General features: G+C 48.6%; 4 protein-coding genes across 6 annotated transcripts in view; 3 read left to right on the top strand and 1 right to left on the bottom strand.

Moving 5' to 3' along the window:
* Positions 1–14,868: 14,868 nt before the first annotated feature.
* LOC136747898 (integrin alpha-11) lies at positions 14,869–53,446 on the top strand. The gene is made up of 30 exons (XM_066701214.1): positions 14,869–14,977; positions 20,393–20,504; positions 26,357–26,466; positions 26,919–27,010; positions 27,963–28,077; positions 28,289–28,416; positions 28,567–28,715; positions 29,242–29,386; positions 29,484–29,649; positions 29,797–29,867; positions 33,196–33,340; positions 34,323–34,471; positions 35,799–35,942; positions 37,135–37,338; positions 37,832–37,962; positions 38,266–38,432; positions 42,226–42,365; positions 42,492–42,602; positions 42,849–42,934; positions 43,215–43,419; positions 44,036–44,134; positions 45,523–45,599; positions 47,390–47,473; positions 48,060–48,150; positions 48,364–48,477; positions 49,265–49,348; positions 49,971–50,081; positions 50,466–50,561; positions 51,426–51,539; positions 51,681–53,446. Exons 1-30 carry the CDS (start codon positions 14,929–14,931, stop codon positions 51,756–51,758), a joined length of 3,567 nt encoding a protein of 1,188 aa, XP_066557311.1. The 5' UTR covers positions 14,869–14,928; the 3' UTR covers positions 51,759–53,446.
* A 2,763-nt stretch (positions 53,447–56,209) lies between these two features.
* fem1b (fem-1 homolog b) lies at positions 56,210–59,731 on the bottom strand. Of its 2 annotated transcripts, none has more exons than XM_066701210.1 (2): positions 58,906–59,731; positions 56,210–58,003 (listed from the first exon to the last, which is right to left on the bottom strand). In XM_066701210.1, the coding sequence occupies exons 1-2, from the start codon at positions 59,151–59,153 to the stop codon at positions 56,368–56,370; spliced, it is 1,884 nt and encodes a 627-aa protein (XP_066557307.1). In that variant the 5' UTR covers positions 59,154–59,731; the 3' UTR covers positions 56,210–56,367. The 2 variants fall into 2 exon arrangements, with proteins under 2 accessions (XP_066557307.1, XP_066557308.1); XM_066701211.1 differs by lacking the exon at positions 58,906–59,731 and adding an exon at positions 58,260–58,871.
* A 969-nt stretch (positions 59,732–60,700) lies between these two features.
* On the top strand, positions 60,701–68,282 carry LOC136747897 (ceroid-lipofuscinosis neuronal protein 6 homolog). 2 transcript variants are annotated; one of them, XM_066701212.1, is made up of 8 exons: positions 60,701–61,333; positions 61,480–61,726; positions 64,000–64,117; positions 64,221–64,319; positions 64,622–64,810; positions 65,982–66,037; positions 66,270–66,392; positions 67,087–68,282. In XM_066701212.1, exons 2-8 carry the CDS (start codon positions 61,665–61,667, stop codon positions 67,355–67,357), a joined length of 918 nt encoding a protein of 305 aa, XP_066557309.1. In that variant the 5' UTR covers positions 60,701–61,333; positions 61,480–61,664; the 3' UTR covers positions 67,358–68,282. The 2 variants fall into 2 exon arrangements, with proteins under 2 accessions (XP_066557309.1, XP_066557310.1); XM_066701213.1 differs by lacking the exons at positions 60,701–61,333; positions 61,480–61,726 and adding an exon at positions 62,475–62,599.
* Positions 68,283–69,048: 766 nt separating this feature from the next.
* LOC136747900 (calmodulin-like protein 4) overlaps positions 69,049–69,587 on the top strand; it is a 3,120-nt gene continuing 2,581 nt past the window's right edge. The window contains exons 1-2 of the mRNA XM_066701219.1: positions 69,049–69,112; positions 69,261–69,291. Of these exons, the coding sequence (XP_066557316.1) occupies positions 69,110–69,112; positions 69,261–69,291 (34 nt within the window). The 5' untranslated portion in view covers positions 69,049–69,109. The remainder of the gene's footprint in view (positions 69,113–69,260; positions 69,292–69,587) is intronic.

The following is a 69,587-nucleotide window of genomic DNA, read 5'->3' on the forward strand; positions in this document are numbered from 1 at the left end:
TTAAGCTGCTGTATCAGGTAAAGGAAAGATTTGGAGAAGATCTGCACAACAATATAAAAATTGGACTCCATTCCACTGCTCCCAGTCCTAACAAATGCAAAGTGTGGGGCATTTGAAAAACTCCTGCAAGTGCAAGGATATATCCATGAAAAAAAGAGGAGTTCAAAAGGAGAGGTATGAGAATTGTAAAATGTAATGAACAGAGGAAAATTTATTTAGATTTCAATAGGTTTGCATAAAATATTTGGTATCATGTCTGTATTCATGTTGTTTCACTACTCTTGTTCTTATACAGAGCTCACTCGACTGGATGGCCTGAGATGTTGACTAGTGTTCAACTATACAGAGAGAACCACACAATTGCTAAATAGCACTATGCTGTGGTGTTTCTTTAAGAGAAACACTGTTCCCTTTGTTTGATTGTAGGTTTTAACATTCATCCCCTACACTTACAGTGAAGATACAGTCACTGTGAAAGTGTTTGTTGTTAAATCCATAATCTGATTTTTTTCTTTCTTTTTAGAATTAGAAACCAATACAGCAGTTTTGTTCCTTCATTATTTAGAGATAATGGAAAACTAATATTCTGTGTAAAGGAGGTGAGTAACCTGAGTTTTGTTAATACATACATTCCTGTTTCTATCATATTCAAAAGTCATTGTCTGTGGATTAATTACATTTCATCAATTGATAAAGTAAAAGACAGTCATATGAACATATATTTACCATGTACATTTTGACTTAAGTATCTGGAATTAATTTTGTGTGAGCATTTACTGTGTAACAAATTGAGGAGTTTGTTTCCACACAGTGCATATATGCGGCCGGGATGCACAGGGGCTCGGTGGTCCTGATGCTGACGCTGCACGGCGGGAGAGGGGGAGCGCAGCTGGCGGTGGGTTTGTGTCCAGCAGCGTGTTGATGCGGGCAAACGAACAAACCAGTTAAACCGTCCCTAGTGAAGGAGCGAGTCTTATGTTTAAATGGTTTTTGTGATGCTTTTAACTTGCACATGTTGCTAGGGAACTAAATGGCAAAACCATGAAATGAAGCCAAACAAGTTTAATTGCAATGTAATATATACTCATTTATTCATTTAAAATGTGTCGCTAATACCAAATGCAGTATGCAAATACATTATTTAAATCGCTGTCCACTTGCATCGTAGCCTGCTTTGTTGTACAGTATTGTGTGTGTGTACATAGTTACATAATTTTATTTAGATAATTGTATTTAATGTGAGACTTTTCTCTGTACGCGGAGTGATTTGTCAAGTGCGACAGTTCAATCATCTGTGATTCCCTGCATTATTCTATACGCGCGTTATACCCACTGTGGGAACTACACCTGGCTTCGTGATCTGCCTTTCTTCCTGTATGAGAAGTGTGTCCGGCGCTCGGCGCTTGTTTTGCACTTATGCAAACAGCATTAATTTGGACAAACATAATGCAGTGTAATAATTCAGAGGAATACAGTTGTTGAAAAGCAATATTTCTGCTGTGAACCAAGCCGATCAGGTCTGTCTGTTGATCAGAGCAGCTGGTTTTGACCCCAGTTGTGTTTCCATTGGAATACCCCCCTCTCCCTCAGGCCAGACTTGTGGCTGGTTGGTACCCCATGCTTCGTGGGAATGTCTTGCGGCCTGTTAGTCGTTCGGGCAGTGGTGCAAAGAGAGCTGGAATCTGCTTCAGTGGTCAAACCGCAGGGCCACATGTGACCCTCAGTCCTGCACCTGTGGAGCTGTGTGGAGCGGCTGGCAAGCGCTTGGCTGAGCAGGACGAGACCCGGAGCAGATTTTGTTCCTTGAGTTGATTTCCAATTCCAGTTCCGAGCCAGAGCGCCGTCGCTGCTCCGTGTGGCGATGATCTCATCCTTTCCGTGCCTGGGCCTCTGTCTGTCTCATAAATCTGTGATTTAATTGGCTTTTTTTCCCTGCTGCATTAAATTTACTGCCTTTAAAAAATATATATATTTATGAAAAATGAAATGCAAACCGCTCATGTGGTGGACTCAGAATGTACCTGATCAATGAGCCACAATTGGCAACATTCCTGCAGTTTTCCTATGAGGAGGAAATAAATAAATCAAGTGTGGAGACAGTGTAGTGGTAAAGGAAGTGACTCCAGCCCCATCTGTCCAGCAGGGTCCTGTTGCAGACATTGGGCCAGCAGGGGGCAGAGTGTGTGTGGGTTTGTGCTAGTCTGTGCCCTGCTCTCCCTCTCTCCTCTGCAGACACAAAGAGAGAGTGCGCTGTCTGCCCTCAGCCCACAGCACCCACTCACACCGGCTCCGCACCTAATCCCTCTTACAGAGACTGTGGCTCCAGTGGAACCTTTGGTGCCAGGGGTTTGGGTGTCGTCTGGGGGGAGGGTTGCACTCACACCGCAAACTGTAGACACACGATAGAGAGCCCGAGCATGAGGGACGTTTCTTGGGCTGGGAATCAGGAGTGTGTCGGCTCCGTGCCGCGGCACCCAGCTGTGCTGAGGGTCGCTGCTCCGTTCGGCAGGAATGTGGGGCACTGGGGTGTCTGAGTGCTTGCTGACTGACGCCTCGGGGACGGGGGCTGCGGGGCCTAGCCTTGACTCTGCACTGTGCAGGAGAGGCCGCGCTGCAGCCAGCTTCCTGTCAAGGCTTTCCAGAGCGTTGCTGAAATATTTTCCTGCACTGCATCTCACAGGTTTTCCAGCGTCTTACTTTCTTTTTATTTTTGTTTTTTTCTTTTCTTTCCCCACCAGCCTCAGTGCAGATCTCCCTGAAGCCTCTCACTGCCCTTATTACTCCACCTGCCTGTGATAGTGCCGGCTGATTTACTGACCTGCCGAGTCTTCACAGCCTCTCTGAGCCCCCAGCCTCACCGCTCAGGCCCCTGGTAGCTTTTTAAATATGAAAAATTAAGTTGGAGGCTCATACCTGCTGCTTTCCTGTTACAGAACTCATCACTAACTGGGCTGCCAGTGATCTAATACTCCTGAATCCTGCAAAGTGTGCAAGCGACGGCCTCCCCCTTCGTCTCTGGGACCTGTTTGAGATCATTAATGAGTAACAATCTGTCTGATTTAGAATCAGCCCGCATTTGTAGGAAGCCTGAGGCCCTAGAGACGGGGTCCTGGTGAAGCAGGAGAACAGGAGCAACGGGTAGACAGGGAAGGTGTTCAGCCTGGTGTGGAAGCAATTACATTTTGTTGTATGTGTGAAATGTGACTCCGCACTCTGTGGTCGTGCTTTAGGCTGCAGTCCCTCTTTTCCCCAATGGTTGCAGACTGTGTCGGACACAGCGCAGGCAGACAGAGCGCCCTGAAACTGAAAAGCAGTCGAGTCACTTTAACAGACTATAGAGCAGTGCGAACGCACATGTGGCAGCACTTAGAGCAGTGAGTGCAGAGTTAGTGGATGCTTCGAGCACACACACCAGAAAACTAAAACACTGGACCTTGCAGTGCGTACATTTCAAAACTGGGTAAGGAAAGAAAGCCATTCGGTGACTCAGAGGGGGCTCACAGCTTTTGCAGCAGAGTGCAGACTGGTGTAATGAAATTAATCTTAAACATGTAAGCTGAAGAGTCTACAATCAAGAGTCTACAACTGTCTGGGAAAAGGAGCAAGAACCCCAACTCAACACAGTTTGAACACGTTGAGGGCGAGAAAAGCAGAGCAAAAGGCACCAGGGAAACAGCTGTGATGTTGCCCTGAGAGCGAGGGCCTCCCCTGTACTTCAGCACAGCAGCTGAGACAAAGCAGTCTGCAGACTGGGAAGACCAGCACGGAAACGCACAAGAGTTTTAAGAAGAAGAATGAAATGGATGACAAAGAAGGAGGCTTGTGCAGCGGGCTGCTGTCCAAGCATGTGCTGCAGTCAGAGCACAGCCACGTGTCCATTTGTTCTGTGCTGAGCTGAGCCCTGACAGATGCCCCATTCACACTGGCATCCTCATCCTGGGTTGAAAAGAAAGTGTGTCATAGTCCGGGCCGGTGCGGAGGTGCGGGCAGGGCTGCATTGTGTCTCTCTGCCGTGGCCCCCACCCACCTCATCCCACGGCAAGGCTGTGGCCGCGCAGGGCAGGCGGGGGTCTGTGTGGCCTCCCCACGTCTGCAGCTTTACAAGAAGGCAGGGAGACAGAGGGGGGGGGGGAGGGAGAGAGAGATAAAGAGAGAGAGCTGTGTCTTGTGTCTCCAGTTTAGCTCCTAATGGCTTTTAGCACTGTCTCAAGTTCTGTGTAAAGCTTCTCCGTTGACAAGGTGGGGCCGGGCCATGGACAGCGCTGACTTTTCCCTGGGCTGTTTGGCAACTGTGCTAATGCCCGGCAGTGATCCAATGCTGGTCTCAGAGATACCCATCCCCCCCGCCCTACCACCCAACTGGGCTTCACTCTAACCCTGTCCTGTCCACAGCACATATCCTCTAATGTAGCTGTTTTTGGTTACATTTTTTTTACTCATTTAAATAATTGAGGACCTGTGCATTCCCAACACATACACAGCGCAGAGGGACAGAGCGGCAACCTGAGGCTGGTCCTGCAGAGGATGTGTGATCTGAAACAGCTGTGACAGGGTGTTTGGGTTTCAGTACCTCACTAAGTCGATGACCAGACGATTAATTACTGCATGGAATCGAGGCTAAAACCAAATGTATACAGTTCTCAAAGCGAAAGTCCTGATAAATAGGGATACGAAAGCTTAATTAAAAAATAATATATATATTTTTAAATTGCTTTATGGACCATGACAATATCGATATTAAGCATCGTACACTGCGCACCCAAGGCCCCTGAGACCCTTTGATCTCTGCGTTCCAAACCTCTCAATGCCACCCATAGTTTGTAACTCCCAAGCTGACTGTGGGGCGAGGTGAGAGCGGTGCCTTTACAGCAGGGCTCTCGGGACACTTATAGACACCGCTGCACCCTCAGGAGGCACAGGAGCTGGCTGGCAGCGTTTCCAGTTCTACTGTAAGCAAGCCAGCCGCCAGCTGCTTTGGCAGAAAGGAGCCAAGGCCTCTCCAGAACAATTAAGATGTGGAATGTGTTCATACGTTTCAAAGGTGCTTTTGCTGTTCATATTTTAATTGGCCAGTTGTCAATTTTTTTGTATGCTTTGTTTTTATTTTTATATTTTGCAACAAAGGAAATCAGTCAAAGGTCTTATTTCAGAATCCCCAATGCTATTTTTCGTTATTCTTGCTCTTCTGAATAATTCCAATTTTTTGTGGACTCCGTTTCTTGGGTACCATGCACTCGGCCTGCAGCCCCTCCGGTTTTCTCGCCTTGCTCCTCCAGTCGGAGCAATGAAACTATCCTTGAAATGTGCAGGATGTGCATTAATTTTATTACCATAGCTGCTGCTGCTTCTTCTTCTTCTGGGCTGTTTATAAAATGAGGACATTTGCTCACTTTAGAGTTTCTCCTCTTTATTTAAAGGTATATTTGTTACAAACAACAGAACTGAACAAAACAGAACAGCAGAGGAGAATGGGTCACTCAGAGAACCTCAGAGCTCTCTATTATCCCAGACCCCCTCTGTGTGGTGGGGCAGATGAGTTCCCACTGCACCAGCGCTGTGGGTCTCCAAGGGCAGTGTCAGTGTGTGAGAGAAGGTGAGTTTGTACATTGCACACTCCCTGTGGCACCCTCTGGAGTGACCCTCTCATACAGCACCTTGCAGTGGTTTTCAAATGTTCCTATTGTCCTGCACTGCATTGTGTTCAGTCTGAGAAGCCTTTGTGATGATATAGACAGACTCCAGTACTGCAGCAGTGTGTCTCTGTGTGACTTGGGGGTACAGGGCTGGCAAAATGTTGGTAGTTCTGCTGCCATTTGGTCAGGCTATTGTAGATATTTGGCTGTCCAAAAAAAGTTCCTTTTCAAATGAAAGAAGTTCCATTACGCAGTTTGGGTATTACAACGATGGTAAGGCATATACAGAAACTCGATAGGAATTGAAAACGAAACATATCTGTCTCCTAGTCTCATACGAGAGTGAAGTCGAAAAAGGTGGATTGTTCCTCTGCGCACTGTAATATACTGGAGGAAGGGGTCCTAGTTTACAGTGCCTTTTGGTGATTTTGCTTCACAATTTTCATCTTACTGTAAGTTTCACCAGACTGTGTAAACATCCAAATAATTAACCATATGGACCATTTGTACAAAGTCACTAACATAAATAAAGGCTAAAACCAAATAAATGTTTTTTTTTTTTTATATATATATATAAACATGAAAAATAAGCAAAATTGAACAGTTTGTACAAATTGGCTCATGGATGTTTGTATCCTTAAGTTCAACTCTGTTTGCTGCCTGTAATTCACACAAACCAGAAAATGTATTCAAAGCCAGCTCTCCTCAGACAATGTAATAGGTGTTGTCAGGCATGTACACGGAGGGCAGAGGCAAAACCCAAAAAGGGGCACTGCTGGTAATCTGCTGAGCGTGGGAGGAGGGGGTGCTGATGGGGAGGTGAGCGAGGCGGACGAAGGAATTGTTGGATGCAAGAGCAATGCAAGAGGGGACTTTCTGTGTGGCAGGGCAAAAGGGCAGGGGCCATCACCCCTTCGCCCTCCATAAGCATGTGCCTGGGTGTCGTGGAAAGCCATGTCACGATGTGAAAAACTCACCTGACCATCTTAGCATCAGCCATTGGCGTCTGGCCTGGAGTTTGTGTTTGTGATGCTTGTACACGTCACCGCAGAAATCAGCCACATATTATAAATGATAAACACTGATCCCTCAGTCACTGTTTGATTAAGAGCTCAGAAACTGATCTTGTATTAGGTGTGTGAACATTACAGTCGAAAATATTTTCCCCTGTTGGGTCAGCAGCTTAAAATAAATGTCTACGCACAGCAAACACAACATGTCCTGTCTTATTAAGCCGGAGGCTGAAACTAATACATTTTTAACATTATTATTATATATTTTTATGTGTATGTACATCTTTTTTGCTGGTGCTACAAGTTCGCCACTAATTGGACTGAATGAGAACAAGCTGGCCATCGATGGCACAGGACGGGCCCAAACATAAACACACGACCTCAGCCTGAACTGGAAACAGTAGCAGCCGGAGACTAAACGCCACAAAAACGCTTTGGATTGCTGCCGCTTTTTTTGTGTGTTTTTTTTCCATTTTTTTTTTTTTCCAAAACTCTTGGCCGCAAGATCTGATGCATTATCTCTTGATATGCCGTCATATGGTACGCATTTAAAACTCCGGCGAGGGCGGCTTAGCTTGGTGTTTAAGTGGTGAACCTGAAATAAATAATTGCGCTTAAGTCTAAACAAAGCTAGCAATTATGTTCTTGAAACCCAGCAGCTATAGGTTTTTCCACAGAGATATGAAAAAAGAAGCTGGCATTAGTGTTTTTTTTTTCTTCAATGTATTCATTTTCTCCATCTTACACACATCCTGCGCCGAACCTGCAGTTTTATAACCCGACTAAGAAGTCCAACACATGCTCAGCGGCATGTGCGCGGGGTGGGCGGTGTGGCAGCAGGTATATGCTCACACTGTGTGTGCGTGGCGCGCTCTTGCTGTGTGTGTGTGTCATGTGGGTATGGGTGGGTATGGGGTGTGGATGGGGTGTGGATGGGGAGTGGGGAGAGAGAGTGAAATGTACCAAAGGCCACTGGCACAAAAAAATAGAAGATAAAGAAGATAAATGATGGCGTGTGCGTGCTCTTGCTGTGTGTGTGGCGTATGGTGGCATGATGGCATGTGCGTGCTCTCGCTGTGTGTGAGCTGCATGGCCGGGATTTCTCAGTGGCCGCTCTCTCCCACTATTGCATCACTTTCCCTTCTCCTCTAGCTCAGTCCAGCCCTGCTGAACTCGTGCCAGGAATCTGGAAAAGTTGCCATGACTCACAGCTCAGACTGAATCTAATTTCTCATTTCTTCCTCTGGGTTTTTTATTTTTTTATTTTGAAATAATTCTCTCAATATTTTACATAACCTTGAGGTTTTCCATTGGTATTGGCAGAAGGTACAACAGTAAAAACTTAATTCTCCCTGCCTGCATAAGTTGAGAGGACAGTTATTGGGCTTCCAGTGCTCACAGCACTACTCTGAATGTGTGTTTATATCACCCCAGCATAGCTGTGCTCTGTCTCTGACTCTGGGTCTCCATTACAATTTGTGTAATTCCAGCAAAGCCTCCTGCTGTCCCCGGCACTGGGAGCCTGTCTGTGTGGTTGTTTAAATTCTCCTCTCTGACCTCTACAGTGGCCTGTTTAACATGCTGGACCCACACTGCTGTCTATGTACGCAGTGTGTGTGGCAGCCTCTCTCACTGACATCACCCCTCCATGGGGGCATGATTCTAGTTTGGGGGCTGTGCGGCTGGGACGCTTGGTTACACCTGAGTAGTGACTGCACTCTCTACTAGAGCTGAAACGTTTAGGTCACAGACAGATGGGGGCTGCATCACAACTGACACCACTGCACAAGTAGGAAGTGGCAGAGCGAGAGAGGTAGAGAGTCAGAGACAAAGAGGGAGAGGGAGAGTTGAGCTCCCATTCCCTGAGCCAACACACATCCCCAGAACCAACAGGAGCGAGATTAATGGTTCAGTGTGCGATGGAGCTGAGAGCCCAGCCAATACAGAGAGCAGACAGGTGTGCTGGGGCTCAGCGTTCAGGAACCTTGGCGGTGGGGGGGGCGGGGGGGGCTTCTTCCAAAGTCATGCCAAGATCTGGGTGATGTAAGTAATTTTTCCACTCGCTATTTAAAGTGCCTGGAAGTACGTTCAGTGTTTTGAGTTATTCTGGCGCACTCCCAAGTAGGACATGCTGGTATTGACTTATTGAGACAGACCCTCTGCTGACAAGGTGGCCCGACAACACTGACTCCAGGCCCACTGCTGCGCCCCCACAGGGCCAGCTCCTTCACAGCAGAGGTCAGAGTTCTGTTCGGCTGGCTGTTTCAGTCTTCTTATGAGACATCAGCTGACAGAATAGCAGACCGGTGTGTTCATCAGACCATCTGCAGTGCGATGCGGCCAGCCCAGTGGTCCAGTCAGAGCACACTGGGCCCAGACACAGTCTCCTCCACTGGGCTTTGTGCTCTGGAGTCCTGCACAGCCTGGGAAATGGCAAACTGAATAGTCCTGGACGAGTTTCTGTATCTATATTTATAAACAGGGCACAGATGGGAAAACCTGTTGTGTATTTACACTGAGAGACAGGCGAGAGAATAAGGGGGAGGAGGGAAAGTTTGGCCAAAGTGTCACATTAAATCGATCCTCGAATTATCAGGGGCCTGTGTGACCATGGAGAGGGGCGATGATTATTGAGACACAATCTTCATGGCTTCACAGATGTAATGAAACCCTCCCAGTGGGACTGCGTGTGACCATCAGGGTGGGTTGTAGGTGGCGGGTCTGTTGCAGCGCTGGTGTAAATTGCCAATCCCACAGCGGTTTATATTAGCCTTGTGGATGTTATAAATCCTGCTGAGAGACGTGTAAACACTGCGCTCGAATTTGGGAGCAGTACAAACATTCCTTGGCAGCATCTTGAAAATATTACTCCCCTCAAACCAGCTTCATTTTCTCATTTGTTAATGAAGTGGAATTCCTCCCACAGATAGCTGGTCTATTTTCAGATACCGCCTGGCTTCCTATCAACAGCATCAGCAGCGGACAAATGAACATGGTGCTGCAAACAACAGGACAGATGGGAACCCCGCCATCCCCCCTCTCTCTCTGTGACACCACAGGTTTCCATGTGGTGTGATACTCTGGGTGGCAGACAGACTTGCTGCCGGACCCTAGGATCGGTGAAGGGAGCCAGTTATAACCTTTGCTGACCACTGACCATTGTCAGTCTGCTTCCCCTCTTACCCCCCCTCCACACTCCTGCTTCATTACCCCTCTGCCTTGTTCTGTATGTGGTGGGGGGGGAGTGGGTAATGAGGCCTGTCTGCATGCTTCTGAAGTCTCACTAACAGGTCTGTTTTATTGGCTTGAATGACCTGTCCAAGACCCCAGGGTCTGTAAGACGCAGACAGAGGGTTTCTGTGATGAATAGATGAATATAGGGCTGGAGTGGGGGGAGGTTGTGCTGAGTTAGCACTGTCCAGTACTAATGAATTGCATCTCAATTCCTGGAGTAGAACTGCCTGTATTCGCTGTCTTCTCCTGCGTAGTAAAATGTAACTGCATGTGAGAGAGACCGAGAGAGAGTGTGATAGATTGTGTGAGAGTGAGCACGCGTGAAGTCCGTATGGAGAGGTAGCTCAGTCCCCAGCCCTGATTCTGGCGTCCCTCCTCATCACGACCAGGTCCCCCCCTTTTTGTACTCTCTGTTTGTTTTGTCTCCTGTAGAGCTCCCTCTCTGTGGCTCAGTGGCTTTAGCCCCGGTGTAAATCTCTCTTTGCTCACAAGCTTTTTGGCAGCTTTTCCTGGATAAAAATAAAAACTTAAAAATAAATGGAGCAAATTCATTTATTGAAATAATTATTTGTTTTAAGTAAATTTGTACATGAGGGAAGCACAGAATTATTCCTTTTCCTGGTTCCTTGGCTTCAGTGTGCTGTGGCCCCTCAATCCTGAGGGGGGTCTGGCGGCTGTGTGAAGGGACTCACTCTAGTTTCCCTGCTGGGCTCATGGTTCTTGTGCGGTTTTACTTTTATTTTTTTATTTTTTTCTAAACCTGATTCTGGAGAAGCCCCGAGTGCAGTTGGGGATTCAGGCGTCAGGCTCCTGCAGTCTGGGGCCCAGGGAGTCTGGGCTTCTGCACCAGCAGGCTGAAGCATATTGACTCCTGTGCGCCTCTCTGTACACACTGGGGGGTCTGGGGGGTGTACAGACAGCAGCTCAGTGGAGATTCAGGGACGCAGAACCCTGAGGCATGGTGTATGCTCTCTCCCTCCTCCTCACTCTCTCTACGCCTTTTTTCCTCTTTCTCTCTCTCTCTCACTCTCTTCTGGAGCCCTGTAAGAAGAGGAGAGTGTTTTGACTCCAGGCCCAGCAGAGGGGGGGGGGAGAGAGAGAGAGAGAGAGAGAGAGAGAGAGAGAGAGAGAGAGAGAGAGAGAGAGAGAGAGAGAGAGAGAGAGAGTGCTCCTTGGGGGCTCTGTAGACTTCAAGCTTCTGAAGGGAAAGAATTCCGCTTCCCAAACCAGCCAAACTTCTCACATCCCTTGGAGATTTTTCTTATTTTTTTCTGTTTTTGTTTCTGAATTGTGCTGTGAATAAAATATCCACACGGCAATTTTGGTTAGCAGAGCAGCGTCTAGAGGAGCGATCCGGTGTCTGGAAATATTGACTGGAGCAATCTGACTCCGGCTCTGCTTTGGCTGGGCGCCCGCACTCAGAGCAGTGCCCCTCAATGTTAATTGTGGGCTTCTGTCTGATTTATCACTGGTCTCGTGTTGTCTTCGGTGAGCGAGCTTCACAGCAGATTCCTAAGTGATGAGGTGGGATGCCAGCGCACGGGAAGCCGTCTCTCTGGGTTCAGTGGAGATGAAAGCCCAGCCTGACCCCCAGAGGCGGACAGACGCTGCCATCTCCACTGACACAGTGCCCGCATCTGGAAGTGTATGAGAGGCGTTGGGTTCCAGTTTGCCTGCTTTACTCATTAGATTGCTTCAGCTGGTTAGAGCACCGCCACCAGGGGCCACAAACAATAGAACTGTTAAAACTGTTTATCAAAAAATAAAATATGTATAAATTAGTCTGTATGTATGGGTATGGGTGTAGGTGTGTGAATTTATATGTGTGTGTATATATATATATTATATATACACCGATCAGCCATAACATTATGACCACTGACAGGTGAAGTGAATAACACTGATAATCTCGTGCACCTGTCAGTGGGTGGGATATATTAGGCAGCAAGTGAACATCTTGTGCTCAAAGTTGATGTGTTAGAAGCAGGAAAACTGGGCAAGCGTAAGGATCTGAGCGACTTTGACAAGGGCCACATTGTGATGGCTGGACGACTGGGTCAGAGCATCTCCAAAACTGCAGCTCTTGTGGGGTGTTCCCGGCCTGCAGTGGTCAGTACCTATCAAAAGTGGTCCAAGGAAGGAAAAGCGGTGAACCGGCGACAGGGTCATGGGCGGCCAAGGCTCATTGATGCACGTGGGGAGCGAAGGCTGGCTGCTGAAATTGCTGAAAAAGTGAATGCTGGTTCTGATAGAAAGGTGTCAGAACACACAGTGCATCACAGTTTGTGGCGTATGGGGCTGCGTAGCCGCAGACCAGTCAGGGTGCCCATGCTGACCCCTGTCCACTGCCGAAAGCGCCTACAATGGGCACGTGAGCATCAGAACTGGACCACGGAGCAATGGAAGAAGGTGGTCTGGTCTGATGAATCACAAGTTCAAGGTGTTGACTTGGCCTCCAAATTCCCCAGATCTCAATCCAATCGAGCATCTGTGGGATGTGCTGGACAAACAAGTCCGATCCATGGAGGCCCCACCTCACAACTTACAGGACTTAAAGGATCTGCTGCTAACGTCTTGGTGCCGGATACCACAGCACACCTTCAGAGGTCTAGTGTAGTCCATGCCACGATGGGTCAGGGCTGTTTTGGCGGCAAAAGGGGGACCTACACAATATTAGGCAGGTGGTCATAATGTTATGGCTGATCGGTGTATACACACAAATAAATATGAGATAAACACAGCCCCCCCAAACTGTTGCCTTTTAAGCATGCAAAAAAAATCTTTAAACAGGACCAAGTCTGTGGAAGGAGTGATCTTTCATAACATCTCCATTCAGGGAGACTGAGGCCCTCTACGCACTGCGCCTGCAGGCACACATCCCTCCAATCGATGAGCATTGCTCAGAGCATCGCTGCAACAATATTGTTTTTCTCCAGCCTTGTGGTTACTGGGTCTCCTCTGCAAGCTAGCCGCAGATGGTTGATTGGATTAGTGTGTGAGCATTGTTTGAGAGTTCTCAGAACGCAGCCTGGTATTCCTGGATTCCAGAACGCGCTGCTCTGTGAACCCCAATACCCAGGGAGAACCAGCCTTGTAACGATGTGACCCAGTCTCATGGCTGTGTGTGAATAGTTAGGCAGAAGCCCAGATGATTTTCATTATTTTGTTGTTGTTGTTAAGCAGTCGTCTGCTAGGCACTAGAAAAACCTGCAGGTTTGTTTCTGTGAATTGGTATCTGTGGTCTATAGAACTATATTTAAAGACACTCAAAGGTATTGAAGTTTCCTGGAACAAATCTGCTGTTCTGCTGTTCTGGTGTGATGATCATTTTAATACAGCTTTGTACAGCTCCTTAATGCTGTGTGTACTGGAAAAATTAAGAAAAGAATGGTCCAGATCCTTGAGAAAACACTGGAATTGTTGCAGCTGCAAAAGGAAAAGCCAGAAGTAGAGCGCCAACGCAGTCAAGCAGATTGCCTAAATATAGACGACTGCGGAGCCAGGTCGAATGGTCCAAGTTCTCAGTGTTGGGAAAGAAATCCATGAGATTACTAGAGAAACACCTGTGATTCCTGGGGTTCGACCTGGGCTTCTTACACAGAGTTGCCATTCATGGAGAAATATCAGGCTGTGGCTAGGAGGAGGATGAGGGGAGGAGGAGGAGGAGGAAGTGCAGGGAGGGATATGGGATGTGAGGAGGCTGACTAACGAGGAAGGAGGAGGAGAATGCTCAGCTAATGAAACTAAGATCCCCACTCTGGCTGTCTCTGCCACAGTCCCAACAGGTGGCATGGTCCACCCTGCACATTACGGCTTAGACCCAGAGCAGGGCCTCAGTCCATCTTCCTCAGTCCTCAGTCCTTGTCCGCAACAATGATGTGTGCTGTGTGGCGCCCTTCAGCGTTATAAAGGAGGCATCTGTGAAGTAAAACAGAACAAAGAAACTAAATACAGCCTGCGCGTCAACAGCAATATCGCAAGCCATAAAAGACAGCAGTGCTGGAGGTCTATAAAAATTCATTTGGAGTGGGGAGCCTCTGTATAGCATTTTTTGCTTGCCTTTCATTTTTAACACTGCCCTTCATCTTCCTCCCCCTTTCTTCAAAACCAAAACAAAGCAATAAAATAAACATACTTCTAAAGCTGTGTGTGTCAGATTGTGTGTGTTTGAGCAGCGTTTGTGTTTGTGCTGTGTTTTGTGGTCTTTGCAGTGTCAGTGTATGTGTGCAATGTCTTTGTATGTGCAGTGTCAGTGTGTGTTTGTGTGTAGTGTAATGTGTGTCAGTATGTGTACAGTGTTAATGTGTATCAGAGTATGTGTTTGTGTGTGTGTGCAGTGTTAATGGGCCATTTCAGTGTGTGTGTGTGCAGTGTTAGTGTGCCGTCTCTCTGTTTGTCAGTGTGCAGTATCAGTGTGTGTTAGTGTGTGTGTGTGAAGTGTTAGTCTCCATGTGCCGTCTCTGTGTGTCAGGGTGTGCAGTGTCTATGTATGTGTGTGTGTGTGCAGTATTAGTGTGCGTGTGCCATCTCTCTGTGTGTCAGTGTGCAGTGTCAGTGTGTGTTAGTGTGTGCAGTGTCTGTGTATGTGTGTGTGTGTGCAGTGTTAGTGTGCGTGTGCCATCTCTCTGTGTGTCAGTGTGCAGTGTCAGTGTGTGTTAGTGTGTGTGCAGTGTGTGCAGTGTTAGTCTCCATGTGTCGTCTCTGTGTGTCAGGGTGTGCAGTGTCTGTGTATGTGTGTGTGTGTGCAGTGTTAGTGTGCGTGTGCCATCTCTCTGTGTGTCAGTGTGCAGTGTCAGTGTGTGTGCAGTGTGTGCAGTGTTAGTCTCCATGTGTCGTCTCTGTGTGTCAGGGTGTGCAGTGTCAGTGTGTGTGGAGAGGAGTCGCTGCTCAGTGTGCACCTCCTCAGTTTTGCCCATAGTCCCTCCTACTTCCCCCTGATATAGTGAGCCTTTGAGCCGGAGTCAAGTCAATAAGAGCAGGATCTTTAACTGTGCGGAGCGGACTGGCCCCCTGCCTCAGTCTCTGACACACTCGCTGCACCTCTCCCCATGGACTACTTCTGTGCCCTGCTTCTGTGGACCTGCTCCCTGCTGCCAGGTAAGCTGGGCACTGCCCGCACCCTGCCCGCACCCTGCCCGTCCCCAGGCTCCCATCTCTCTGTGGTCAGGACTCGCACAGACAACTTAAGAAGGAGCACCAGTTTCTGATTATTGCAGCATTTCTTTTTGTTGCTGGAGGGAACTTTCATGTGTCTGGCAAATGCAATGGATAAAGCTTTGACATGGAAAAATCCAAATTCAGTCAAGGCTTTCTTTTTTTAAAGCTTTAAAAAAAGTTTTCCTGTCTATAATTATATATATTTATCTGCTTTGCACATTCTCGACACTTTTTCTTTGCTGTCTTGCAAGAGGGAAACAAACTCTACCGAGTGATTTGCAAAGGTCAGGCTAGATTTGTTTTTCCATGAAAGCGACAACTCACCAGTGTGTGTGTGTGTGTCTTTTTGTGTGTGTGTAGCTATACATACGCGTTTCATCTCTGTGGTCTGTGACTCGCAGCTTGGATGCCTTGTGTTTTAAAGCCTTGTAGACAGTGGTAGTGATGAAGTTGTCAGAGTGGGATCGGGGGTTCAGCTTTACAGCTCGTGGGCGGCATGTCTCCCAGTCTTAAATTGCCTCTTGCAGTGTGCGCTCAGCGCTGATGTTAGTGGCTCGGATGCTGTAGCGCAGAGTAACGTCTCAGAGATTCCAGAGGTGGCAGACAGAGCGTGCCGGGCTGCAGCCCCTGTGCTTACTCTGCACCTTACTCTCCCTCTCACAGATCCCTCCATGACCATTCGCCCATGGGAAACGCATTTGGTCACTTTTTCCAATTTTGTTGTCTTCGTCTAGCCTGTAGTCTCTTCTTGGTTTCTATTTTGCTCTCTCTGTTCCGCTCTCTGCCTCCTCATCGTCCTCCCATCAGTTCAGGTATTGACTGGTTTCCAAGCTGTGGATTTTCACTGGGGTAAAACACACTCAAGATTTATGAGGGCTCAGGGGCAAGGTTTAAAGTGCCCAGTGTGGATCTTACAATCTGGGTCTGAATGGACATTGGGTCAGAGTGAGTATGTGTGTGAGAGAGAGTGTGTGAGTGTATGGTGGCAGTTGAGGGTTGTGTGCCTGTCTGTGATGTGTATAGGACATGTTCCTCTCTCAGACCCATTAATTTTAGGCAGTAAACCGTATGTTCCTGGATTAAAGCATGGGGGCAAGGGTGGGAGGTCACAGGAAGCTTTTTTCTGACAGCCTCAGTCAAATAATGGTCTCCATATTCTGCTCCTACTAAACAACGAGCCATTTTCCAAGGACATTGCACAAACTAGCTTGAAACCCACTCTGACGTGCTGCCAGGCACATGGATGTTCATATGTGATTACTGGTTATTGTGAAGTAGTGCTTGACCTTATCAGAGCAACATTTTTAGGAGTGAAACCTCCCTATCAGTCCAAGTTAGCATGGGTTTGTCAGGATGGAGATTACATTTGTTTGTTGTGTTGGTGTTTTTTATTTCTTTATCCAGGGTGACAAACTTTCACAGACACATCTGCAGTGCCATCTAATGAGCTGAGCATCCGTACAGTATTGCACAGTGCGAGTAACCTGAACTGGCCACACTGAAACTCTTACACATGGCCTGCAGCCTTATCCACTATCTGAAATCAGATAAATCTTGTTTTTTAGCCGAAAAGTTTGTTTTGTGGTTCCTGTGGCATTAGTGAATGTATTGGGGGGGGAGACAAGGGTTTAATGAACGTGGTCTTTTTTTAGTCACTATTCACAGCTGGGTGCCAGTTAGAGGATTTCTTTATTTCTTTCATGATTTTCCTTTCTTTTCCTTCTCTTTCTTTCTTTCTTGTGTTGTTTTTTTGTGAGTGCAGATGGATTTTATGACAGTGGTTTTATAAACGCTTGGCTCCAAGAAGAAAAAGCTCAATTAGCAAAGCTCCAGAGAGGTTTCATTTATTTATTTTTATGTATTTATTTTTGCTCGAAGCAGGTTCTTTTATTGGGGATTTTACCCCTCCTGTGATGTTGGGTTTCGGTGCGAGACAGTCAGCCCATGCCTGAGACAGAGCACCTCGCCTCGCCTGACTCACCAGACTGGCATGTCTGTGTAATCCTGCGTGGAAGCTGTCACTGCTCACTAGCTGTTTATGGCTTTGGGATGCATCACTTCAAAGAAACCCCTAAATGCTCGGAAAAAGAGCCCTAGATTTAATAGGCTGCTAGCTCAACCGCGTTATATTTCAATTAATGAAGTGAGAGAATGGTTTTCAGCATGCGCCTTTTCACTGTTACAAAACCAGCAGAGTTGGCTTGTGGTTGGCCCAGCGTGGTCTTGGCTATGGTTGCGTTGGGGGTGTGGAATCAGTCATTGGGGTTTTCTCAAACTTCAGATATGTTAAAAAGGCACAGACTGAGGAAAAGATGGCGACGATGGTGACTTTTTGCTGCTGAATGATGTCCGATTAGCTTCCCTATAAAACAGTTGGCTAAATCCTTCCAATGGCAAGTGTGTTTATCCCATCCCAGTTCCAGAAATGAGTTGCCTCTGTTGCCCACTCTGCAGGTCCTGAAGCCTGGCTGTGGGCTGATGACTTTTGTCTGTATATTCAGCCACAGCAGAAAGATGGTGTGCGGCTGTGGTGTGGGAGCGCTGGCATGGTGGGGTACTGGCACGGTGGAGCAGTGGAGATGCTGAGGCAGCAGCTGGCTTAGGGCAGCAGTGCAGGACTGCTTACTTAGGCAGGGCTACAAGTAACACAAGCTGTAGTTTAGTGTAGGCTCTGGGCCTCCATCTGGCGCTCCTGAGCCCCACCAGGCCCAGTTCACAGCTCCTGGCCTTCCTCTGCCTGCACAGCCCTCTCCTCACACTCCTCTCAGAGATGATCTCCTCCCCCAGCTCCAGCCAATTGTCACACATCCCTCCTGCCTGTGTGGGATCCCGTCACAGTGACCTGCCCAAGTGTGCCTGTCCCTGATGCTGCTGTGAAGATCAAAAGGCTCTGCCACCAGAGGATTGTACATGGAAACTGGCATCCTTCCACACTGTTTCCTTTTATTTCTCTCTCTCACTCTCTATATAGTTTTTTGGATATTTAAACCATAGCTGCTCTGTGGTTCTCTCTATTGGGCCAGTTGTTTTTATGTAACGGCTCAGAGTCATCAAAGTGTTTGGAGTGAGTCACTTGGGTTTGTGTGCACTTCTGCTTGGCACTTGGAAAAATGATAAAGAACATATGGGAAAGATTGCAAATTAATTTACCCCCCCACACCCCCTAAAAATAAATAAATGTGAAAGCTGTTCAGTGGGCTTGAACATTTTGATGTTGTTCTAATTAATATATATTTATGTATTTTTTGCACGATGCCATTTGTATGAGCAAATAACTATTTCAGCGTTTCTTTTTTTAGCCTTTTCTGGTTTTATAAGCGAAACCAGCCCACTCTCTTTATGAAAATATCCGCAGCAGGATTTACCAGGGCAACAGCTGACTCTTGTGCTTCTAGTCTTGCTTTACATCTCTCAGGAGATGGTAGACTGCTGTCTGCAATAGCCCTGGGTTGTAGGATCCACACAGGGTTGTACAGACCAATACAAACCCAAGCCCCTCCATTAGCAGTACAGACTGAATAGGTCCTCAGACTGACCAGCTACTGTCAACCAAACATGCAGGAGCGTCCAAACGGACCTCCTACCTGACCCTCCTCTCATGTGCTGCCACTCTCCTGATCTCAGCAGCCTTCCTCACCAGAGTCTTCTGCGTGATGCAGCAGGTCAGTCTACCGGCATACTGCTGTTGTGCTTCTGCGTGCTCCATGTTGTGCCCTGTGTTGTATCTCAAACAGCCCCTATTTCCATGTGTGTAATGAACATTGCCCCACATGGTCCAGGGTTGTGTTTTATATGGATCGCAGCTCGGAGGATGAGCATCTGTAGGCAGTGAGTGTAGCTGTGCAGGTGTGTATCGTAGCATCCTGCTGTAGTATGTACTCCACCCGACAGAGGTGCAGAAACACACCATGATGAACTCCAGCAGTAGCAGTGACAGCTCCGCTCCCCCGCAGCCCCTCGGCCTCAGAGCTACTGATCCGCGCTCAGCCCGCTCGCTCCTGCCAGCAGCGCAGCTCTCTCCACAGTGCTGTTTCCTCCTGACCCGGCACTGGCCCGCTGCCATGTTTGCTTTCCCTTTAAACTCTGTGGAATTCGTCTCGCGAGCTGACTCAAAGGATCTTGGATGTGAATAATATTTTTTTTGAGTAATAATACGCCAGTCCTGACAGACTGTGAGCAGAGGGGATCTGTATATGATTATCCTGATTGCTTTTAAAGCTGTCTGTTCTACTTTTTCACCCTTTTTTTCTTTTTTTTTTTATTTGAAGTCAGGAAATGGCAAGTGTTTTCTTTCTTTGTTCAGTTTTGATAAAAGACACAGTTCTTTTCTTTGAGTTTGGTTATGAAAAAAAAAACTCAACAAACTCAAACGAATGACCTGACGAAAAGAAATACGGTCTCGTGTTGTGCTGTCAGCACCAAGCAGCGTTTCACTTCACCTGTGAGTCGGGCCATTTCAATCAGGGGTCAGAGAGAGGGTTGACACCCACATTATTAACTCCTGTACAGAATGATGGCGGGAGAGACAGGAAGACAGGGTAGAGGGGGGCGGGTAGAGAGAAACAGACCATGAGACACAAGGTGCCAGGGGAAGAGGAGTCATGCTGCCTCAGTATCACATCATCTCCTCTTTACGTTTCCTATCTGAGCTCCCAAATAAGCATGAAAATCTTAAATGTTGTGATGGTTATTAAAATAGTATTTTAGGCTGCTGCCAAATGCAAAACAAAAACAATAAACTTCCTCAGAAAGTGATTCCCTTCCTCCTGCCTCCTCGTGTTGTGTAATGCCAAGGATGGGGTCGGTTTGGGAAATCCGGCTCTAGACGAAGTACAGGCCATTCATATTGCCCCTGTCCCACTGCGAGGGCTGGCTGGGAGATGGGAGATGCCAAGCTGTGTCTGAAGGGCTGGCTCCCACGTGGCGGTGCTCTACCTCTCATGTACAAGGAGCACAGTGTCCAGAACTGGCCAGGATCAGCCGTCTTCCGCTCTGGGTCTCCAGCACAGATGGCCAGGGCTTTATCAGAGAGTTAGGACCTGCAGGCAGTGCAGGCAGGGGAGCGCAGGAGCTCATAGGCCTGTGTTGTAATCCTGTGAAGATGTGTACAGCTCAGATCAAGTCAGTTTAAGACAGCATGGGTTGGGCAGTGGGGAGGATTGCTGAGGCATGGTCTCTACAGGTTGGGATCTCTTCCTCCTGATATGCTGTACTCGATAGTTGACCTTTTTAATAAAAATAAGAAAAAAAAAACACCCAGCGGGTTGGACACTCTGGGCCCTTTCCACTCTCTCACTACAGCTTCACATTTCTGCTGGGCTCACCTGTTTGACACCCTGCTGTGTGTGTTTCCAGGGGGTAGCGACTCCTTCAACATCGACACCAAGCACCCGCGCATCATCGAGGGCTCTCGGGAGGCGCAGTTCGGCTACACAGTGCAGCAGCATGAGGCGGCGGGGCAGAAATGGTAAGAGATACTGTTGCCAAATACACACTCTGACACACTCAGACACACACAGACACACTGAAAACACACACTGACAGGATAACTGCTTTAAGTATAGTGTATGTTTATATGTACTTGTAAGTATATATATATATATATATATATATATATATATATCTTCAGAAAGCTAAAATGTGTTAGAGAGACTAAGGATATGAGAGAGAGAAACTAAAATGTGAGTGATGTAATTTACCAGTGGGGTTCTGTAAGCTTCCATGGCACTGTTCGACCGTATTCACCTGGCATCCCAGCAGCGCCCTGGGCTCCCAGAGAGAGTGGGTTCAGTGATTGGTCAGTGGTTTTCTCACCTGCTGCATAGGCTGCCAGCTGGGCCAGAGTGGCTCACCTTTATGATTGTGTCGCATCACCAGGCCTCTTGTGCTAAAATATATATAAATATTACCAATGAGAATGTGAGCTTCAAAAATACGTCAAACCGCGGTGAATGAAAAATGTACGGATAGGGGAGGTTCTCCCATTTGTCTTCTGATCTCATTGTTGTTCCTTTTTTCGTTCGCTGCACAAAACGTCCTGGTTCCTGTTCTCTTGGAAAGCTTTCGCAGTGGATTCATTGCTGTCATTCCCAGGCATCTCTGCTGGCCACAGAGTCGCTGGCCGGCCGCCGCCACATTGTTTCAATCACTCCTAACCTCCGCCTAGCTCTGCTGTCGCTGTCGGGTCTCTGTGCTGGGCCAGACAACCTGCGCATTCCTCCCTGTCAGTCAGAACCTCCGCCAGACATGGAGGGAGCAACCTGCTGAACTTGCAGGCTGCGTTACCATGGCTCAATACTCGGTGGAGGCTGGAGATCAATCTTTTTTCTGTTTTTTTTCTTCGCGATTCGTTTACTTTTTCTTTGTTTCCTTTACAGCTCCTCTCGGACTCAAGGCCTTTCAGAGTGGAAACTGTGAGCAGATTGCACTGCATCTTGGGTCCTGAGCTGTGTTAGCCTATGGCTCTATAAATATCCCAAACAAAATTAGGATGAAAAACAATCCAACTGACCGAAGCATCGTCTGAGCGCTCTCAGGAATACAGACCTCACATGTGCGTTTCGGTTTAACTGGTAGAAGAATAGAGGTTTTCCTCTGTCTAGTGAAAAAACCTGCTAACGATTGTCTGAGGTGAGTCACTCAGTGTGTTGTCCGTGGAGGATGCTAGGAAGGAACTGCTGGTAATCTGATACAATGAAAGAATGAACCCTTAGCTAATGAGAGCAGCGATTTGTGTGCTCCTGTCTACAACTCTAGTAATGGCAGAGACATGTTTGTAATGCTTTTCGAGAGCCTGCATTTGCCCTTTTGCTCAATTTGTATAACAGGTTTAGAAAAAAACTAAAAACGAATGGCATAACTGCCATGCCATAAAACATCAGACCCCGCTTCAGAAACAGCACGTCCTCCCAGCACTGCTAACATCGTAAATTTCTTTCCACTGTCAATGTGGTTTTGTAGACGTTTATTAACTTGGGTTTACTCAGTTTAATCCCCCCCTACCTCGCACCCCCTCATACACCCACTCACACACACACACTCATTCAAATTCCCGTGCAGAAGCTGGAAGCAATTTGTGGGAGCGAAGGCAGCTCTGGGAACAGTGTCAGGACAGGCATGGGGGCTCTGTTTCTTGCTGTGTGGGGAGCAGCATGAGGCAGGGAGGGTCAATGAGAAATGGTCAGAAACAGAGCAGGGCGGCTGGAGGCAGGTGCTCAGAGTTCTGTAGGAATCTCTCGGTGGCATTCTAAATGGTTCACCAGAATTCCAACTCTAAATCGGAGCGGCATGAGAAAACAAAGAGACTCAGGTAGTGAGATCAGCGTTTACTTTGCTGCAGGAGGAGGTAGGTGAAAGGAACAGGAAGGTAGGAAGGGAAGGGGACGGAGGGCACTCAGCCAGGCCTGTGTCAGCACTGGAGGATTTGGCAGGGGGTGAGCATTGAGGGAAGCTGGAATTCAAACCAGTTCAGACCTCAACAATATGTATATATTTTATTTGGGTTTCTGCTTGCCGTGGTCGGATGGTGATTGAATGAGGCGCTGCAGCATTCACTCGAAGGGGGCCCGTGGATCTGGGAAGCCAACAGACTGGATGAGGTAACAGACCAGGCACTGACACAAAAGCTACAGTGTATTGCAGCTCTTTCAGCAGGGTGACCCCCCCCCACAGTGTGAGCACAGGAATATTACATTGCTGGTCTTGGAGAGGAACATGCAGTCTCTCTCTTTTTCTTCTCCTTTATCTCTCCTCTCCTCTCACACTTCTCCTCTCTCACTCTCTCTCTCTATCTCCTCGCTCCTCCCTTCCTCTCTGTCTCCTCTCTCTTAGCCCTCTTGCCCAGCAGCCAGCTTGTTTGCAGGAGGGTCTCCGATAGGCTCCACTCTGCACCGAGGGTGTCCGGCTACAGGCTGTGTCATCTGCACCACAAGGGCCTCTGATATCAGGCAGGGCACCTGCGATGTGGGAAGCTGCTGTGAATCTTCAGCATTGCACAATCCAGGTCTCAGGGGTTGTGTTGGGGGTGGGGGCTGCACCATCCTGTTTTTGAGACTGCTTTGCTTCTATACTTTTGGAAATGTACCTTAGGACCAGATGTGACGAATGTTGCAAAAAAATAAAAACATGTCTTGTGTCTGGGGTTGTGGAATTACAGGAATGTAGAGAAGCCACTGCTGAACATCTTGTCTTTCCAAGAGGGTTTAGTCTCAGGTAAGAAGAGGAAAACTGAGCCCCCCTTAACCCCCTTCCCCCATTAGTGGCATCCCACAACTGGCCTTCTACCAGAGTGCCGTGCTGCTGTCCTGCTGTTTGACATAATTTGGAAAATGTTTGTTGTGGGTCTGCTATTCCCAAACCCCTTCCGTGCGTCCGATCACAGGCGCTGATAAACCACGGAAAAGTCACAGGAAAAAGGCATGCCGTTCACAGTAGCCTCCCAGACAAGAGGAATTTGTTTATTTCCTCCTGGCTCGTTTAGCTATGTTAATTACACTTTTATCTTCTTGTTATTTTCTTTTTTGTTGTTGTTTTGTTATTCAAAACCCACTGCAGTGTTTTAATTTATAGCTTCCTATGCATAATGTAAACTCTGCTGCAATGCCTGAAATTTACACTGCGGGGGACTGATGCTCGCGTTTTCTCTTTTTTATTTTTTTTTTAGCAATTTGTATATATCGCAAACCTCATATGCTGCTGTATGTCTCTGTTGCACTGTATACTATATCCTGGCTGAACCCTCCCATAACGTGACCTGCCAAAGAACCTTGTGTGGTGTACTCTCTCAGTGTAAAGGCGCTATATAAAATACGGGAAATGGGGTTGCTGTGCGCCGCTTTCACTGTGGCGTGGCCTGCAGCAGGTCCCGGCAGGAAACAGGTGATTACGGAGGAGGCGTTGTTTCCAAAAACAGACATTTCTCCTCTATTTTAAGGAGGACAGCGGAATCGCTCTACTGATGGAGCCTCTTTGAAAAGTCTGTTACAGCCATGGCTCTGGAGGCAGGGAGCGCGGTGCGGCCAGAGACGTCCTGCGCAGTGTTGTGAGGACACCCTGAGGGCTTATCAGGAGGCCAGTGCAGTGAAGGCCCCGGCTCTCCTCCAGCATCAGAAATTGCATTTATCCTGCATTTAACATTTTGCTGAGTTCTGCGGCATCCTGTCCTTTGAAAAGTTATTTTTTACGGTCAGGCATTAAGTTCCTAGACGATGCCTCTGGGGCCTCTGAGACAATTACACCTCATCGCAGAGACATAACATTGAGGCGCTGAATCGCTGGGCGCAGGAGACTTTTAATTGATTCATATTTGGAGTGGAAAAGCAGATGGAGGAGAGAATTCTGGGTATTTCCTTGGTCTTGGCAGGGCAGGGTGACATGAACTGTGCCGTCCGTCTGTTTGGAGAGAGAGAGAGAAAGAGACAGCCAGCCAGCCAGTGGAGTTTCTCTCAGACTGCAGCTGACTGATGCTGTTTACTGAGAAACTGTATTTGTTTGTTTGTCTGGAAACAGAATAAATAAGAGTGCTGCTGGATCACTGTTCCAGGTCTGTTCTCCATCATGGTTGCTGTCAGATTCTGGACTGGCCTTAGGGTCACTTACATTGAGCTGAGTGAGACATGGGCTTTCAGGTAGTGGCACAAACTCCTCCATCGCCGCCTCATAAATCACCAAATACACACAGATCCAAAAAGTTCGGTCTCCCTTCCCACAATCCCCCACTCCAACCGCACTGCCTGATGCCTCCCGGCTGCGCTCTCCATGAGGCAGGAGGTACAGGCTGGCCCAACGTGCACATCAATGCTCTATTTTATTTAATAGAACAAATTACAATAATAATGAAGAGAACAAGTCGTCAGCAGCACAGTCCCACAGAGTGCCTGGATCGCAGGCCCGGGCCGCAGAGAGCCCTTCGCCTGCTGCGTGTGAAATGCATTATCGTGTGGGAGGCTCGCACTCGGTCAGGGCCAGGTGAGAGACGGACAGCTTGTGATGGTTATTTAAAGATTTTGGCGTTTCTCAGCGCTGAGTGTGTGAGAGAGAGAGAGTGTGTGAGTGTGTAAGAAAGTGTATCTGTGTTGTCAGGGGCACAGTGTCCTGTGATGCAACTGGCTGTCAGCCGTGTAAGCACACCGGCGCTCTGTGAGCATATCGCCCTCCAGACTGTGGGAGCCTGGGCTACATTGCTCGCCTTCCCATAATCCCCAGCAGCTTTCTCAGCCACATCTCAGGACATATCACGTTTCACTGTTTTACCTCCAGGAATCATTGTGAACTAATGTTTTCATTTCTACATTAATGCTCCTTTCTCAGCCAGACAGCACAAGTTGTCTTTGTTGGGGGGGGGACATTTCTGTGCATCTGGAGTTCAATCAGCTTTTACATCTGGGCCGTAACTGCAGAAGCGTATCACTGCTACCCTGCGTGTGTTTGCACTTCTTACTCTGTATACAGCTCTGAGAAGAAAAGAAAAAGAAACCTCTTCCCTGAGCCATTGTTAGGATCACTGCATCACTGTGTGAGAACCACATCCTTACTGAAACCCTCTCATTGGCAGTACTCTGATAGCAGTGCTGACTTTTTCTGTGTTTGATGTGGAAAGCAGACTCTCGCCCTGCACTTTATTGGATGTGAGGTACCAGGCTGGCTCCCTCGCATATATTATTAGAATAATATTAATAAGAAGGATGATGACAGAAAATACTCCTGGTTCGGTTTGAGAAACCTTGACAGGTTGGACCTCATTAGGGGTGAAGTGTGGTCGTGGGCCGCAGACCTAGCCCCCCTGCTGGGCACAGCTGTGCCTGCACACACACTCCTCACTGTCCCCCCCCACTGCACAGCCTAGGACCCTTCCAGGCTCTGGGGAAACAGCCAATCCTGCCTCTCCAGCTGGATGTGTCTGTGTGTACAGGCAGGGCCGCTCCAGGTCAGAGCAAACACAAACAAATACAGCTGGCCCCCTAAAACAAGGCCGTGCACTCTGCAGCAGCGCTCTCTACACCCGCAGCACGCCTGTGTGCCTTCAGCATAAGCACTGGACAAAGGTGACTGGAGACCAATGTGCTTTGAGATTTTTAGTGGATGGAAATGTTTTTGTTTATTCCTTCTGGTATGTTCCCTCAAACACAGAGTAAAAGCTGTCCTTGTGCAGCCCACTGTTCCCCTTTCACATGGCTGTTAACACTGCCAGAGTCAAGGGCCATTTAAAAGAACCACAAGTAGCTATAGTAGATGTGTCCAGCAGTTGTTCAGCGGGCCCAGTTCTGGCCCTCGTGTTGTCGCCACAGGAACTGCACTATGTTTCTTCTCCTGTCTCTGCAGGTTACTGGTCGGCGCTCCCTTTGAGACCAATGGCCAGCACCAGACTGGGGACATCTACAAGTGCCCACTAAACAAAAAAGGAAATGGCAACTGTTCCAAACTCAACCTAGGTAGGCCATACCACCCCCACCCCACTCACTCATTCATGCACATGGGTTACTGCAGGTCGATCTGCAGAATACATCTGCAGCGTCCGGGGGTTCGTAGTGACAAAAAATCAGGCTTAACAGCTGGAGGTTCTTGTCATTGTGAACACATTTTTCTGTCAGGTGCAACTGTCACAGTCACACACCAGTCTTTACTGAAGGGGTGCAGTGCATTCTGGGAAGCCCTCAACACTTCACACTGGCTGTGCAGTCTCATGCGAGACCCAGTAAACTGAGGCCTCTTGGCCTGTCAAGTCAGCGAATGGCAGTTGCTTACAGCCACCCAACTGCGATGTTTAAATGTCTTGTTTGGTAGACAATGTCTTGTTCTTCTCTATTCCCTTAGTCCAGTCTATATTGCTTTTTCCCTATTTTTCTGGTCTTATTTTTTGTCTTTGCTCTGTTTGTCTCTGAAGGAAGGATCTCCCTCACCAATGTGTCAGAGCGCAAGGACAGGATGCGGCTGGGAATGACCCTGACCACCAACCCCAAGGACAACAGCTTCGTGGTGAGCCGAGCCCCCTAGCTCTGAGACAGCACCAGCTACACCCTGTAGCAGCCATATGCCACTCATAGCATACTGATACCACACTGATCCCTGAGGAAAGCATATCTCAGTAAATCTGCATGTTAACCTGACAGATATTCCTCATAGTAATACTGTCGCATGTGTATTTGCTTTGCCATGGCGTACTATACCTCTTCATTTGGAAAAACCTGCTGTGTTTGAAAAGGAGGATCCCTCTATCCCTTTATCCCTCTATCCTGGCTGTGCCTACCCTCCCAGTCCTGGATGTCTTTCAGAATTTTCCCAGGAATCAAGGGTCAGACCTCAGGCCAGGCCCTGCAGGGAGAGCTGATTCACCTTCGGCAGCTTGTTTATTAAAAGTGGAAATGGGAAGCGTTCCCGACGAACCGCCACTCCGGCAGAGCAGAATAAATAACGCAGTGTAACTCCTCTGAGCCTCCTTAATCACTCTCGGACGCTTGGCATCGATCGAGCTGCAGCACCTGGATCTGGTTTCCCAGCACTGCCGTGGCCGAGCCATTATCGGCTTAATTCTACGATGGCCTGTGCTGCCTTACTGTGAGAGGGATCTCTCACGTTGATTATAAATTGAGGACTATGCCTGCCTCTGTCTGTAGGAACACCACAGTCCAGGTCACATCTGTCTAGAGCCCTTTGTGCCAGTGTGTGTGAGAGTGAGCGAGCATGTGTATGTGTGTGTGCATGTGGGTGTGCTTGTGCACAGTTGAGTTTGTGCATATATGTGTGCGCGTATGAACGTGTGCGTGTGATCACGTGTGCGTTCGTGCATGCATGTGTGTGAGTGTGTGTACTCAGATGTCATTGCCTGTTAGGGGTCTCTTTCAGCCGCCAAACTGAAAGAGTTCCCAGTACTCCATCAGCGTTCCCCTGGTTACTCCACATTTTCACTGTGCGTTTCTGCGTGTTTCAGGCCTGCGGTCCCCTGTGGTCCTACGAGTGTGGGAGCTCCCTGTACAGCACGGGCATCTGCTCCCGGGTCAACTCCACCTTCAAATTCTCCCGCACCATCGCCCCTGCCTTCCAGAGTAAGAGCAGACTGAAACACTCAGTCCCCTGTCTGCCTCTCTCTCCTGTCCCCCTGTCCCAGTGTGTCTGTCCTCCTGTCGCAGTGTGTCCTTCCCCTCCCCTTCTTCGGCCCGTCAAACCCCCTGCTGCCTCCCTCAGTATCCCAGGGTCTGGGCTGGTTAAGAACTGGTTCCCTGGATGTGTGGTACACTGCCTGTCTGTCATCTACAGGGTGTGAGACTTACATGGACATTGTCATTGTTCTGGATGGGTCCAACTCCATCTACCCCTGGTATGAGGTGCAGGACTTCCTCATCAACATCCTACAGAAGTTCTACATCGGGCCCGGTCAGATCCAGGTGGGTGATTTGGCCTGGGACTGACTAGGATTTACACCAGCAATAGGTTTTACAATTAAGCAAACTGCAGTACAACAGTGCAGCTACAGCGAATTAAGTAACTTCTAATACAGTAAACTGTGTCCCTGTGTCTGTCTCTGTGTGTCCCAGGTGGGAGTGGTACAGTATGGGGAGGACGTGGTCCACGAGTTTAATCTGAATGAATACAAAACTGTGGAGGAGGTGGTGAAGGCAGCCAAGAATATCGAGCAGCGTGGGGGGGCGGAGACACGCACCGCCCTGGGCATTGAGTTTGCACGGTACGCCCAGCCAGGCCACCTTCATGCCCTTACACAGCACAGCACCCAGGGGCCCACTTTCAATCAGTCAGGCACACACTGATCCACTATAGTAGAGATCGCAGTCAGGACTCGGGTGTAACCTCAAAGACACAGAGTGCCTGAGCCACACAGCTCCCATACGAGCATGCAGACCCGCAACCCTGCACTACACCAGAAGACTAGTCACCTGACATGGGGGTGGTTAACTCTCTTCCCTGTCTAGGGGAGTGACATCACAATAACAGGCTCAAGTATACATTTCTGGCCCTACTACATGTCTCACACTGTGTCCCTCCACTTCCCCTGAGTCCTGGTCCTGGTGCTGCCTGGCACCCTAGCCCAGTTACTTGGATAGCTCCGAGTCTCCTATAATAAGGCTGATGCAGGGTGGGCCGATGCAGCCTGCGTGGCCGGGGCTAAAGGCCAGTGTAGTTGTTGATGCATTGATGCCTGTGTGTATGTGCTGCCCTGGCCCATGGACCGCCTCTCTCTGCCTCTGCTGCAGCTCTGAGGCCTTTAAGAAGGGGGGACGGCGCGGGTCCAAGAAGGTGATGATTGTGATCACGGATGGGGAGTCACATGACAGCCCTGATCTGCAGAAGGTCATTGAGGACAGTGAGAAGGACGACATCACACGCTACGCCATCGCCGTGAGTACACACCTACACTCACACACACACCCACACCTACTCACACTCACACACACTCACCCACACACACAGACTTACACAGACCTTGCGCCCACAGGTCCTGGGCTACTACAATCGCAGGGGCATCAATCCCAAGGCCTTCCTCAAGGAGATTCGGCACATTGCCAGCGACCCCGATGACAAGCACTTCTTCAACGTGACAGACGAGGCGGCGCTGAAGGACATCGTGGATGCACTGGGAGAGCGCATCTTCAGCCTGGAAGGTATTGGCCTGGGCTGGGTTGTGTTACTTACCTTGGCTTGACTGAGCTGTATAGTGTACTGTACTGTGACTGTGGGACAGTCCACTGTGTGTTGTCCCATGTAGCTCTGTAGTGACTCACGGCTGTGTGTCTCTCTGTCTCCTGCAGGCACCAGTAAGAACGGGACCGCGTTTGGGTTGCAGATGTCCCAGGCAGGCTTCTCTGCCCATGTGGTCGAGGTGAGTCTCCAAGGCGCACTGTCACTCACACACACTCCTGCTTTCTCACCAGCAGCCTCTCTGGACTCACAACTGGAAGATTGTGGGTTCAAATCCCTGGTGGGGCAGTGCTGTTGTACCCTTGAGCAAGGTGCTTCACTTAGATTGCTCCAGTAAAATACCCAGCTGTATAAATGGGTACAAATGTTAGTTGCCATTCATTGTTGCTGAGATCAGTTTGCATTCTCTATCCCACCTCACCCCCCCAGTTTTCCTCTCTCTCCCTTGAGTGTGTGTCTCTGGACTTGTGGAATAGTGTGAATGTGGGAGATCACTCTCAGGTTAGTTTGAGTTTGGTTAATGCTGAGAGACTCCTGTGGCAGGTGTCCAGAGCTTGTCTCTCTGGGGCGATGCAGGAGTGTGCTGTAGCTCCCTCTCACTGACTGGCCTGCTCACAGTCAGACAGTTGGGGGGGAAGGGGGTCCAAAAAGTTATTAATTATGGCATATGAACTCTCTCCCTCTCTCCCCTCATTCGCTTTCTCTCTCCAACACTCTACAGCTCTCTGGTGCTTTCTTTCTTTCTTTCTCTCTCTCTCTCTCTCTCTCTCTCTCTCTCTCTCTGTCTCTGGCTCTTGGACTCGTGGCTGCTGATGCAATGGGTTTAATTAATTCCAGCTCCCAGTCAGACTGCCTTGGGAGTAATATACCACCCCCCTAAAAATAAGAATGAAAAAAAACACAAAAATGAAAGAGTGGAAAATTCATCCTTTCAGGGTAGTCAAATTCCTGGGATAGCATAACATCCACTATAAAGGCAGTCAGGCAATAGGAAAAAGAGAAAACCTTGGAAAATATCTCAGGATCTTTAAAAAAATAATAATAATAATACAAAAAAAATGGGTCTGCAACTCCTCTTGAAGTGCAGATGGCTGGCTGGATGTATCTCTGGCAGCTGCAGGCCCAGTCTGTTCCCAGTGACCTGTCACTATCACACACGCGTGTGCATAGGGCCCCGTCATGCCTACCCTGCTGCAGGCTGGGGCTCCTCCATTTCCTTCAGGCCGGACAGACAAGGTGGTTGGAGTCCGGGCTGCCAGTGCCCTGCAGCTGTCAGAGTGCTGGGCTCAGTGTCAGGGAGGCCCAGACAGTCAGTGTGCAGTCCTGTGACTCAGACACGTGCTCTCGCACACTTCTCAGTCATCCACAGCTGTGCTGGAGAACGCAATGCGATTAGTTTTTTGGGTTCATAGTATAACTTATCTTGGAAAAGCAGCCACAGAGCCCGCGACTGCACTCAACTCTCAACCCTGTCCTGCACAGTGTTTGTGTCATGCTGTACAGCCCTAAGGTAGTTTTAATGTGTATTATTTTTGGGCAGGGGCGTGTATATTCTCCGCAGTAAAGAGCAATGTCCCTTTTCCATTCAAGTGAAGCATGGTGAGGTCTTCATAGCATCGTAGTGAGACCTGTGGTAGTGCTTTTTGTTAGTGCACCCTGAGCACTGTATGAAGGCAGTATTGATGGCCTGGTGAATTGACTGATTAATCCACAGCCCTGGTGCTCACCCCAGCAGCAGCAGCACTGAGCAGGGAGGCCTCAGTGTAGCAGGGAGAGCTGGGCTGGACAGAGAGCTCTCAGTAGATAGTTCACCCCTTGTAAATAAGTCAGTGTGAACAAGGCTTTGTGACCGCACTTGGGGCCGCTGACGTTGTGTAAAGATGTCTAAATTGAGGCATTTGATTCCCGGTAGACGTCTCTCTCGTTCCCTATCGCATGGTTGTAAATATGTAAATATAGAAGAGAACATGAACCCAGCAGCCTGAGCGACGGCCCCGCTCTGTGATTAGTGTAGTGAAACCCAACGGTGCAGCTGCAGCAAGGCAAGCAGCAGCCCGGCGGGACACAACTCCTCTGGATCTCATTACCCATCCTGGATGCTCACAAAGAAATAGATGACTTTATCAGCTCCCAGCCCGCTGCCAGGACTGCGCACATGATGACTCCAGTCTGTCCTGATGTACACTCTGTGCAGAAAATGTCATAATAATGATAATAATAATTTTTAAAACTAGGTCAGAGGCTTGTTGTGTTCAGACGGTACTGTACACAGAACCGCAGGAATGGACAGAAGCCGGCACTAGCGGTTTGGCAGGGTCATTCACGGCTCACTCTTTGGAAAGTGACACAACAGGGATGTGCATGCTACACAGCACCAGGCACAGAACAGAGCAGGCACAAACACACAATAGCTCAGAAGTCTGCTATTATTACCCTATGCACAGTAGGTGCAGATTCTGCGCAACAGTTTACGCAAAACCCTTATTTCTGGGGCGCTCTGCCCATCCTGCTCTCTCCTCTTGTCTTTTCTTAAATAAATAAATAAAGAGAAACACGCTGAAAGGATTAAGTGGAGTTGTTTTTTTGGTTTGTTTTTTCACTTTGTTTTTATTTTTTATTTTTTATTAACAATAGCTGGCGGGAACGTGTGAAGTACAAATTAAAGAGTTTTTAAGAGTGTTTGTGAAGAAGTCTGTATCCTGGATTACTGCACCAGTGGAGAGACATGTGGAGAGACACGCAGCCTGCCAGTGCCCAAGGATGTCAGGAAGCCTCACATGTGCTCTCCGCCTGGCCCATGTGTGATGGGGTACGTGCGCAAGAGGGGCGCATGGCGGAGGCGAGGAGAGGGGGCTCGCCAGGGGAGGACGAGGGGTGGAGAGCGCCTTAACACTGTGTGTTTCCAAAGCAAATATCCGTGCCTGCCAGTGTCTGCAGCTGTCCTCCCCCCTCTGCCAGTCTGGTCTCATGTCAGTTGTGCCAGTGGCCCCTGGGTACCAAACACCTGAGCACAGCTGGCTGCACTGAGCAGCGCAGGCTTCTCAGAGACCTCCTCTCTGTCTCACTCCCCTCTGCTTCAGATATCCAGTAGTATGAAAGACAATGTGCCAAAGGTTATTGACATGGGTTACAGCTTCACTTCACTGCAACAGAGCAAACTCCGGCCAGCAGCCTGGGCACAGCGTTGATCTGTCCTGCAACACAAGCCCAAGCACAAAGAAGGAGCATGCAACAAACAGCAGTTCCTGCCAGCTTGGCCTGAGCATAGCACAGCAGGGCGAACCGCAACACTGCTGCATTACAGTTGGGAGCACTTGGCACCGTGAGAGTAGAGGGGCATTAAACTCAAGAAAACACTTCCAGGCCAAAACTATGGGGACCACTGTGCTGAAGCTGCATGATCAAGTGATGCCAGAGGGCAGAGCTCCCACCTGAAGAGTCAGCCCTGCATTTACTCCCCTGTAGTGGCAGCAGCCCTGCAATAAAAGCTACCCTGTGTCTCTCTGCAGGACGGGATCCTTGTGGGCGCAGTGGGGGCATACGACTGGAACGGTGCGGTGTTGAAGGAGACGCGGCAGGGCAAGGTTGTCCCGCTCAAGTCCTCCTATCAGCAGGAGTTCCCTGAGGAGCTGAAGAACCACGGGGCCTACCTGGGTGAGTGCACAGCAGAGCACATCGGCCTGTGTGTGGGGAGATTCTTCAGGGTGAAATATATTTAAATAATATATATTCTTTGTGTGTTTATATATACATACTGTGTATATTTATATATGTCAAGACACTGATGGAGAGTTTTTAGTGTACGAATTGAAGAGTGTACATCTGTAATCCAGGCCAGAGCTCTGCGTTAGTCTTCACCTGCAGTGCGTGCCAGCACTGATGACGTCAACACCTACTTCACCATGTGCTACAAGTCAGAAGCAAACACTGTGTGGTGGATGGTGTTTACATTGTAATTAAACTGACGGTGCCATAATTACAAAGCGTCTCAAGCGTTTAAACAGATTAACATCTGATTAAGGGAAAACCCCTGATTCCAGCTTCCCTTCCCCATCAGACCTGTTAATTGACAGAGCCACATGTTAGAGCAATTAGCAACTCCCTGTTGGCAATGGGGCCCCCTCTCTCTGGGCTGTCCCACTTAGCTCCCAAGCCCCATTAAAGCTGATTGATTGTAAAGTGCATGGATCTGGGGCCCAGTGTTGTCGATGCTGCCCAGGACTTTGGCAAGGGTGTCGCAGCCTGTGGTTTCAAACATGATCCCTCTATAAATTGTGAAGCTGGTTCCCACCGTACTTCTCTCCTTGTTTTCCCATTAGTGCACAAACAGTGTAAACAGTTACTAGTATTGATAGAGAGGGAGCGGTAGAGGGCACCCTGCCCCAGCCTTATAAGAATATAAACACACTGGCGTCATAGACGGGTGGAGGACTGATCGCAGTCCAGCCCTCAGCTGCTGCTAGGCAGGCCCTGGCCTGCACATTGGGAGAGGTTACAACATGGCGGAGTCTGGGAGGAACCGCAAAATATTTCACACATTTGCGTTGTTTTATGTTTGAAATCCTTTTACGCCTGCAGTATTCCTGCAGTGTGCTCCATGTGTGTGCGTTGGCTGAGTGTTGGCTTGTTGCTGCAGGGTACACGGTTACATCGTTGGTGTCTGCGCTGAGCGGACTGCTGTACGTGGCGGGAGCACCGCGCTTCAACCACACGGGCAAGGTCATCATCTTCACCCTGAAAAACAACGGCAACCTCACCATCCTGCACTCACTGAAGGGACAACAGGTACTGCGCACGCATACCATCAAAACACATGCACATGCACACTGTCAAACACACGCACACACACACTGTCAAACACATGCACACTGTCAAACACATGCACACGCACACTGTCAAACACGCACACGCACACTGTCAAACACACGCACACGCACACTGTAAAACACATGCACATGCACACTGTCAAACACATACACACTGTCAAACACACACACACAGTCAAACACATACACACTGTCAAACACATGCACACGCACACTGTCAAACACAAGCACACTGTAAAACGCATACATGCTGTCAAACACGCACACGCACAGTCAAACACACACACACTGTCAAACACACACACACATAAAGGGGCTCATTGTGTACATGAGATTGGTACGGTGACAGAGACCCTCTGTTAAATCAGTAGTGTGTATAAGTCTTCCGTGCTGGAAGATTGGAATCCTTCAATCCTTCTCTCAGAGCCGCTTAACTTCAGCACCTAAGATTTTTCATAATAGTGTTGTTGCTGTTGTTTTATTTAGCAGATTTATAAATATTGAAAAATGACCCTTCCTTCTCCATTAGTGTGCAATGCAGTGTGAGCTACAGTGCTGAGTGCCTTTCAGCAGATAAAGCCAGCTGTGTTGCGAGCTGTACGCACAGCTCAGGAATCCCGCCGGGCTGCTCCAGCAACAGCGTGACTGTCTGTGGTCTACACAGGGCACTCGTCACACATGTGGCACACATGGGGGCCGCCATGACAGTCTAGACCTGTGGGCCAGCACTGTCAGACATGTGCTTTTCATCTGAGGCCCTAAATTAAAACAGGGTTACCAGGAGAGGAATGCCTTTAGCACCAGCAAGTAAAAGAATAAAGAAAACAAATGTGGGAAAACAACAAACTGTGTAAAAAAGGGAAAATATTAAAAATGCCAGCATTCCTCCATGAGAGGAAATTGGCATCAGCTGGCAGTCAGGGGGACCCAGCTGTGCATGTGGTGCTTGGTGCCAAAACTCAGATGCCCAATGAACAAGACCCTCTCCTCCCCGGCACCACGGCCACCGTCCAGGTCCCTGTGGCTGCCACTACTCTCCTACCTGCAAGGCTGCAACCTTTCATAAGTGGATTTCTGTTGCTATTAGATTTCCAAAGCCTCTCGTTTACAGAGGTGAAATCTTTATATTAAATAAATAAATCTGGAACTATCTTTTAAAAAGCTTTAAACTGATCACGATTAGAAATGTATATTATGGTTTTCTAGTACAGCATCAGCCTGTGGGAAGACTGTCCTGGTTACCTAGTCACTCCCTCCTGGTGACTGGTTAGTCTCTGTGGTTGCAGATCGGCTCATACTATGGCAGCGAGATCGCCGCGGTGGATGTCAACGGAGATGGCATCACCGACAACCTCCTGGTGGCAGCGCCCATGTTCTTCAGCAGCGGCTGGGAGAGGGGCATGGTCTACATCTACACAGTGACCCAGCAGGTGAGTGAGACACAGCAATTGCCACAGGGGTGGGGCAAGGTCCCACTCTTGACACCCAATCCGAATCTTTACAGATTTCTCTGCTAAGGGAAATTATAATTTTATAAAATAATTACATTTTTAATGAACAATATTTGTGACACTAAAAGTAACATGAAATACTAATAACATTGTTTCAAAAGAAGGTTGTTACTTTTAACTACGACTGTACATATGCACACACACGCACACACACAATGGGCTGGGCTGCACTGGGCTGGGCTGGGTTGTGTTTGGCTGCTCTCCAGAATCTGTGTGACTTCCCAGCTGCTGAGAACAAGGGGTGAGTGGCTTTAGTCAGGTGATGTAAGAGAGAAATTCTGGGATATGGGACCGGGACAGCCTGGCTTCCTCCAGATGGGCTGCCTGAACAGAACGAGTTACTGCAGAGAGAAGCAGGAATGTCTGGGTAAGGCAGCAGAGAGGAGGGGTGACCCTGGGCTGATGGAAAACTCCCCTCACCTCACTCTGTAGATTTGGCGCAGCAGTGGAGTGAACACAGGGCTAGCTTCAGCAGCATGTGTTTCGAATAAAGATCATAATTTTGAGGGGTTTTGTTTTTCTTTCTTCCCTTCTTCCTGTAATAATAACACTGAACGGCCTTGACCCACAAGTATTGTGAGGTGCGCAGACTGCACCCCCACACACACAGGCACTCTGTCAGCCTGTTGAAGAAAAACAAGAGATCTCCTGTTTCTGCCCATCCCATTCAAGATGCGTACTTGCGGGGGAGGGGGGGGAGCTGGGTGGCATGATCTGCGTTTTTTAAAAATGCTCGTCTTGAGTCTTGCTCTCCCTGCTAAACTATGTCACGTAGCATTTCAAATCCATTTAAAAGTAAAACAATTATTATTATCACTGAGTGTTGTATTCTAGCATGTCAGTCCACCCACAACATGGTATGCAAGAGCTGAGCCATTTGCACCTGATTAGGACCTGGAATCAACAGCTGATTTGACCTCTTATCCCAATAACGAGTCGCAAAAGACTCTGAGGGGGAATGAAACCCTGAATCCCCCTTCGTCCTTCAAGGGCTAGATCCGCCCCTCTACCCCACCTGGGTATAGCCCAAGCATCTGTATCTCCCTGAGCCGTTCCTATTGAATCACTCCGACACTCCCTGACCCATGCCTTGCACTCTCCCTCTCCCCAGAGCCAGTTCATCCTGGAGGGGGCGCTGGAGATTTCGGACCGGGTGCAGAATGCACGCTTCGGCTCCTCGATGGCGCCCATCCAGGACCTGAACGCCGACTCCTACAATGAGGTGGTGGTGGGTGCGCCACTGGAGGACGACCACCGGGGGGCCATCTACATCTTCTTCGGCCGGGGGGACAGGATAGTGCGCACGCACAAGCAGGTGACCACAGCGCTGCCCAGTGACTCCACCGCAGGGCCCACCAGCCTGGACACCTGACCTGTCCACTGCCCACCTGTCCTCGCTGCCCCCTGACTGTTGGAGTGATCATCAGCAGCTGGGTGGACCAGTTTAATCAGTGGCCATTAGAGCCCTGCCTGGGCTGCGTGTGCCAAGGCTGCTGGCCCCTGGCTCTGCACTACATGGATTCTCATTTGTTCAATTGGGGAAATGTAATGTGATGAGCTGACACCTCCTGACTCTTGCTACTGGTTAAACTGGTCAAACGTGTACCCTTGTTCTTGGAGGTGATCTAGGAGGTGAACCATGTACAGCCGGGGCAAGGGAGTCTGCTAATAAATAAATAAATAATACAGTAAGAATAATACAAAATCTGGCTGTGTGGTCAGTGATGTGCGCAGACAGTGATCAGTGTGTATGTCCCTCTCCCTCTCTGTCTCTCTCTCTTTCTCATTATCTCTCTCTCTCTCTGCAGCGCATCGCAGCAGCAGACCTCTCCAGGAAGCTGATGTATTTTGGCCGCAGCATCCATGGCACCATGGACCTGAATGAGGATGGGCTGGTGGACCTGGCGGTGGGCTCACTGGGCTCTGCCGTGCTGCTCTGGTGAGTGAAACCCTTCCCCCCACCCCCACGACTCTGTAACACTGACACTGACCCTCTCCTTCACCACTGCTGCCTGCCGTCAGTGCAGGCCTGGATAGGTTTTCCCTTGCCTGCTCTGCTGTCCATGCCTGGCTACTCCAGCTAGCGCAGTTTTGTGAATCAATGCCTCACAGTCAGTTGGGTGTAAATACTGGTGGCAAGGCATGGCAGAGTGGCTTTGGGGTGCAGTGTACCTGCTAGAGTAGCATGAGGCTCACTTGGGTCTGTATCTGTCTGTCCTTCTGCCTGTCTGTATGTCTGTAGGTCACGCAGCGTTGTCCAGATTCATGTCAATGTCAGGTTCGAGCCGAACAAGGTCAACATCTTCAACAAGGACTGCCGGAGGGGCGGCCGGGAGGTCACCTGCATGTCAGCCATCGTCTGCCTCAACGTCACGGGCAAGACTCCGCTTACGCCTACACAGGAACTTGGTGAGCCATCACCGAAAACCCACTCCACCGGGGTCAGGTGCACAGATCTGACCTTTCACCTTTTCCCTTTCCGCAGCCCTGCTCTGTGTTTCGTAATCGGGAAATTCTTTGCTTCAGCTTGAAAGTAACATGATTTTGCTTCATGAATAATTTAGGAAAACCTATGAATGCCATATCAAGTGCTTGCCAGCTCAGAGTTGTTACCTTGAACTGAGGGCAGAGAAAGACCTTGGAGTTAAAGTATTCAAATAATTGAATATGTATATACACTCACCTAAAGGATTATTTGGAACACCTGTTCAATTTCTCATTAATGCAATTATCTAACCAACCAATCACATGGCAGTTGCTTCAATGCATTTAGGGGTGTGGTCCTGGTCAAGACAATCTCCTGAACTCCAAACTGAATGTCTGAATGGGAAAGAAAGGTGATTTAAGCAATTTTGAGCGTGGCATGGTTGTTGGTGCCAGACGGGCCGGTCTGAGTATTTCACAATCTGCTCAGTTACTGGGATTTTCACGCACATCCATTTCTAGGGTTTACAAAGAATGGTGTGAAAAGGGAAAAACATCCAGTATGCGGCAGTCCTGTGGGCGAAAATGCCTTGTTAATGCTAGAGGTCAGAGGAGAATGGGCCGACTGATTCAAGCTGATAGAAGAGCAACTTTGACTGAAATAACCACTCGTTACAACCGAGGTATGCAGCAAAGCATTTGTGAAGCCACAACACGTACAACCTTGAGGCGGATGGGCTACAACAGCAGAAGACCCCACCGGGTACCACTCATCTCCACTACAAATAGGAAAAAGAGTCTACAATTTGCACAAGCTCACCAAAATTGGACAGTTGAAGACTGGAAAAATGTTGCCTGGTCTGATGAGTCTCGATTTCTGTTGAGACAATCAGATGGTAGAGTCAGAATTTGGCGTAAACAGAATGAGAACATGGATCCATCATGCCTTGTTACCACTGTGCAGGCTGGTGGTGGTGGTGTAATGGTGTGGGGGATGTTTTCTTGGCACACTTTAGGCCCCTTAGTGCCAATTGGGCATCGTTTAAATGCCACGGCCTACCTGAGCATTGTTTCTGACCATGTCCATCCCTTTATGACCACCATGTACCCATCCTCTGATGGCTACTTCCAGCAGGATAATGCACCATGTCACAAAGGTCGAATCATTTCAAATTGGTTTCTTGAACATGACAATGAGTTCACTGTACTAAACTGGCCCCCACAGTCACCAGATCTCAACCCAATAGAGCATCTTTGGGATGTGGTGGAACGGGAGCTTCGTGCCCTGGATGTGCATCCCACAAATCTCCATCAACTGCAAGATGCTATCCTATCAATATGGGCCAACATTTCTAAAGAATGCTTTCAGCACCTTGTTGAATCAATGCCACGTAGAATTAAGGCAGTTCTGAAGGCGAAAGGGGGTCAAACACAGTATTAGTATGGTGTTCCTAATAATCCTTTAGGTGAGTGTATATATATATATATATATATATATATATATATATGTTTTTTCTGCATTCTGCTTCTCTAGCCTTCAGCTCTCAAAACCTGAAAAGGCATTCAAATGCAATGAAATGTGAGTCTTCATTGTCTGGATGAGGTTAATTGTGTGCAGTCTTAAAGAACAACTGAAAAACTTCCAGACCGTTAACACAGGCTTTTACACACAGAGGCGATTATCTCATGCATATAATTTTAGTTTTCTCAAATACTCGATTTCTAAAAAGCTTTGGGGTCCCCATCTTGGGCAGAGTTCACAATGTTTGCAAAAGCAATAAAATAACAGAATGGCACAGAGGCCGCCAGATGCATTCGAGCTGCGGGAAGAGCTGCTTCCTCAGCGCTCCTGCTGGCTTTGACATTCATGCAGCAGTTCCAATTCCCTCCCAAACTCGGCTGCGGCTTTTACTGAAATGGCTCATTTTTCTGAGGTTTCGTAATGGAGCTCTGAAGCAGTTCTGGGCAAGTCAAAATCCCCTCCAGGAATGTGCTTAAGGAACAGTAAATATTACTGAAAGGAAAAACCTTACAGCGAGTAAACGTACGTGAGCAGCTTTCATTTCACAATGCAGGCGCTGCGCAGACTGTGAGTGTGTGAGTGCGAGTTTGTGAGCATGGGATGGAGGTTGAGGTGGCTGAGCTTTCTGTGTCTCTGGGGCCAAGCAGCTGCCCTGGAGCTCAGCTACAGCTGCTACTGCCGTAAACATGTCTGGGAGGCTGATGAATGGCCATGTGGCCGATCTTTATCAGAGCAATCCTCCGTCTCCCAATCTTAAATCACCTCAGTAATGGAGCAGGAGGTTAAGCTTGACGGTACTGTTACCGAGTCGGGTAGAGCAGCCCTGTGGTGCGTACAACCTGCCTGCCTGCATGTTGTCAGTATTTAATCACTTTGTGGCAGTGGAGGCCAGGCTGTAAAGAGTGCTGCCAAACCCACTGGCATGGACCCTGTCAGAGGTGTGCTGTAACTGGAATCACAAAGCAGCTGGCCATGCCGAGCACGCTGTTGTGAGCCTGAGGCCAGAGTGGGCCACAGTGGCTGCTGTGTGATGCTGAGCAAAGTAGTGGCAGCAGTCCAGCCTTGGGTGAGAGAAGTTTTACATTGTTACCCAAGTTTTTGTTTTTTTGTTTTTATGAGCATCCTTAGCATCAGAGTTTGGATTTCATGTGTACTGCACTGCAGCTAGTTAGCCGTGCATTCCAGATCTCCCAGGCCCTAGATGTTCATTTATTTCGGAATCAAAAGGAGAACAATAAACACAGATCAGTGAGCTTCCTTACTGTGCGGAGATGCCCCTGCTGGAAAATCCTCCCTCGCTGCCCGTCGGCCTGCCAGGCCAGCGCAGGAGTGCAAGGAACAGTAAACTGTGGAACATATTTATTTCATATCCCCGTTGTCGTGTCTGCCCGTAATGTCTATCAGATGTGCAGGTCACAAGTTCACAGAGCTCGGCAGATTAGATTGGCAAGCATTTCCCTAATGTGTTGAGCCACGGGGGCGGATAACTTTTTATTGAGGATCATGCTTTTGGAAGGCCTATATTCAGTGTTATCTATAGATGAAACCAATGAGCTGCTCTTAACTGTATCAGTCCTTCCCCCCCCCCGCCCTCTCTTCCTCTCTGGCCTGGTTCTCATCATTTAATTGTTATTCTGTGTCTCCTCTGATGTCAGACTGCAAAATTACAGACTCCTCTTGCAGCTGATTGACCATGTGGCTGCCAGTGTTTCTTTTTAGTTTTTTTGCACGGACAAAGAGGAGCGTTAGCCAGACAGAGCTTCAGATTGTGGAAACCTCTCTCTCTCTTGTTCTCTCACTCCTTCTCTGATTTCACTCTTAAAATTCCTGTGTGTTGTAAATTTGTGAAGACACTGAGAAGTATTGTTATAAAACTTGGTCTTTAATACAGGGGAGAGGGAAGTGGAAGATAATGTACTTTTGAGGACTGGAGCCAGGAACAAGACACATGCCTTCCTTTCTCCTGCTGGTATTAAAAAAGAGTGGGAAATGAAGACTCATAGCACAGCATTATAGATTAATAGACCTTTAGAGTCTGTGTGATTATTCAGTCACTTGGCTGAGTTTTCTCCTGGTGCTTGTGTCTAGATCAGACATCAGTATTTTCCACACATAAAAGCAGGAACAAATCTGGAGGAGACAGAAAGGGCCGATGTTTACCTAGACAGGAGAAGTGTGTGTGCGTGTGTCTGTGCGTGTGTGTGCACATGCGTGTGTGTTGCCCACTAACGCTGCCCTCTGCCTGTTTGTGTGCAGCTGTGCGGTACAGTGCCTTCATCGAGGAGCGCCGCTACACGCCCCGTGCCGTGCTGGACGACGGCGACCGCCTGCAGCCCCACAACCTCACCCTGTTCCCGGGGGTGCCAGGTTGCCAGCATGTCTACTTCCATGTGCTGGTGAGTGTAAAAGTTGGGCAAAATTGGAGACTGGCCATGGGTATTGCTCTGGCTATGGCAGCCTTAGGGTGTGTGTGTGCCAGTGCTGTGCCAACACTGAGCCAACCGCTCCTCTTTCCCCCCAAGGAGTCCACAGACTACGTGCGTCCTATCGTCTTCACGGTGGAGTACGCCATGCAGGACCCGGACGAGGGGCCTGTGCTGGATGACACTTGGCCCACTGTCGTCAGGACAGAGGTGAGTGTCCAGCCCCTGCCTTCCTGTCTGTGAAGGGGCCTGGGGTGACTAAGCTGAAGACACTGTCCATGATCATTCTGTCTCTCTCTCTGCCTCCCTCCCTCCTTCTCTTTCTCCATCTCTTCTCTTTCTTCCTCCCTTCTTCTCTCTCCTTACCACCCTTCACCCTCTCTTTCTCTCTCCCACTACCCCTTCCCTGTGCTCTATCTCTCACTCTCCTCTCTCTTCTTTCCTCTCTCTGTACAGCTACCTTTTTGGAACGGCTGTGACGAGGATGACCACTGTGTCCCTGACCTGGTCCTGCAGAGCCGCACTGACCTCCTGGACACCAGGTGAGCAGGTCGACTGTCTGCAGTGAAGCTGTTGCATTCTCAGCTCCTGAAACCCTTAGCACTGTCCACCAGCCTTTCCGTGTCTTTACTGTTGTCAAGCGCTCTGTTTTAAGCGGTAGATATCCATGTCACCAAGAAGGAGTCTGAGTGAGTGCTGGTGTGTTGGTGTCAGGTTCCCTGCATCCTTTATCATCTACCATCCTTCCCTTGCTTGTCTCCTCCACCCAATATTATTCCTCTCCCTCGCCCCCTCCCTGTCCTCCCCTGCTCCCCTGTGCAGGCAGTACTGCAGTCTGGGTGTGAGGGTGGGCTGGCCCCTGTGCCGGCGGCAGGGCATGGCACTGGGCTCGGAGCGTGTGGTGGAAGATTCACGGAGGAGGCTGGTGGTGGATGTGCGCCTGGAGAACCGTGGGGAGAATGCCTACGGAGCGCTGCTCAACATCTCCTACAGCCCCAACCTGTACATCTCCAGCCTCTTTGTCAAGGTATGGGTCCGAGGAAGAGACAGTGTAGCTCTCAGAGCTGAGAAAGCCCAGCTCCTGGGGGGGCACAATCCTGCAGGTTGGGAATCCTCAGTGGGCTGGAAAGAGGTGTTTGAAGAAGTGGTTGTATCTTTTCTTTTTCATCATTATCATCATCATTTTCATTTACCAAATGCAATTAATATCCAAAGACATCCCGACATGCCAGGACAGAGAGATGAAACAGCGCATGACTACAAAACAGATAACACAATAAACAAGAAATATAAACCTGAATAAATAAATAAATAAATAAATAAATAAATATAGCAGTGCATGAACTACCATTCACTAAAACTGCAAAATATAGAACAAAAAATACAGACAGGGAATGAATTAATTAATTAATGCTGCTGAGGGAATCTGTTTGTAGTTTATGTGCATGGGGAGTGCATACATCTCATAAGAGTTGAGAGCCATAGTGATATATACCAGTGAGATCCGTAACTGATTCAGGGAGCTCTGACTAGATAGAAACCAGACCCAGACTCCCTCTGTGAGCCTGGGAGAGACCCCCACCTATTGACAGGGTACTCGCCGTTAACCCTTCGTGGTCCTGACATCAGCTGCTCTCTTCCAGGACAACTCAGACATCAGACTGGAGTGCAGCAGCGAGGACAAGCTCAGACACGAGAAGCTGTGCAACGTCAGCTCTCCCTTCCTCCGTGCACAGGCCCAGGTGCGTGCTTGTTCGTGTGCATGTTGTGGGGGGGGATAGAGCTGGGGTAGGTGTGTGTGCTGGTTGGTGTGTGTAGGGGAAGGGGTTTGTGAGGGTGTTGGTGTGTGGGAGGGGGGGTGGAGGTGGCCAAACTGAGTGCTGAGAGAGGGAGTGCTCACACTGCCACTGCCACACACTGACTGACACCACTACTCACTGACACTGACATGACAGGGGGCTGTAACTCCATGCCTGTGAGTTACACGTATTGGAAACAGATCTGCTGAGAGAGGGGACGCTAAGTCTCTCTATCTCTCTGTTCTCTCAGTTTTTCTCTCACTCTCCTTCTCTCTCTTTTTCTCTCACACTCTGTCTCTCCCTCTCCCAGAGGCACACTCAAGCCGATGTGTTATGTAAGCAGTGAAACTCACTCCAGAGATATCTGTATAATTTTCCGTGGTGACAGTGCCAGCACAGAACAGACACACGACCCAAACCTTCCCCCTCCTCCAAGCTGGGGATACGTTATTAGAGTTAAATGTCCCCTGGAGAGCCTCTATAAACTCCACTAGCACTGTTCGTACGTGATTTTGGTTAGGCACAAAGAGCGCTAGCATTCTTCTCCAATACCTAATGCATTTTGCTGTGGAAATGGGAAAACAGCACGCAGCTCTTATGAAGTGCTCCTTATTCCTATCTGTGCTCAATCTGCATTGTATACGATATGAGTTATAGTCATGGAAGTGGATACTTCAAGGCGAACTCTGGCCTGCACAACATGTGGATCTCATGGGCGCTCCATTAAGCTGCCATCAGGAAATCATAACAAGGAAGAGCTGAGTAAACATGTCTGGTAAACAACTAGCAGAGCTCGTGCCCTGCCCCCACACTGCGTCCCGCACAGCTGGACTGGGGATCTGTGCTGTACGGTTGTGTGTCCGTGCTGTGGTGCAGAGGTGTAGAGAGAGAGGGCAAGGCTGGGGGCCTGCAGGGACTCCTCCGTGAAATTCCTCAGTCTGGTTGGAGCACCGTCTATTTGCCGCAGCCGTGCTTTGAGTCTGTCATTCATCAGTCCGGTGTTGTTGTTGTTGGAGCTGCGGGGGAAGCCTGGAGTGCAGGGTAGGGGAAACAGTGTGTCAGCAGGGGGGCTCCACACTGCTGGGGTTATCTGGGCTTCACACAGTCCTCCTCCTTCCCAGCAGCCCCCTCTCCCGGGGCCTGCCACATGCATGAACCCCTTTGTGTTGAATAAGTGTGATGTGAAATACAGCAGCCTCTCCCTTCACTAGCCTGCTGACTGCTATCTGTTCGAGGTGCTTTGTACAACAGCCTTGAACTTGGGGGATGTCAGTGCTGCTGAAGGGTGCTATATTAACAGTGCTTTGTTTGCGTGTGTGTGTGTTATATAGGTGTCCTTCCGCCTGGAGCTGGAGTTCAGTCGCACCATCTTCCTCAACCACCTGCAGGTCATCCTGGAAGCAAGCAGGTCAGACATCCCTTTCCCCCTTTCTCTCTGTCTCCCTCTTTCTCTCCTCCTCTCAATTTTCAGTTTCAATTCAAGGGTGCTTTATTGGCATGACAAACAGGTCTGCCAAAGCAATTAACATTACATACTGTACATACACTACCGGTCAAAAGTTTTAGAACACCCCCATTTTTCCAGTTTTTATTGAAATTTAAGCAGTTCAAGTCCAGTGAATAACCTGAAATGGTATTACATCCTCTTAAGCATTATTTGTCAGTGTTACGCGCAGCTCCTGTGCATAGAAGTTACACTGTATTCCTACAATGCTCACATCATTTGAAAGCTTATTCTCATGGCTGCCAGCACAGTTCATTCTCAAACACATCCGATTTACAGTTTCCGTGTCCAGGGGGGTATCATTTGACGGTCACAGATCACTCTGTTTCAATCGGATTTTTGTGCAAATAGGCTTGTTTTGTTCAGAACAACCTAACCATTAATCCAGCATATATTATTTGATGTTCTATCAAACACAGAGAAGTTCAGATCCAATTATGTAAACTCATTGTGTATGAGTACACTGTAAACAGAGTTTTCCATCTTGACATGTTGAGCTCTATTCCTGCTCAGACCAAGTATCTCTCCAGCCCCCATTTCAGGGAGGGCAGGGGGGTGTAAATACCAAATTTTTCACATCAGAGAATGCTTCAGAGTTGAGCTGAGAGTCTTTCATGGGATACCAAACACTTGGCAAACAACACAACAGTGAAGAGTACACATGGGATTAAAGAGAAGCACATGGATTTGGTGCCCTTTTAAGGATACCAGAGGGGTTTGTCAGCTTAAGGGGTTACATTTTGTTAAACAAAACGATTCCATGATTTATTTTTTATCTGCAATTGTTTATTTGTTCTATGCTTTAATTTCAGAGTACATTTCAATAAAAACTGGAAAAATGTAGGTGTTCTAAATTTTTTCACCGGTAGTGTATATCGAAATAAGTACAATATAATTTATAAATAAAAATATACATGAACATACATTTACTTTTTTTATTCAAACATGGAACTAACAAGAAACTATGTCACAATAATAATCATTTTCATGTTGTGCCCCTCAGGCTGTGGCAGGTGGCGACACATTGGGCACCCAGGGGGGGCTGTGTGTCCCTCCCCCAGGAGGACTGAAAGTTTTTCTTTATTATCAATTTTCTCAAAGATTTGGTTGGCATTCATTATTTTATTAAAGAATATGTCCCTTATTTGGGCATATTTATTGCAGTATAGGAGGAAGTGCATCTCTGTCTCGACCTCTCCTGTCTCACAGTGACACAGCGCCGCTCCTCTCTGGGTATCCAGGTCTGTCTGTGTCGGCCCGTCTCTATGGCCAAGCTGTGGTCACTGAGCCGATATTTGGTCAGGATCCGTCTCTGCTTTGTATCTCTGACAGTGAAGAGGTACTTTGCCAGGGTGTATTCTCTGTTTAGGACACAATAGCAAATCTAGTTCTTGGGGACTTGTCTGGAGATGCATCCGGAATTTCAGTGCTCTCTTCTGGATGGGGATGAGTAGTGGGTAGCGGTCCAGTTCGGCCCTGCACGCAAGATTGGGGCTGTTTCTTACACCTGTAGGATGTTTTTGCAGAACTCTGCATGCAGGTTCTCTGTTGGGTGTCTGTCCCATTTAGTTTCTCTATATCTCTATCTGTCTCCCTCTCTCTCCCTCTCTCTCATAGTTGTCCTTAAGACGTCTGCTCTATAATTCCAGTTATTCCTTGATGCCCTTTATCCTCCTGCTCTTTATTCCCCACAGTGAAGGAGAGGAGAAGGCCAGCGCTGACAACACCAACATCATTTTCCACCAGTTGAAATACGAGACAAAACTCCTCTTCACCAGGTGGGTTAGGCAGTCAACTGCTCTTCATTAGCAGTCCAGAAAAGAGCGTACTGAGAACAGGTAAAACATGATTAAAGGGTGTTTAATTACAGGACCTTTTACAGGAGAGTGCCTGTCTTAGGATGGTCTGAGGAGCAGCCTTTAAGCTGTGTCAGAGTGGGTTACGGTCGGGCGTACTGGCAATAATGTGGCTTTGAATGTTTGCTGAATTTTATCCCCACGTACCTCCACTCAGCTTGTGTGCGATTGGCCAGTGGAAACACAACCCTGACATGAAGTGTGAGCTTTCTGGATCCTCTGACCCTAACACTAAAACCCTAACCCTAACCCTAACCCTGGCTGATAACATAAAGGGTGAATGTAAAACTGTTGATTAGGATTAGGGGTAATGGTTTTAGGTTTAGGGTTATGGTTAGGGGTAGATTACCTATTATTATTGTTATTAATTTTATAGTTTTAATAATAATAGCTAGTAAAGGTTTGTTCTTTATTTTGTATACAAGGCGCTATATATGTGTTTTGGTTGATTGATTGTTGGTGAGGTAGTGACCCTGAGTGCCTCTCCCCACCCCTCCTGCCCCCTCAGGGACTCCAGCTTGTCCCGCTATGAGATCAAAGCCGACCCCTCCACAGAGAAACACAGCGGCGTTGGGCCTCCATTCAACTTCACCTTCCAGGTAAAACTCCTCACCAAGGGAGGGGTATAATTAGGTCAGATCTACCCTGCGCATCAATGCCCCCACTATAAACGGGGCTGTGGCTGGAGCCATGAGCTCCCCTGTATCTGTATGAGCAGCCTGGATATGCAGCCTGTCTAGATGCTCTATGGTCAGTGCGGTCAGCACACTGTTCTCTTGCCTTCGATGAACACTCTCTTGTGTATCCTGCAGATACAGAACATGGGATTTTTCCCTGTGAGAGATTTATACCTGAAGATTGAAATCCCAGAGGCCACGATGAGTGGAAACCAGCTGCTGCAGATTGCGGATCTCTCCATCGACCAGGTGAGAGATCTGTGTGCTGGAGACAAGCAGGCAGGGCAGCTCGGACACCTGTTTCACCTGTATGTAAGGCCTTGAGTTGTGCTTCAAAAGAGCTGTGATCATCACACATCTACACGCAACACAGTTCCCAGGTCAGAGAGTGAAATCAGATAATTACCTGTCGAGGGGACTGATCAATACCTGTCCAAATAGGGAAAGTTTTTTAGTAGAGGAAGAGGAACTTCTGGGAATATTTTGAAAGACTCCTCCCCCAAAGGAAAACATCCTCTGTGTTTTCTGAATCTAATTGTAAAAGTTCAAAGATACAAACCTCTATCAGGAGGTAACATTTGAAAGGCAATTCAATCATATTTGTTTACAGGTTTGGAAAATGCCCAGTGTTTATTTGGAGTTTGCACTTGAGCAAAAAGCTTTTATAGTGGCCAGGTCTGTTACCCTGCAGGGTGTGTGTGTGTGTAATGTTGTTAAACAATTCCTATACATTGTATTGCTCAGTTATATTTGTTTGAAGCATTTGCACTGGTGATGTATTTTACTTTCCAAGGTGGGTTTTATTTCTGTGCTGGTCGTTCTGTTCTCCTGTGAGGAATTCTGCACTACAGGCACAATGTAAAATCGAAGGATGGGCTGCTATGTGTGTGTGTTGTGTGGTTTGAGTGAGTGTCTGTGCTTTGTCTGTGTTATTATGAGTGTTATGTGTTATTCTGTGCTGTTTTGCTTGTTGTCAGTGTGTGTTTGTTATGTGTTGTTTGTGTTCTGTGTTCTAACAGTTTGTGGTTCTTCTCAGACAGATGGGTCCCTCTGCAACACCCCCAGTCACATGACTCGAAGTCGAACATATGCTGAGGATCTGTCCCAGTACCCACAGCTGGTAATCACTCGACGCTGACCCTCTGTCTGTCCTTTATCCTATATCAGGATGTTTTAATTAGGGTTTTAGATTTAATAATAAATCTAGAATGCTTTCAATACTTTCCTGTGTGTTTATTCTGTATTCTTGCCTAATATAGTTTATCAAACTAAGTAATACAAACATACACACATTTAGTAATAAAATTAATAAAAATAAACACACACATAATGATTAAAATGTAAAGGGAATTAACAAAAGTAACAAATTAATTAATAAATCACAATAAATAAATGTACACACGTATGTTCATTTATTTATTCATCTACATATCTGTATTTTTGGTTGTCAGAGTGTAATATATCAGTAAAAGAGCCGAGTTTCTAGTGTAACAGTAAAGCTGAGAGTGTGGCGTATCTGTGGAAGTCCTGGAGCACACAGTGCTCTTGCGGAGAGCGGAGGAGGGGAGAGAGCAGACAGGAATGTGCAGAGATGTGTAAAAGGGACAGGACAGATGAATGCACTTTATGTTATTTATCTATTTTATATATGTATGTGTATGCACATGCATGTACTTAGCTGTATATACCATGTATGTATAAAATGATGTATTGACAGCTGCAGACATTGTTGTCTCCTACAGAATCACTCCAACAGTGTGCCGGCGCTGGTCAGGTGCAGCCTCAACCTGCCCCCTGGCCGGGAGGTCAGCGCTCACATCCGCGGCAGCCTGCGCATCGACACGCTCCGTGCTGTGAGTCATTCACCTCGGGAGCGCTATCTGCTGGCCAGGCTGGGGCTGCACCCCAAACACCACCACCACCCTACACCCTGCACCCTGCTCTGAGTTAGACCCCACCCTAACGGCTTTATTAATAGTTACCATTTACTGGCCAAGAGACAAACACAGCACAGCGTGGGAACCTGGCCTGCCGCAGATGCTCCTGCTGATGCTCACACAACAGGGACACGTGGGTTGGAGGGAACACTAGGCAGCTCCAGGCTGATAATTTGAATAGCCTGATATGCAATTTCATTAAAAAAGTAATAATTGTTATTTTGTTACTAACACACACAAATACTGAAGCAGAATGCATCCCTCACTGTCCACAATTAAGCTTTCACTGTCTGCTCTCAGGTGAAGTTCAAATCCCTGATGCTGGTGACCAGAGCCACCATCGAGCTGGAGCCGACCAGCGCCATGTTCCTGCAGGAGGACATGCCTGAGAGACAGGTGAGCACCTGAGGGAGCGTCAGGAACACAAACAAACGCACACACACACACACACACACTGTTACACACAGGGACAGACGCACACAGCTCTGCCTGAGCTTACGGCCCAAGAGGACCAACACAGGCAAGACTGTGGAAAATAGAGCGACACTGCCCCCTGCAGGCACTCTGTCACACTGCAGCACTGAGAAGCACATCTATGGGTGGTTGGGGAAAAACGGGTAAATTAATGAATTAATTTGAATTCAAATTAATTAATCAGAACTAAATAAAAGAACAAACATACATAACAAATTAAAACAACAACAATAATAATAGGATAATGAGATCACCTCTATATTCTTGACCTGGTTCTTTTCTCATTGTAAGGAAATTATACGGGCAGAACTCCTAGTCAATTAAAAAAAATATTTTAAAAAATCCTGTCTTCCATTGCAAAGCAGTCTTTTGAACTCTCCAAATGCACTGAGCCCAATTTTACAGAGCTATTTTTTAGAGTGTGGGTGTCACAGACAGAGGGAGAGGTCATACGTTTCATTCCTATACTTGTCTTTGGCTCCCCCTTGATATGTGCCTTTAATCTTTTATAATCTGTATATTCAGAAAATAGGAAACAAATGTTTCATCTGGAGCAGAGAGAAATAAACCCTTTGAAAACAACCCCACTCAGTTAGCTAGCTGTTATAAATACACTGACTCTGTAACTCAGCACTGTGGCCCCGATGTGCACACCTGACCGTTTGCCAGGGCAGGTCTTCAGGGCAGCAGAGCTCAAGGGTCAAAGGGCACAGTCTGACCCTCCACCTGCTCTCCAGCCCCCCTCCCGTGTCTGAACTGTGCCCCTCGCTCTGCTCGTTCCCACAGATTATCCTGGAGATTAGGAAGGAGGAAGATTACAGGATTCCCATCTGGATTATCCTGGGGAGCACGCTGGGGGGGGTGCTGCTGCTCGCCCTGCTCATCCTGGCTCTGTGGAAGGTGAGACTGTACTTTGGTGCTTTCCTTCTGAAACACACGGTCACGTTCTGTATTTCTGCCTCCTTGTTTCTCCACTCTCGGATCTGCCACACTGTGCTGTGCTGTAAACTCTCCTCCTGCTGTCCTTAACTCTCTCCCCAGCTGGGATTCTTCCAGCGGCAGAAGCGACACAAGGAGGCAGAGCAGGAGGCCAACGGGAAGGTGATGGAGGAGCGGTAACACAGGGCCTCAACCTTGCCCGGCTCCACGCCTGCCACTGAGGCACTTTCCTGTACAGAGACCGCCGCAGACTGGACACCTGCTCTGCGCCCCTGGGGACTCACCCGCCCTTCATTCTCCCCTGCTCAATCAGCTGCAGCTCCAGGCAGGGCAATATGCTCACCCCGCTGCTCCTGGGCTGGACTGTGCCCCACCACCATCACCACCTACCAACACACAGACCCACCCCAACCTGTACATATGCCCTGGTCTCCGGTAGCACCGCCTCCACTTACTTACCAACCTGGAGACCTTACAGAAGCACTGGCCTGGACGCACATTGTCCTGACTCCCACAGCCAAAGTCAGATGGTTGCTATGAAGGCCCACACATTTATTTTCCTTTTATTTTTGGTTTATCCCTTTCAGGTATGATTGTGTTATTGTTATTTTGTTTGTTTGTTCTTCACAGCTTCATGCCTGTGCCAGCACTTCACTTACACGGTGTTTATTGACGTGACTACGCCCAGCGATCCTGGCTGGTGATGAGTAAACTGTCAGAACAGTCAGATCTGGGCCGAGCTGAGCTCGACTGTGACCTCCCTGACACACGCAGACACAGACACCCATAGCACTGCCCTGTTGAGGAACCCCAAGCTTCTGGGGCAACTTTGATTCAGGCACTGGACTGGACTGCTTTTTGAGATTTCCTAAAATTGTTCACAATCCACACACTGGTCAGGAAATGACCCTATCCCACCAGAAAGCGCTAAACACAGCACTGGCTTGTACGGGGATGATTACTGTGAGCTAGTGAGAAAAGTTTGCGTTACATTGATATTTGTTAATTTTATTTTGGGAAGGTCTGTTCAAATGTCCCCAACAAAGGCTCTTATTTAGTTTCTGTTCAGTTTTTTTTTTATACATTTCATACATTTTCTATAAAAAAAATAATAATAAAAAAAAAAAAAACAGCATTGCAGTATTCTAAAGCACTTTTATGTTGTAAAAAACTTGAATCTTGTAAATACCTTCATGTGCTTTTAAAACAGAACAGCAAAACTTCTGTTGTACCTGCACAAGGATTGTGGCATTATCCTGTAACTATAGAGACACGGCGATACTATTTTAACCTTCACAGCAGAGAGCGTCTGTGTTCTGGCCCCGCACAACAAACAGCCTTGCTGTTGGAACAGTACGCACAGTACAGCCTTGCCAGTTTTCTCCATAGGGCGCCGCTGTTCTGAGGGGGCTTGGATCTCAGTCTCCTGCAACACTTCTCTAACACAGTCTGCTTCTGTCTCAGGTTCCCACTGCGCTTCTGGTGGTGAAATTAAATCAATACTGGCTTCAATCTGGTTTTGTGTGTAGCTCCCAGGTACAGATTTAATCTATAAAATGCAGCTCAAAGTCTTAAACAGACAGGAGCTGAAAGCAATGTAAAAAGGTCCGATTATAGAAGTCATTGGTCCAATCAGATGCTCATTAGGAACACAGTAACAGATCTGAGGTTATGGAGTGAGCCTGGCTCCGTTCAGAGGATTGTCGGGGGGGAACAGTTTTAGTAGACATAAGAGAGCTATAAATATATTGTACAGTCAACACTTTGAGAAATGAACCCTGCCTGCATCTGTAATATATGTATTCGCTCATGTCAACAGCAAGGTGTGTAAATATGGTAATGATGCCAAAATAAATAAATAAAAGTCTGACTTACTTGGGCCAGCACTGCTTTATATATGTACACTGCACAGACCGGATCCCCCGACCCCACCAGCAGCCCAACACATGGAACACAGCCAGGCCCGGGGCCCCGAAGAGAGTGCTCGGATCTGAGGAGGTGTGCATAAAGCAATCGATCATCAATTTACAGGGCTCCGATAAAGCATTCCACTGGATGCATAATGAATATCACTTAGATCTAACACTTTGCATAAACAAAGGGAGATTTAAAGAAACAAATCATAATATGGAAAGAACCAGTGTGATTAAAAAAATTAAAATAATCATCCCTGTTATTGCAATCTAACCAAAATCAACACAAACACTGGGATATGTAGGCCAGGCTGCTGGACACAGAAGCTCAAGGGCTGCCTGGCTCTCCTCCATCAGATCCCATCACTGCCTTTCCCTTAGGGTGTGCAGATGAGCACCTCCTCAAATCGCTGCTTTACAACACACTTACTGTGCACTCAAAACTTTACAAACGTGTTGGCATCGGCATTCAAACAGGAGAGGACCTCAATTACATCTGCCGAGAGAGATGCCCCAAGGGAAGCCCCATTGCACTCTCCTCCAGAGGTGAGACAAAAAGCAAAAGAAAACTAAGTTGACGTGATCTTTTTTTTTTAATGTCTTTTTTTTTTTTTAAACCCATTTACAGTACAATCGCTGGTTACACAGGAAGTGTCAACACACGACAGCGTTTGTGTCGTTGATCAGAAAGCCCTTACATTCACATTCAGCTCAGACAAGCCTGCTCAGTCAGACCCACGAGACACGACAGCGTTCCCATGGCTCAAGAAACGGGGGTGGAGACTGGAGACATGCATCCCCTCGGGTAAACAGCCAGAGCATGCGCACACCAGGGACAGACGGGTGTCCAGTACAAGACGCATATGAGACCAGACATTGGCATTCTCTGGAAATACAGCATGAACCATCAACAGGTGCATCTACATGTCGACCTCTGCAGCCTGGGCACACTGAGCCCTGCTTTAAACTGCAAGTCCAGGGCAGCCACCACAAAGATGCCAATGCAGCCTGGCAGGGCTCTGTCCAGCAGGTTTGCTGCCTATTTGTGTGTCTGATTGACATCTCATGGCCGCTCGAGAAATAGCCGAGATGCAATAAAACCAAAAGTGCCTGGACTACAGGGAGGCAGGCAGGCAGAGAGACAGCAGCCTCAAGGACCCCCCCCCCCCCCGCAGTTCACACGCAAGCTGACATCCAGAAGGCTGAGTGCACTGTAATTGTAGGTCGTTTAAAAACACCCAACAATGAGAACTAAATTACAGAGGAGTTACTTAAACCATGGTAGCTGGAGATGGTGTTGCATAACATCATATATACAGACATGTTTTCACACTTCTTTTAACCCCAGAACCTGCTCTGAGGCCTTACTCGGCTGTGTAGCGCTGCCAATGATATCCAGCATGCAGCATATGGACTGAACCCTGAACTTTGAATGCAAAACAATGACTGTTCATCAGGTGCAACATGCATTTACAATGACTCAAGAATCGGCACAACTGCAAAGATATGGAACAGGAAAAAGCGGCAGGTTGTGCTGGAGACGCGAGACCAGACCCCGCCACCCCCACCACAGTGCTACACTCCTCCCTCTTCCTTTTATAGATTATTTTGTAATTTTTAGCTTTAGAATATAGCTGGCAGATTTTTTAAAATATAATTTTCAACTGCCTTTTTAATTTTGAATAAAAAGAGGCGTTACCTAAAGATTGATAGGGACTATCATCATAAGAATAAAGTGCAGCCCAGTAGTGGATCTGTATCAACTCCCCCACAGAGTGACACCCTGCGCTGTGTTCAACTTCCCTCCCTCTCAAGCCTGATGACCACTGTGGCCATAACGTAAAGCAGCGAGATCTGCCCCTAACAGACTGATTTCTTTTTAGGTACAGTACCAATGGCTCTTTCTTCCAAAAGCCTGCTCTGTGATGTAAAAGATACCCAAGAGCATCTCAGTGCTGTGCCCTCCAAAAGCCCCCCACAGCTTTAACTCTGGGGCTATTTTAACCTTCTTTAGTATGAAATAAATTAAAAAATACAAAATTACATGACTAAAATTAAAAAAAATATGTATATATATATAAAAAAAAAAAAACACTGGCAATTAAGTGACAACCTGCTGATGAAGAGAAGCGCAGTGGTATTACGGAGCTGCCAACAACGCTGCCTCTCTGCTCAATCCTGCTTCACCTCACTGCAGTCTGAAACAGACACTCAAACACTGCCAGGAAGGGCCTGCAGCTGGGGGGGGGCGCCCAGCCACGCCGGCAAAGAAGCAGTTAAACAGGAACACTGCAGATGATGCAGCCCATGCAGATGATGCAGGGCAGCTGTGGGAGGCGCTCTCTCTGTCAGACTCGCTCTCCTCCCCCACACTGCTGCTCTGGCTGCCGGCCTCGCCGCTGCACTGACAACATGTTCTTACTTTTATTTTTAAACAGCATTTGTTGAGTTCTAATGTGGCGTCTGCACCGTGCCGGCATTAACCTGCCGCTCCATCTTAGAGCTCTGCCGTCAAGTTTCTCTGGGACACATTCGCACCGACAAACAGCACAGCAGGACTGATGCAGATACACACCCCCGCCACACTCAAGGCTGTACTAGCACACACTGCCACACAAAAGCCACACCCTATGGGAATTACAACATGCCCTTTCAGAGTGCTGGTAATTACACTTCATGCTCACAAGAAAATAAAAAAAAAATCTGGTAAAATATATATATTCTCATAAATTCTCTGTTGTTATGGTTTTAATTGATCTGTAATTATCCCCAGCACCATATTTTTTAATTAAAAACAAGAACTGAAAAAAAACAAAAGCAATAAGAGTTAAAAGACAGTCTGTGTTGCTGTTTGCAGGTCTGTGTGCGAGTCCCTCTCAGTGGAACTCCACAAACTCCTCCAGCGTCTTGGGGATCTGGTTCCTGTAGCTGACGTGGTGGAGCCGCACGGCGCGAGCGGCCAGGCACTTGAGGCTCATCTTCATCTGGGTTTTGAGCAGGATCTCGGACACGCCCGTGGTGCTCTTGTCCAGAGGCGTCTTGCTCTGCCTGTTGGTCATGTCAGTGTGGGCGCCGGCCTCCACCAGGCTGATGATGATGGCATGCAGAGTGAGGAAGTCGCTGATGGGCCGGTTGTACTGCACGATGACGTGCAGCGGGCTGTTGCCCTCCAGGTCCACAGCGTTCACCTGGGCGCCACAGTCCAGCAGCAGCTTGCTCACCTGCGCGTTGGGGAAGCTGCACACATCATTAGTGTGGAAGTCGTCCACCGGCGTGCCGGCATTGACGGCCAGGTGCAGCAGGGAGGAGCCGTCCCGAGAGCGCGGGTCCAGCTGGATCAGGTTGTAGATATGCTTGTTGAGGCGCGACCGCTCGTCCTCGCCGCACTGCGTCTTGGTGGAGATGCATACCAGGTACAGGAAGGTGAAGACATTGGATTCATAGTTGTCCAGCGCTGCGGGCAGCTCGGGCTCGGGGGCCGCCTGCACTCGCGCCATGCTGCGCTCGATCTCCAGCACGCTACAGCGCAGCACGGCCTCCACATCCTGCGCACGCACCGGCTCGTTTAGGTGGATCATCTGTGAGAACACCTGGGCGAAGCGCAGCAGGTCCTTGTGCGTGTTTCGGCTGCCCTTCTGCCGCAGCTCCAGCGCGTGCAGCCACAGTCTGATGCACTGCTCGAACTCCATGTTGTCAGCGTAAACGGCGCCGCGGTAGATGATGGGGTGCGAGACGTCGATGCTGTCAGCGCCCAGGATGCGTTCACGCACGATCAGGCCCTCCATGTGCAGTGCATCTCGGTCCTGGCGGATGGCCTCCAGCTCACACGGGGAGCGGCACTCACGGCGGCCGCCATACGCCTCGACGGGTGGCAGCACTTGCTTGGCCAGGATGTGCACAGAGTCCCGGTGCCGCTCCAGCATGGCCAGGTTCAAGTAGTGGTAGGTTTTCAGGATGTCGTAGTTCTCGCGGTCATTGGCGAAGGAGGCACCCAGTAGCTCTAGCGCCTCCACACGGCTCTCCCGGTCACAGTCGGCATGCGCCAGCAGCAGCTCCACCACATCGGCCTTGCAGCTCTCTGCTGCTACCTTGAGGGGCGTCATGCCATGACCATTCACCAGCATGGCCGCCTTGCAGCGTACCAGTTCCTTTACGATGTCCAGGTGCCCTGCCTCGGCCGCAAAGTGCAGGGCAGTGGCGCCACAGTGCGCCCTGGCATTGGCGTCTGCGCCACGCTCCAGCAGGAAGTGCACCACATCAGTGTGGCCCTTGTAAGCAGCGATCATCAGGCAGGTGTTGTCGTACTTGTTAGCGATGCAGATGTTTGCGTTGTTCTCCACCAGGTAGCGCACGATGTCCAGACGCCCGTCAAAGCAAGCAGCACGCAGCGGCGTGGAGTTTGTCACCGTTGTGTGGTTCACGTTGGCATTGTGTAGGACCAATAGACGCACCACTTCGAAGTGCCCCGCCCCCGCCGCACACCACAGCGCAGTTGCCCCGTCAATCACATACCTGGAGGGACAGCAGCGGCAGACAGAGGAGGAAAAGAGGGGCAGAAGAAAAAGGAGAAAGGAGAAATGGGGGAGAGAGAAAGGAAAATGAGAGAGAGGGGGAGAAAGCAAAACAGATTAACCAGAAAATTTTAACTACATGGCATCCAATTGGTCAATTAGAAAAATACTAAAGGATGCTAAAACTGTGACCAGCAAGGACTAGTTAGTACATTTTCACTCTTGGCATTATGAAAAAAGAAAGGAATTATGACCACCTGTTACATAGCTGTCCATGTACACTGCCCATACAACACAGTCAGTCCCCATAAAACCTGCTTCTGAGGCTCGAGACAGGTTTGTACTTTAACAGTTGGTTTCACAGACCCCAGATAAGCACCAGTCTTGGACATCCTTATAAAAAATAACACGTTGAGTGAAAAAGACAAGTCACAATCTGCCTGTGAAATCAGCAGGCGTGTGAGTGTAACCAAGGCAGGAACAGAGAACAAGAACAGTCTGAAAGCAAGTATGCAGTTTATCTTGTCCGTTTGGTTTCTAGTAGCTAATTTATCCAAATAACATTTTTTCACTGCAAGAGATCCCAGTCTTCTCCGAGCTAATCCCACCTGTTGCAAAGAAGGAGTCGTGGTTACATATTTACTATTGTTAGTCTTTTTAGGGTAGAGTTGCTTACTCAAATAGCTTTGGTACACAGTTGAAAAGCTTTGACAAGAAATAAAAGACAGCCAGACACTAAGGGCAAATGATCACAGCGAGAGACAGAGTTACAGACACAGATCAATTAAAGGACAGAGAATAAGAGAGAGGTGGAAGGAACGGACGGACGAGGATAAGAGAGACTGACAGGGAGAGAGGCGTCAGGGAGGAGGGACACGGCGACATGGGGGACACAGTGCTCACCCGTCGAAGCGCACGGTGCCGGTCTGCTCGGTGTCCACCCGGTAGTGGTCCAGGAGCAGCCGGACCACCTTGGCGTGTCCGTTGCGGGCGGCGATGATGAGCGGCGTGGAGCGCTGGCCGCCGTGCTGGGTCACATGGCCGAGCAGGTAGCGGGTCTCGACCTCGCTGTGGTTGAGCAGCAGGGCGGCGAGCGTCAGGACCCGGCCCTCGCTCGCCGCCTTGTACACGTATGCGGCCAGCGACTCCATTCAGGCCCGCCGCCTGGCCTTCCCCGGAGACACCTCCGTCTTCTGCGCAGAAACAGTCGCCCACAACTAGACTCTCCGCAAAGCAGGCCGCCTCCCATTAAAAATCCCAGGACGGATCACGCTGCTCACTCGAAAAACATGCCGGTGGTTTAGAGGTCCCTCTGCGGACGGCCAGCGACCCTACGTTATGTGAAGATGTAGGTCTGCTCTAGGGTCAAATCTGTGGGTAGCACGGATACCACAGGCGAGCACGTAGGGTTATATTAAACCATACGTGGATATACGTGTTTTAATTCATCAAACGGAGAATGGAAACGTCAGCTAAATGGCACAAGCTCGGCTCGGTTCCCAGCGGTCGGGGTGCAGGGAGCGACCCGCAGGTCACTCGACTGAGGGGGCCCTTGTGCCGGTTGGCCGCCGTCCTCTCTCAGCGACTCCCCGGGCTCAGCAGCTCGGTCGTGCTCGGTGGGGTTTCTTCTCTCTTTCTTGTTGTCAACGGGCCACCTTTCACCCCAGGATGCGAAACGCAAGCGGCGGTTTACGGCCCTCAAACGCCTCCGACGAGGAAACAAGGGCGAAGCTGCGAGGCGGTTCCGGCGGACATGTTTTGGTGGCGCACACTAATGGAGGCGCTTGTATGTCGTTGTCAGACATTGGATATTTCGTTATTGTCATATGAGTAAATGCGCCATAACTCTTTTAGTACATTAAAGAAGACGTTAAAATATGTGTGTCTAATGTTACAATTTACAAAACATAAGTGGGCATATTTGTTCAATATACAATTGAGTTTAATATGTGTTTATGATAAACACAGATTAAATACTTACATACAATGAAAAACAGATGTTTACCCCGTATAAAATAATAAATATATCAGTTCTATCAAAGCGTCTCTGTGCTGACCTACTTTGCGTCTGTTGTGACGTCTTGCTGTGCTGTCAGCCGATGACGTCAGGCAGCCTGAACCCGCCGGCCCCGTTGCCTGCTGTTTTACAACACCGGGACACTGTAAAACACTGGTATACCGTTTCACGTCTGCCCTATGAACCCACCAAGCCCAGATCTATTACAGTTAGCTGCCCAAATGGAAACATACATATGTGTCACTTAAATTAGTGACTGCGCCAGGCTGTGCGTTTTGTGCTTGGTGTTGTACCCCGGCGCACACCGATCATTTCCATGTGTTGGGAGTATAGTACAGCTGAAATGTGCCCATAATGTGAAGAACATCTCACGTTGCAGATTGTGTGTGTGCAGCGGGGAGAAGAGAGAGCATCTCGGGGTTAACGTCAAGACGCCTGCATCTACTAACTGTGTGCAGGTGGTAAAGCTCTGGTGTGGTGCATGCATCCCTTCAGCATCCCCTGCCCACGTTGTTCCGATGTCTTCATTCGTGCCCCCCAGCCCAGCCCAGCTCCACAGCTCCTTTCAGGGGCATTTTTGTGTACACAGGCAGCTGCTTAAAACAGGTTCAGCGTTGCAGGTTTCAATACCAATGAATATAAATTGAATCTGGCATGAAAATTAAAATGTGCATGCTTCTATTTGTTGTTACCGGGACATAAAGGTGGTGTTTTGCCCTCTCTTGCCCAGACGTGACTTCACTGCGCTGGCTGCGCTTCCTGACTCCTGTGCTGTGTGCAGGTCGGCAGTGCAGAGTTACACAGCGCTGTTATTTGTGAGCAATAGCCCGGCTGACCGATGATTTTATCTCTTTAATTCCGCTGCAGCCCGAGACGGGTTAGACACCGTGCTTTATCGGTGGAGCCGCGGCATTACAATTTAATGGCATGGCAGGATCCTTCCCCTGTTAATGAAGCCCATGCACGGATGTATATTTTATGATCTTTAATGCAAGGAGGAGGGGGTGGGCTTTTTTGTTTTGTTTTTGAAACTACGACACTTCTGCTTTCAACTCAGAGAGAGAGAGACTCATTCCCATCACACTTTCCTCTAAAACATTTCTGATCCAGCCTGCAGCGGCGGGGCACAGAGCGACAAATACTCCCATCATCCCCAGGGAAGTGTCGGCTGCTGAGTGGTTGGGTTTCTTTGACAGCGATCACATGCACCGAGGGGGAAATGCATGAAACATGTCTTTATGGCTTTAGATAAATACATGTAAACCATATTGAGGAGAAAGAGAAACGGCGTCTAGGGTGAAAGCTTGTTACCAAGTGAGTCAATCTATACTGTATTGTGATGCTAGATGTTACTTTGTAACCGCTAGGGGAGTGCGGCGGAGAGGAAGGGGGTCTCCATGCAGAGTTAGAGGGGTCTCTGCAACTGCGGCTTCGGCGTGAAATGAGCTGGTGTTTTGCAGGACGGAGAAGGCGCGGATTTGCAAACCGCAAAGCGTCCTGCAGCGACTTGAGTTGGGAGCCCAGCCTTTGACAGCGGCGGGTCGGGAGGAGGAGGAGGAGGAGGAAGAGGAAGAGCAGGAGGCAGGAAGTGAAGTGAGAGGGAGGCTGGAGCGGCTCTTCATCGAGAGTCTGCGCAGGGAGGGAGATGCAGCCAAGCACACGGAAGCGGCACAACTCTGCCATCCCAAGTTCGACCTTTCACCCCAGGTTTGACAAATTAACTAATTTACTCCCTCTGATTATACACCAAAGCAGAAATAAACAATTAAGTGTGTAATATATATTACTTACTTACTTATTATAAGTTACCAAGTATAGGGGTTGGAAGTTGTGAAGGCCTTTTGTAAATGCAGTTACATAAGTGACTTCAGAAGAATAATTATGTGTGTCTGTGTAGTACACATTGGAAACACTGTATAGTGCCTGTTGAGCTCCCAAGAAACTTTAAAACCATTTGAAACAGCAGAATCACTAAGGTATATTCCTGACATAGTGTCTGTGTGTCAGTCAGTGTTTGGCTAAGTCTCCGAACAGACCGCAGAGCCGTCCATGTGGTGTTTGTGTGGAGGATGCAATGGTGCCCAGTGTTGCCATCACCCTGCTCCCCCAGTGCTGGGGTTGGTGCAGCTGTGTCAGGGCAGTGTGTCGCCGCAGCCCCGCCTCACCTCGCTAAGCTGTGCCACGTGACGGGGCGGCCCTGCCTCGGCCCCGCTGGACGGCCTGTGCTGTGATTGGAGGGGGCTTCGTCACGTCTAGATGCTTGAGTTTTCGCATCCTGTTGATAAGAGCATTAGGGTTATGGAATCAGGCCATTTCTATCTATTGTGTTGTTGCTTTTTTTATAATATATAATCTTGGCTGACTACTTCCGTTTTAGTAAATGACCGTACTAGACCCCCCCCCTTCACCACCACTGTGAGTATCTGAACTCTTAATAACTGCTCACAGCTGCAGCAAGCGGACAGAGAAAGTGCTGGGGTCACACACACACACACGCACACGTGCGGTCTTCCCTAGCCTGGCACAGATGAGGAGAGTCTCAGCAACACAGTCCTCGAGTCACCTCTGTTACAGGCTCAGGTAGGAAGGAAATGGAAACTCTGTCTAAAACCCAACCCCTGTGCTGTGCTGTGCTGTGCTGTGCTGTGCTGTCTGCCCTGGGGTGCAGGAGGGAGAGAGACGGGAGGTGTGGGTGCCTGCCATCTGGACAGTTGAGAGATGGGGACGGGGAACCTGATCTCCTACCAGCTACCACTGAATATCACCCTGCCGGCACTGTGCACGGAGAGGAGACGAAATGAAAGAGGTGTAGAAAAATATCAGTCGTTTTATAAAGCGAAAGGTTTCAGGCTTATGACTGGAGGGTGAGGGAGCGTTTGAGTGCCGGGGTTGAAAGGGGATGTGGTAGTTGTAAGGCACTCGGCCGCATCTCATTTTTAGCACTTCAGCTCTCTACCGCGATTTGGGACAAAAAGCTTTTAACTGCTGTGAGGATCAGCGGAAGGAGGGGTGATGGCGTGTGATAACATACTTTGTTTCTGTTTTTTTATTAAGCTGAACTGCTGGTAGTGGGGGGTGGGGCGCTGAGATGCTGTGTTGGTTTACGAAAGTGCTGCTGTGCTGAAAAGAAATACAGGAGAGAGATTTGCAGGGGGGGAAAAGGAATAGAAACATAGCCATGTAGCTCCAGGGATGGCGAAGCGATGGAGGGGCTTTGTGCTGGTTGTGAAGCCTGTAGGATTCTGGGTAACAGATGGGTTAAAGGAAACCGGCAGATGGCCTGGAGGACACAGGTCAGTGTGTAATATCCTGCAGTGGATAATACAGCGCCGGAGATGGGGGGGGCAGTGTCAGTGGCTCACAGCACTCCGTGCAGAAGCCCCTTGCTTGCTTGATGTATTTAATTAATGTGTTTTTGGGCTGGAATGGGATCAGCTATGCTCCTCTGAAAGGGATCAGCGCTAAACCCAGCTGCTTTGAAGGGAGCGCTGCATCATTGTAGCAGCTTAGGGAAACAACACAGGAAGATGGGCCGCTGTGGTGCGTCTAGAGATGCTGCTGTGAGACAGTGTGCCCTATGCTACTGCCAAAGCTCGTGGACTGCACTGAGGCCCCCCCGTCACCCTGAATCACTATGGCTCCTCTCCTATACAGCCACACACCGCTTCAGCGCTCAGCCCAATGGAAATGAACACTCCCATTACAGAGCAGCTTGGGTCACTTCCACATTTTACAGGCTGCAGGGCCGTGTTAGTATCGGCCAATAGCAGCTTAACTGACTGTCAGCAAAATAGCTTTGGTGATTATTTATATTATTTCACAATTCCATCTTTCAACCAAAAAGCACAACAAGAAAAGGGTGGTCAACTTAACATGACTCTAATGCTTTATGAATATGCTTCCCCCTCTTCTGCTCTCTTTCCTTCTCTTCCTCTCTCCCCCCTTTCTCTCTCCTCCTCTCTCTCGCTCTCTCCCCACAGCAGGCATGCGTCCCGGGAGTCTGACTCTGTGCTCAAGAGGCCACAGTTCCACCTGGACCTGTGGTTCTACTTCACTGTGCAGAATTGGGTCCTGGACTTCGGCCGGCCCATCGTCATGGTGAGTGTGGACCTGCTGCCCTGCTGCCTGCCTGCCTGCCTGCCTGCCTGTCTGTCTGTCTGTCTGTCTGTCTGTCTAACTTTGTCTGTATGTGTGATTGCAGATCATCTTGCCTCTGGAGTGGTTTCCTCTGAACAGGCCCAGTGCTGGAGACTACTTCCACATGGCCTACAACATCATCACCCCCTTCCTGCTCCTCAAGGTAACCGCACACACTGGGGAGCACTGAAGGGTCCTGGGGAGTACTGGGAGTGTACTGGGAAGCACTGTGGGTGTACCGATGTATGACTGTAGGGTATACCAATGCAGGAAAAATGCCATAGCTGCTTACTTCCTCTGTAGGCAATCCTCCCACTTCAGACCAGCGCAGGACTTTGTTACAGTTAACTCTGTAGTTAATCTCAATCTTAATCTAAAAGTCCATCTAAATTATTCTCTCCTTCACCCTATCACCCTCTGCCTCCCTTGCTCTTCCTTTCTACCGTTAATTCCCTTCCCCCTCAGCTGATAGAGCGCAGCCCAAAGACACTGCCGCGCTCGGCCGTGTACGTCTGCATCATCACCTTCGTCATGGGCGCCAGCATCCACCTGGTGGGCGACTCCGTCAACCACCGGCTCATCCTGAGTGGCTACCAGCTGCACCTGTCCGTCCGGGACAACCCCATCATCAAGAACCTCAAGCCCGCCACCCTGGTGAGTCCTGGTGGGATCGCAACTTGGAATTTGGAAATTAAAAAGAATAATGACAGTAGAGTCCCAATTATCCGACCTTCGGTTATCCGACATTCTGCTTTATCCGACATACTGTATACTATATGTTAAATGTAATCAATTTAAAATCCATCGTTCAGTTTACTTGATTGAAATGTACACCGATCAGCCATAACATTATGACCACTGATTTGTGAAGTGAATAACACTGATAATCTCGTTATCATGGCACCTGTCAGTGGGTGGGATATATTAGGCAGCAAGTGAACATTTTGTCCTCAAAGTTGATGTGTTAGAAGCAGGAAAACTGGGCAAGCGTAAGGATCTGAGCGACTTTGACAAGGGCCACATTGTGATGGCTGGACGACTGGGTCAGAGCATCTCCAAAACTGCAGCTCTTGTGGGGTGTTCCCGGTCTGCAGTGGTCAGTACCTATCAAAAGTGCTCCAAGGAAGGAAAAGCGGTGAACCGGCGACAGGCTCATGGGCGGCCAAGGCTCATTGATGCACATGGGGAGCGAAGGCTGGCCCGTGTGGTCCGATCCAACAGACGAGCTACTGTAGCTCAAATTGCTGAAAAAGTTAATGCTGCTTCTGATAGAAAGGTGTCAGAACACACAGTGCATCGCAGTTTGTTACGTATGGAGCTGCGTAGCCGCAGACCAGTCAGGGTGCCCATGCTGACCCCTGTCCACTGCCGAAAGCGCCTACAATGGGCACATGAGCATCAGAACTGGACCACGGAGCAATGGAAGAAGGTGGCCTGGTCCCCAGATCTCAATCCAATCGAGCATCTGTGGGATGTGCTGGACAAACAAGTCCGATCCATGGAGGCCCCACCTCGCAACTTACAGGACTTAAAGGATCTGCTGCTAACGCCTTGGTGCCAGATACCACAGCACACCTTCAGAGGTCTAGTGGAGTCCATGCCTCGACGGGTCAGGGCTGTTTTGGCGGCAGAAGGGGGACCTACACAATATTAGGCAGGTGGTCATAATGTTATGGCTTATCAGTGTATTTGTTAAAATAATAGTTCTGTACTCTGTTATTTGTACTCTATAATAATTATTAATAAACCTGATTTCATACTTATACTGCACTTCCATTTAATTTGTGATTTGTTTTGATTGGATGCTTCTCTGTTCCCTTCGCAGATCGACTCGTTTGAGCTGCTGTACTACTACGATGAGAACCTGGGCCACTCGATGTGGTAGGTAGAGCAAGAGCAGGAGCAGAGCTGTTGTTCTGTCCATGAATGTTGCAGTGGTGGTTGAGGGCCCTGCATCTGACTTCTGCTCATATCCGCTGCCCTCGGTTTCCTCTCTGGGGTGGTGTGTGCTGCACCCGAGCTCTCCGGTACAAACACAATCTGCCCCCACGGTGGTGGCAGCTGACCTCTGACCTCTGACCCCTCCCCACTCACGAACGCTGCTCTCCTGCAGGTACGTGCCCTTCTTCCTTATCCTGTTCCTCTACTTCACCGGCTGCTTCACCCACATCAAGGAGGAGAAGAAGATGCCGGCGTCTGCCTGGCTGCTGGTGGTGCCCAGCGGTCTGTACTACTGGTCAGTGTCTCTGCCCTGTCACTGTACTCCTGGTCAGTGTGCCTCCTGTCCTCTCTCTCTCTCTCTCTCTCTCTCTCTCTCATGTCACTGTGGTAATTATCGTGTCAGCAGGTGTAACCTCACACATCAGGTTATACCCTGACAGGCTGTAACAGTAGAATAATTGTTGAGTATCTGTCAGCAAAGATAATTACCCCTGTGGTGACGGCTGGGCAGGGGGGGAGCCCTGTGGAGTGTTTTCACTGCAGTGTAACGCTGCCATAATTAAGCCAGCGCTGCCATCTCTCCCCCTCACCCCCCCAGCTTGTCTGTTGTGATGTGATTATTTATGCATGTGGTGCAAATTAAAATGTTTGACTGATAAATAATTAGGGACCAGAAAGCTTCGTTCTGAGCTATCAGGTGTCAGTTTAACACACACGCAAACTGATGCCAACCCTGCCCCCCTCCGTTTGAAAACAGAACAGACAGTCTAAATTCAGGGAACGACACAAACGTGTAAAGCGTTTTCAAGGAGGATATTCCAGTTGTTGTGTGAATGGTCTGATGCGTGGGGGTCTCTCAGTCTTCTGTTGACTCGGTGTGTGTTCTCAATTTCTCTGTCTCTCTCGGTCAGAGTCTCTCTCGGTGTACCCCAGTCTGTCTCCGTGTCTCTCAGTGTCTCAGTCTCATACTCTCCCGTGGCCCTTGGCAGGTACCTGGTGACGGAAGGCCAGATCTTCATCCTGTACATCTTCACCTTCTTCGCCATGACGGCCACGGTGATGCACCAGAAACGCAAGGGCTTCGTGCTGGACAGCAACGGCCTCTTCCTGTTCTACAGCTTCTCCCTGGCGCTGGCGCTGGTGGCCATGTGGGTGGCCTGCCTGTGGAGCGACAAGATCCTGAGGAAGAAATACCCCGGGGTCATCTACGTCCCCGAGCCCTGGGCCTTCTACACACTGCACCTCCAGGACCAGCGCTAGCCAGAGCTGCACTGCTGCCCCGGGTCTGTGAGAGGACGGCAGACAGACAGACAGATAGACAGACAGATAGACAGACAGCAGACAGACGGGGAGCTGTCCTCCGAAGCAAGCTGACTCCCTCTATGCAAAAACAACCAAGCACACAAACAAAAACAAACAAAATGCAGGTATTTCAGGGGTAAAGGACTCGCACCGGAAATGGAAGGGTCTTTTCTTACTGTTTATTTTTTACTGTTTATTTCCCGCCCCCCATCATTAGTTTTTGTGTTAACTAACCTTCCTGTGCTAAGTTGGTACAACCCAGACTGATCCCATTCACCAGGGGGCTTTGCACTGTATTAGCGCCCCCTGCTGCTGATGTTGTTTTACAGCTGTCACAGCATTATTATAGCCTTCTTACTGCACTACTTTTCTTGAATTGTGTACATTCTGTGACAGCTGTATGTCACCTTGGGTAAGAGCATCTACTAATAAATTAACAAATAAATGAATAATAATAACAATAATAATGTGAAGGTGTTAAATTTGATAATAAATCCTTCTCTGGACACACGAGACTTGGATAATTCTCAGCAAAATAACTTGGATCTAAACACCACCCTGTTTTTTCATCGTGCACAACCTGCCGACGGGAAGAGTGATCGTCTACCCTGCCGCTGTTGGTGCTGTAGCTCTGTATTCCCACACAACCCGTTCAGAGCGACCCTGGCGAGAGCAGGGCAGGTGGCGGCAGTGTAGGCCGAGCACTCGGTGGGGGAGTGGCTCTGCCTGTGCCTGCTGAGCTGACATGGGCCCTGAGCGAGTCATCCGTCCATGGCACAAACAGGAGCCTTTTTGTAAATGTATATCTTCCTTCAGTTTTGGGTGTATGTTCTCCCTTGTTTTGCAGTGTTTTCAATTATAAAATAAAATAAGAATAAACCAATGTTGTTTCCGCCCTGCTTGACGAGCGCTGTGCCCTATAGCCTCACTGAGGGGAATCCTGATGAGTGTCTTCTCAAAACCACTGTAACACCTGCAGTGCACACACCAAATATCTCTCTCCATCTATCCATCTCTCTCTCCAATTCAGTTCAATTAAAAAAGCTTTATTGGCCTGACAAATTGACATGTGTTACCAAACACTGACAGACATGTGCAGTGCTCAGGAACAGGGCAATGGGAACAATACACCTCTGTAAACCTCTCTATCTGTGTCCATGGCCAGACAGGTTTCGTTGGGCCTGGAGGAGGGGCAGTTGGGGTGCAGCCTCAGCGTGCTGTAGGTTTGGGGCGATCGAGGCTTAAGTGAGCCCTAACAGCAGGTAGAAACAGCCCTGGCCAACCAACATTTTAAGTAATCTTTCTCCATACTCAGAGGTGTCAAAACAATTGGAACTGCCCAGATGGTAATGTGTGTGTGTGCAGAGTCAGTGCCCGTACTCGAGGTGGAGAAAACAACTAGCCCCATGCTGCCGAACAAACCCCCCACACACACCCCACCAGTTGTTTAAAATTCACACTGATGCCGGGCATTGTTGTGTAATAGCCGGAGGGTATTGCCTATACAGCAGCTGCTTCAATAACCAGCACAGGATCGGGTGTACTGCTGTTCCCATAGCGACAGGGGATCGCTTACAGCGCCCATGAGTGGACTTTAGAACATAATGAGGTGCAGGGAGGGATGGGTAGAGGATAGATTGTGACATCACACTCACACACACACTCACAGACACAGGAAGAGACAAGAGGGGCCGTGTCAGGGCTGCAGTTATGGTAAGTGTGGATATGTAACCTAACTTTCCTGTGTTATAGATTGATACAGAAATTGATTAAAATATTTCGGTTTCAACTAAGAATCAGATAATTAAATACATAAATAAATAGATTAGTTAATTTTGTATTGCTTCTCTTTCATTCAAAGGCGAAATTCCTGACCCAGGATCAGATTAATGGTGAGTAGCCTACCTTTTCTTTAAGTTATTTCCCAGCACACACTGCCTCTCTGGGGTTCATGTAAGAGTCCAGTGCAATGTTCCCGTCAGTCTGCATTTCTAGAGCTGGGGTCCTGAACGAGCCCAGAACTGCTGCTCAAAGCTGCTGACAGACTGTGAGCGGCGGGCATTGTTTACGGTCATTAGAGCAGCGGCTGAATGAATGCAAAAACAAACGGGCACTCTTGCATATACTCTCCGTATAATGAATCTGGGATTTAATGGACGGACTCCAAGACTGACACACACAGTCATTA

The sequence above is a fragment of the Amia ocellicauda genome, chromosome 4 (assembly GCF_036373705.1).
Source record: "Amia ocellicauda isolate fAmiCal2 chromosome 4, fAmiCal2.hap1, whole genome shotgun sequence".
Classification (NCBI taxonomy): Eukaryota; Metazoa; Chordata; class Actinopteri; order Amiiformes; family Amiidae; genus Amia; species Amia ocellicauda.

What these genes read in the sequence shown, in the direction of transcription:
- LOC136747897 (XM_066701212.1), top strand. Translation starts at nt 61,665, where the DNA reads ATGCAGCCAAGCACACGGAAGCGGCACAACTCTGCCATCCCAAGTTCG. An exon ending in AGTTCGACCTTTCACCCCAG is followed by an intron (nt 61,727 to 63,999) that starts GTTTGACAAATT and finishes CTCTCCCCACAG; the next exon opens with CAGGCATGCGTCCCGGGAGT. An exon ending in CCCCCTTCCTGCTCCTCAAG is followed by an intron (nt 64,320 to 64,621) that starts GTAACCGCACAC and finishes CTTCCCCCTCAG; the next exon opens with CTGATAGAGCGCAGCCCAAA.
- fem1b (XM_066701210.1), bottom strand. Translation starts at nt 59,153, where the DNA reads ATGGAGTCGCTGGCCGCATACGTGTACAAGGCGGCGAGCGAGGGCCGG. An exon ending in GGCACCGTGCGCTTCGACGG is followed by an intron (nt 58,004 to 58,905) that starts GTGAGCACTGTG and finishes CTGTCCCTCCAG; the next exon opens with GTATGTGATTGACGGGGCAA.
- LOC136747898 (XM_066701214.1), top strand. Translation starts at nt 14,929, where the DNA reads ATGGACTACTTCTGTGCCCTGCTTCTGTGGACCTGCTCCCTGCTGCCA. An exon ending in TACGCCTACACAGGAACTTG is followed by an intron (nt 38,433 to 42,225) that starts GTGAGCCATCAC and finishes GTTTGTGTGCAG; the next exon opens with CTGTGCGGTACAGTGCCTTC. An exon ending in AGGACATGCCTGAGAGACAG is followed by an intron (nt 50,562 to 51,425) that starts GTGAGCACCTGA and finishes TCGTTCCCACAG; the next exon opens with ATTATCCTGGAGATTAGGAA.